This window comes from Protomyctophum parallelum, assembly GCF_964188405.1.
Source record: "Protomyctophum parallelum genome assembly, chromosome: 9".
Lineage (NCBI taxonomy): Eukaryota > Metazoa > Chordata > Actinopteri > Myctophiformes > Myctophidae > Protomyctophum > Protomyctophum parallelum.
Genome location: NC_139706.1, coordinates 36,215,933 through 36,288,021, shown reverse-complemented (window position 1 = coordinate 36,288,021; position 72,089 = coordinate 36,215,933). Strand labels below are relative to the sequence as shown.

At 41.5% G+C, this 72,089-nt stretch overlaps 6 protein-coding genes and 1 pseudogene across 7 annotated transcripts; 5 read left to right on the top strand and 2 right to left on the bottom strand.

Annotated features, from left to right (window-relative positions):
- Nucleotides 1–8,484: 8,484 nt before the first annotated feature.
- On the bottom strand, nucleotides 8,485–9,639 carry LOC310864552 (G-protein coupled receptor 151-like; the record flags this gene model as incomplete). The annotated part of the gene is made up of 1 exon (XM_083773239.1): nucleotides 8,485–9,639. One exon carries the CDS (start codon nucleotides 9,637–9,639, stop codon nucleotides 8,485–8,487), a length of 1,155 nt encoding a protein of 384 aa, XP_083629365.1.
- A 4,624-nt stretch (nucleotides 9,640–14,263) lies between these two features.
- On the top strand, nucleotides 14,264–18,852 carry p2ry12 (purinergic receptor P2Y12). Its single transcript, XM_083773422.1, has 3 exons — nucleotides 14,264–14,321; nucleotides 16,888–17,151; nucleotides 17,501–18,852. The coding sequence occupies exons 2-3, from the start codon at nucleotides 16,900–16,902 to the stop codon at nucleotides 18,329–18,331; spliced, it is 1,083 nt and encodes a 360-aa protein (XP_083629548.1). The 5' UTR covers nucleotides 14,264–14,321; nucleotides 16,888–16,899; the 3' UTR covers nucleotides 18,332–18,852.
- Nucleotides 18,853–22,396: 3,544 nt separating this feature from the next.
- Nucleotides 22,397–23,362, top strand: LOC310864551 (P2Y purinoceptor 13-like; the record flags this gene model as incomplete). The annotated part of the gene is made up of 1 exon (XM_083773238.1): nucleotides 22,397–23,362. The coding sequence occupies one exon, from the start codon at nucleotides 22,397–22,399 to the stop codon at nucleotides 23,360–23,362; it is 966 nt and encodes a 321-aa protein (XP_083629364.1).
- A 3,605-nt stretch (nucleotides 23,363–26,967) lies between these two features.
- On the top strand, nucleotides 26,968–27,896 carry LOC310864550 (P2Y purinoceptor 13-like; annotated as a pseudogene). The gene has a single exon. The product of its transcript is annotated as a P2Y purinoceptor 13-like (transcript).
- Nucleotides 27,897–30,119: 2,223 nt separating this feature from the next.
- Nucleotides 30,120–33,686, top strand: LOC310864034 (P2Y purinoceptor 13-like). Its single transcript, XM_083772572.1, has 4 exons — nucleotides 30,120–30,234; nucleotides 31,063–31,264; nucleotides 31,537–31,932; nucleotides 33,158–33,686. The coding sequence occupies exons 2-4, from the start codon at nucleotides 31,082–31,084 to the stop codon at nucleotides 33,608–33,610; spliced, it is 1,032 nt and encodes a 343-aa protein (XP_083628698.1). The 5' UTR covers nucleotides 30,120–30,234; nucleotides 31,063–31,081; the 3' UTR covers nucleotides 33,611–33,686.
- A 4,690-nt stretch (nucleotides 33,687–38,376) lies between these two features.
- Nucleotides 38,377–55,124, top strand: mfsd1 (major facilitator superfamily domain containing 1). Its single transcript, XM_083772667.1, has 16 exons — nucleotides 38,377–38,630; nucleotides 38,836–38,888; nucleotides 39,000–39,112; nucleotides 39,206–39,248; nucleotides 39,358–39,425; nucleotides 39,604–39,712; nucleotides 39,806–39,908; nucleotides 44,618–44,716; nucleotides 45,041–45,152; nucleotides 51,072–51,128; nucleotides 51,308–51,464; nucleotides 51,763–51,860; nucleotides 53,925–54,037; nucleotides 54,144–54,191; nucleotides 54,433–54,499; nucleotides 54,984–55,124. Exons 1-16 carry the CDS (start codon nucleotides 38,447–38,449, stop codon nucleotides 54,985–54,987), a joined length of 1,428 nt encoding a protein of 475 aa, XP_083628793.1. The 5' UTR covers nucleotides 38,377–38,446; the 3' UTR covers nucleotides 54,988–55,124.
- Nucleotides 55,125–58,448: 3,324 nt separating this feature from the next.
- LOC310864549 (P2Y purinoceptor 3-like) lies at nucleotides 58,449–59,447 on the bottom strand (the record flags this gene model as incomplete). The annotated part of the gene is made up of 1 exon (XM_083773237.1): nucleotides 58,449–59,447. The coding sequence occupies one exon, from the start codon at nucleotides 59,445–59,447 to the stop codon at nucleotides 58,449–58,451; it is 999 nt and encodes a 332-aa protein (XP_083629363.1).
- Between the last annotated feature and the right edge of the window lie 12,642 nt (nucleotides 59,448–72,089).

The following is a 72,089-nucleotide window of genomic DNA, read 5'->3' as shown; positions in this document are numbered from 1 at the left end:
CCTGAAAATGTTACATTTTGCATCTGGCATCTGGTTTGAATTACATTTCGCTCACCCCAGACAGGTCACAACAAGTCTCGGCTGGTGAGGGTGCTGCGTTGTTGCTCCCTATTGGCTTACACAAGTACAGTATTAGGGCACGGTCACACCGCACTTTTATTCTACCTATGAGGGCGGATTCTGCCAATGCATTTCAATGGGAATGGAGCGCATTTTTGCCTAAATCCGCAAATGGCAGCACACCGCTCCATAGCCTCCATTCCCATTGAAATAGTAGGTAGAGTAAAAGTGCGGCGTGCCCGTAGCATGTTAAACACTTTTGCGTGGCGTCTTATGCCTTATGATTAATGCCTTATTTTTGAGGGCACGCTAGCCCCTCTTATATCCAGCTTTTGGTGTCTTTCCACAAACTTTGTCCTACACAAACATTAAATTCCCATTGACAATCAATGGAGAATTTACGTCATATGTGGACAAGCAAATCGACATGTTACAGTTTTTTTTATATAGTGAAAATAGCCGATCTACAAGCTCACAAGTCATAAGACATAAGATAAGACGCCACGCCCTTCAGATAACTTTGGGGTCTTCAAATGATTTAAATTCGACATATTCATTATGGCACAGCCTACATTCTTTTTAAACATTTCCCTGATTTTCCCAAGACATAAAGATGCTAAGGTAGCAGCCAGTCTGACATTGAGTAAGTGGTAATGCTGTTATTGGACCTGCCAACCTTGTAAAAAGGATCACAAGCTTGGTTTAACACTGAGTGCCACACTTAAATCATTACATGACATCACTGTCTTAGACCACCTGTTCTCCCCTGTCAGACCCACATAAATGACCTCATTGTGCCTAGCAACCTCAGTATACCCACGTGACATCACAGGAAAAACACCCTCGTAAGAACTGTGCAGTCTGTGGCTGAAACTGAAGTCATAGTTGATACCAAAAACATAAAAAGACACTTTCTGACATAATCATTCTCCACGCCAGTGTTCTATGCACATCAATGTACTGTATGGCCTATGTCATATTCCTTCAAATCAGACAGATTTACTTTTGGGAATGGGTTTTGGTCTCAACAAAGATGATGGACCTAAACTGTCTCTGCATTTCTCGGCAATCATCAAGCCATAACACATTAAAGGAACACTTTTCAACTTATCTTCATATAACTGGTCCTTAATGCTCACGATACATTGACACCATTGTTTTCTACTCAGTCTGTGTTTCATAGGAGGGCTGCTTATAAAATTTTATTATAGTGAGAACGATGGCTGCCATTATCACATTGCAACTTTTCAGGAATAGAAAGCCTGGAGTTTCTATTCTCTTGGATTCCCGATCGATGATGGTGGACGGGTTTCTGACCTGCCCACAGCCGTCCCACCATAAGGCACAGACCGAGTAGCATTTTTATCATGAACATTAGTGAGGACCAATTATATGAAGGTAGGTTCAATAGTGGTGAAGTGGTCCTTTAAGACCTTCTAGTAAATATATAACAGTTTTCTGATAATCTTATGTTGCTATCAGTGTTTCTCAATTTACAATTTAGGCATTTAGCAGACGCTCTTAATCCAGAGCGATTTACAAGCAAGAACAAAGAACATTATACATTCATTGTGTTGTGACACCAGCACACTACTTTAAGCATGTAGGTCATGTGTGATTGGCAGCCACATGCACACTTGTGCTGTAGATGTTATTGACCTTGTTGTGCATGCCTCTTGTCACTTTAGGTTGCAGTAGAAACTTTAGGTTGCAGGTCAAGGTTTGGCCTCATCTGCCACTCAGGAGCTACCAGCTAATGCCACTCCTTTCCTCCCTGGCGCTTCGCTTACCTGCATGGTGCCCTGTATGTGTGTACAGGTCTCTCAGAGCATACAGAGAGACCGTGTCAAATATGCCCGGTATCCCAGGCTTGGCCGGCCTCTCAAAGAGGGCTGTTGTCTCTCTCTTTCCAATACACCGCTCCGGCCCAATCTCTGCATCCTTCCTAGTATTATGTACTCTCTCATCAGACACACATCAACACAGGAGAGGAATTTGAAAGGGCAATGTCACCGCTGACAGGTGTCTGGAGCACTCAGCAGAAAAGTTGGATCAACAGTTTGTGATCACTAGGTGTGGTATTTGATTTATCATATCTTCGCTGTTGGGCGGAAAGTGTAAGTCCAAAACCGACTTTCAGTAAAGGAAAAAATAACCTGTGTTAATGTCATTATAGTCACACAGTGTTGTCAATAAGGTTAAATATTGATAAAACCCACAGACAGACTTAACCACTTTCACTGTGGCATCCGTATTATGGGCATGTCATTATTAGTGAAAATGGTCAAAACTAAAGACATATTTCTTATTTACATTTGTCAAAAATAGTGAAAACAGCAAATCTATAAGATTGTAATTTTTTGCTACTGTACAGTGTGACACTGTCATATGACCAGGTATCAAGCATTAATTTATATAGGGAAACTAGAACAAAGTGCTCCTCGGAGGAATGCATGCATGCAAGTTTCACAGCAATCGAACACTGCGTTCATGATTCGAAGCATCTTGCTCAAAACATACCACTCCTGCAAACTCCTGTCAATCTTAGCCAATCAGGATGGAATATGAAAAGTCTGACAGATCCGTCTTGATCACATGACTATAGAGATAACGTGTACAGACTTGCGTGATGTTTGGATCAAATCTGTAGGAGTAACATAAAAAATAATTGTGCAAAAATCCTCCTCCGGGTGGTGCTATAACAGGCCGAAATGTGGGGCAGCACAAGGTTGGGGGCAGAGGTTCTGCTCTGGAATCCAAGGAAGCTGGCATCTAGGAAGTGTGTGTGCAGTTTCATGGCGATTGAGAGACTACACGGCGATTGGTCAAACAGTGCCGGAGATCAGCTGTACATGAACGGATGGATGGACACACACGGACGGACGGACAGGAGCACATCGTCTCAGCCACACCTTTGTCCTGGCGGAGAACAAAATCGAGATAGATGCGAAAATTGTGCTGCATAGTTCTGTAACTTAACAGCACACAAAATAACCCCACACTACATTACACTACATACATATTTGGATGAATAAAATCTTTTCACAAATACACAACACAGCTGATCCATAAAACAAAGCTATAGGGCCCGTACTAGTGGAACAGTTCGCTGGAACAAAGGCATGTGCTCCATGACGAACATGAAAGGAAAATGTCCCAGGGACTACAATTATGTTTGGTTTTACTCATGGTTCAGATTACAAGCCGAATAAAGTTTATAACCTGAAAGCAGGTCTTTCCACTGTTTAAGAGAAATGGGATCTCTCTTGTGCAGTCTTGAAGAGATCAGTTGTGTAAGCTAGGTAGCACGGTGCGTTGCTTACTCGCTGATGCTCATGCCAGACCTAACAGATGAGCAATAACTGCTCTCCTACCAAACAAAAGCAGTTGCTATGGACATGTGTTTTATGTGTGCAACAAACTGGAGCCCAGGATGGAATCAACGACATCATTCACCGGTGTGTGTGTGTGTGTGTGTGTGTGTGTGTGTGTGTGTGTGTGTGTGTGTGTGTGTGTGTGTGCATGCATGCGTTTGTGTGTAAATGTACAAAGCTGTTTATCCATTTCTGAGGCAGACGTCGTCCATAATGGACACTTGGGGCTTGTGACTAGTGCAAGAATGTGCCATAGTCAGCCGTTACAGTACACTTTCACAACCCTCCTAGTCATCCCACACCCCTAATAAGACTACATGCATATTTTGTTGAATTAACCTTTTCAATATGGTTTATAAACATAATGAAGTGAAGTTTTGTATGTGAGGTGTATGTGTACATGTGAATTATTATAGTTCTGTCCCCCATTAAAGTCATTTGTTTATACTGTAGCATACGCTGCTATTTTAGGCCTAATTAACATAGTGGTCCTCAAACAATTGATGATTGAGGTATAAAGCCACAGACTCCCCACTGGTAAATTGGTTTGTTTTTACTGTTTTTTGTCTTTTCTTTTTTAAGTTTGTCTTGTCTTGTTTAAAAAAATAAAAATAAAATCATGATTCTGTAATTCATTGTTGTAAATATCTGCATTATCAATAAATACAATGTAAATCTTAAAAAAAAAAAAAAAAAGTTTACTTACAGGGGACCCCCATAAGAAAACATTGAAGAAATATCTTGCTATTTTCCACTAGCCTATATATAACATAGGCCCCCTGGAACCCCCCACGGACCCCTGGGGGTGCCCGGACCCCACTTTGAGAAACAGTGCTCCATATACTGTAGGTTCTGAGTGTGGAGTCCATATGGGAGTCAGACAGATACTGGAACCTACACACTGACTGAACCATGTGCCAGCAACGGTAGCTACAGAAACCTTAGACAGTCCAAACAAACCCACACCTTCAAACTGTGTCTGCAGGGCTCTGGTTTGACAGCCAGCCATACGTGCCATAGGAAATGTAATATGTATACCACACAAGCATACACACACAAAGACACAGGCACAGATGCAAGCTCACCACCCACAAACACACACAAAAAACATAAACACAGGGCTGTGTGTGTGTGTGTGTGTGTGTGTGTGTGAGAGAGAGATAGAGAGAGAGAGGAAGATAGGATACACACATTCACACACAAGGACCACCCTGAAATGTTTTCTTTTGTCCCCCACTCTCTTCATTTAAGTTTTAGTCCCATTCATCCCTCTCTACTTGCCACAGCGATGAGATGATCGAGCCTCCAACTCCTCACCAAGGGTAGGAGTTAGCAGTTCAACACTTTATGCCCTTAGATGCCCCCAGTTTCTCTCATCACAACACTGTCGCACGCACGCACGCACACACACACGCACACACACACACACACACACACACACACACACACACACACACACACACACACACACACACACACACACACACACACACACACACACACACACACACAGTATCAATGATCAACGCTGCTTGCGTCATCACAGGAAAGACCTGCAAGATAAAAAATCAGACAGGTCGTCACCGACACACATGCACTCACTCCTGTGCGCACGCACACACACACGAGCGCACACACACACACACACACACACACACACAACCACAAAAACACGCGTGCGCACACACACACACACACACACACACACACACACACACCATGCTTCCTCCTCAGGCACCATCACACATGAGCGAGTAAAGGCAGACTGTATAGAGCCGTTGGCAGGCCTGCTAAAGGCAGGTCTTCCTCTACTTTCCAGCTGCTTCCTCTTCATCGTCACCACAGGAGGAAGGCTGTGTGTACCTTGGCTCTGCCGGGGAGACGGCAGCTATGTAACGGTGCGCTCTGTGGTTGAGAAATTGAGCTGGAGTTGGAAGGGCTCTGCATGGGAGGTGAAGAGGGAAAATCGAGTGAGGCGGGGGTGGGGATTCAGGAGGTTTTAAATGGAAATACAGGTCTGGTGTTGAATTCCTTTATTTCCCCTTCCCATCACCCCCTTCCTGTCTGTCTGAGTCTGAGAGAGGTCTGACAAGTACCATTTTGTGTGTGACCACTCTGTGTGTGTGTGTGTGTGCGTGTGCGTGTGTGTGTGTCTGTGTGTCTGTGTGTGTATGTGCATGTGTGCGTGTGTGCTTGCATGTGTGCATGTGTGCTTGCATATGTGCATATGTGTGTGTGTGTGTGTGTGTGTGTGTGTGTGTGTGTGTGTGTGTGTGTGGCTGCGTGCATGTGTGTGTGTGTGTGTGTGGCTGCGTGCGTGCGAGCGTGCGTGCGTGCACACGTGCAAACTAGGTACTGGGAACTTGGAGAAGACTCCCAAAGGTCCAGTGTGGCCTCGAATTTTATGAATGTGTTCAGTCATTCATGTTTGAATTTTACATTAGTGTATGCCTGAGCACGTGCCCATGTCTCCATGTGCAGCACTACTATTATGCCTGTTAAAAAAAAGAATGTTGAGATTGTAAAGAGATTGTAAAATATGATTACCGGTATTTTAATAAGTGACGGACAGAAGGTGTCAGACAACCTAGATCACCATCCAGTGATAAACCATCCATCCACCAACCATACCCTGGTTTCAAGGCAGGCAGGTGGATCCAGACATAAAGGGATCCCTTGGTGAATAAAAACCCTAATTATACATTACATTATTCATCGTATGACGATGACCAAAAATAGGGGATCTATACGAGCTCACAACGTGTCACAGATGTGCAGATGTGAACTTGAAACGTGAACATCAGCGCTATATAGATCGGCACTTTTGGTGCATATCTTTGACTTACTTACTTAACAGTCCGACACCCTAACCTAACCCTAACCACATGCAGAAGTTAACAGTCCGACACGCAGTAGTCCGACACCCTAACGGTTGCCTAACCTAACCTTAACCTAACCCTAACCTAACCCTAACCACATGCGGAAGCCGCAGGTGAGTCTTAACTCGCAACGCATTTCGGAGCCATGGGTTAGTCTTAATGGCCATTATGGTTAAATGTTGCTGTGATGTCAGCATGGAAAGGTCGCCATACATGATTTATGAGAAGAAAATGTCATGGATGTGGTTTGTGTGTGATGCAAGTGCAGCCTGCCCTGTCTTTTAAAGTCACAATTAAGCCTAGCGATCTACAAGCTCACAGCGAGGCTCAGATTCAATGCCTTGTGAGCTACTGAGCTTGTAGGTCTGCTATTTCTGACGAGCAACGTGTACAATGAAGTATGACTGCCTAGTATGCCTCTGCTGGTGAGAGAATTATGTTTTCAGTTTATTTTTGCATTATAATAATAATAATTGCATTAATTGCATTAATTAAAACTACTTGGTACTTGGAACCCCCTCAAGGACCCATACAGAGAACTAAATAATGAGAGAATCCCCATAGAGGTAACAGTATGCCTAGCCACACTTTAATGACACCCTGGGTCTTTGAAGGGAAGCCTTTACCTACTGTATATAATGAGTGTCCAGGGCATTATTTTTAATGAGTGGCCTAGTGGAAATGTATTTACCGGTAATGAACCAAATAAAGGTCAAGGGGATCGAACATTATTTCTCGTTATAGACGAAACCAGTGGTCTAATTTGAAGGACCCCCCGTTTTGGTATTTTAGGCCACAGACATACGTAACTCTGAGTGTATATAAATGGAACCAAATGGACCTGTGAAGGTCGGGTCCGCATTGGACCGGTAAGGTTCTATTTAGTGCAGATGTATTAGTTATATTGTATTAGTGTTCTCTACCATCGTTTTATTAATTATAATAAGTTCCAGTCCAGATTATAGTTTTAAAGACTGAATTTTTTTTAACTGTTGGGCAGAAACCTTCATATTTGTATGATTTATTATATTTTTTCTTACAGTACACAAATACTTTCTGTGACAGTACTAGTGTTGCACAAAAGTAGCAGTTCAGTCAGGAAATATCATGAATGGATAAAGTATTTGTATTGAATAGTTAAATGTAGATTCAATACATATCTTTTTTTTTTAATATATTTTTTATCCCACGATTTTGTAACCCATTTTTCACCCCTGTGTCAATCATCTAATGTGATCCTGGGCTCTACACACCCTCCGCCAACCTGGGGAGAGCAACGGACTTAACTCATGCTTCCTTCATGCTTGAGTGTCCAAGTTGCTCCTTTACACCTGACAGGGGGGAGTTTCCCTGGTTGGACGTAGCACGTGGAAGGAACACGTTATTCCAACCAGTTCCTTTCCCCTCCATCAGGCGCCCCGGCTGGCCAGGGGGAGGCAGTTTAGAGACCAGGATTACTGCATGTTTTTGTGAGGGTACCTACCCTAGGGGACACGGGGGGAACATGCAAACTCCACACAGAAAGGCCCTTTCGCCAACCCCGCCTTCGGGTATGGGCACTGATGACGCAGAGGAGGAAACACGCCACCAGCACCCACAGCGCCCCGAGCGGGAATCGAACCCAGGACCTTCTAGCTGTGAGGCGACAGAACTACCAACTGTGCCACCGTGCCACAGATTCAATACATATCTTGAATAAGTTAATTTGGTGTTAAAGCGGAATTGGGGTGGTTGTATTTTGTCTCCCTGTTCTTCCATTGAGACATTTAGCCCGTGTCAAACATCATGATTCAATGATGGTCAAGATTCAATTTATCCCCTGAGCAAGCAGGCAGGCTCTATTAGCTCAATGGTAAAAATGTAAAAAATGTAAAAAATGTACACATCCATTAATTAAACAGATATCACTGGTGATCAGATTTAAGGTGCCCCACACAAAGGCATACAGTATTACGTTTTTTTTTTTGCATAAAACAATTCAATCTAGCACCACATTATTACCATATTTTAAAAACTCTACTCATATACACTCTAAAAAATACAGTAAGACGTCACTATATTCAGCACAGTTTTACAGAATACTTGTCACTGGTCACGTAACATTCTTCTAAAGTTGAAGACTCGCTGTCCAATAAGATCAGTAGACAAACAAATGGTGCAATCAAATGGTTTCACCTCTCCGTTACTTTGTCTAGGTGCTCCCAGGGCACCGGGTCATTTTCGTCTGCCTGCGAGGACGACTCCGGGCTGGGGCGAGGCACATGCTGAAAGGTGGGGGTGCGGTGGGGTCCGGGGCTCTGCAGGTGCTGCTTGCGGAACGTGAACCTCCTGAACAGCCGGCGGAAGCCCTCTCGGAACTCCTCGGAGAGGGAGAGGACGATGATGGGATTCACCAGCGACAGAGAGAAGGCGAGCAGCTGAGAGGAGAGGGAGAGGAGGAGCGGAGGAGGGTGGAGATGGGGATGGGCGCCCTGGATCTCTCTCTCCGCCAGATGCCTCTCCCACACCCACACCACCCACTGCGGCAGCCAGAGGATCGCCATGGCGAAGGTGAGGCCGAAAAGCAGCAGGGTGAGCTTGCGGGACCTGTTCTGCGTGCAGAGGTTCAGGGTTTTGCTGGAGCGCCGCTGCTGGCAGCGGCTGTACGCCCTCCAGAAGTACAGCAGGGCGATGCTCAGCGGCACGCAGTACACCGCCAGGGGGTACGCCTTCACATACACCGACATGAAGTCGCCGGCCTTGGGGGGCACGGCAATCATGCACACCAGCCCCCGGCGCTCGTCCCGCTGCAGCGCGGTGAACAGCCAGTGTGGCATAGTGACGGAGCAGGCGGACATCCAGACGGACATCAGCACCACCAGGATGGACCCCATGCCGATGCTGGCCTGCTTGTCCGGGTTGGAGACGTACCGGTAGGAGGCTTCGGCCAAGACGGCCACGGTGAAGCTCTTGGCCACCATGCAGGACTGGAGGAACCAGTCGGCCATCTTGCACACGGCCCAGCCCAGCCGCCAGCTGGACTCGGAGTAGGCGGCGGCGCGGAGCGGCGCGGCGAACGCCAGCACCAGCCCGTCGGCGAACATCAGGTTGAAGATGAGCGAGTTGATGAGGGAGACTTTGCCCTTGTGAGCGCAGTAGACCAGGATGCCCATGGCGGTGAGGTTGCATGCCAGACCTGCGACGCAGATGACCCCCAGTACGGCCGGTACGAGTATCTTCAGCTCCAAGGGGTCCAGGTGCTCGCTGGAGCCTCGCTCGTTGAAGGGCCACCTGTCGATGGAGCTGTTCATCACAGTCATGTTGGTACCACTGGAGAGCCTGTCCATCTCAGCCAAAGACATGGAGGACCAATAGAAACTGAGGCAAGAGTATAGCCACTAGCCAGGTACGTATAATAAAACTAATGCAGGAAAGGTACTTAAAGGTCTCACCAGGAGATTAGGGTAATTAAAAATAAATTACGCTACTAGATAATGTAACCTCAGAAACTCTGATGGTAATAATCACATCAGCAAACAAATGGATGGATAATCAGCGATCGCAGCAGCGCTGGCGTCTGTCTGTCTCCGGACTTGATCTGTGTGCACGCCGTTATATATAACGTTTGTTTGATTGACAGCAGCTATGCCCAGCCGACGGGTAACACATCATCTACAGTCGCACTGGGACCCTGCAATTACTGCCCAGCAAGATCATGCTGGGAACACACACTCCCCCTCCCCCCTCTGACAGGTATCAGAGTGATTGCTGTCTTTGATGCATTCAATGATTAGAGAGAACACGAGCATAGAACGAGTTTGTCGCTTAAGGCCTCATTCACACGTACCAAACACCAATCAAGCAAATGTTTGGTCGTTTTTTTGTTTTTTTGGGCCGCCACAATGCTTTTCCAATGGGAGTCACATGGTTTGATCAAACATTTGTGTTTGATTGCTGATTGCTGGTGGTGTTCTGCCCCTCCCCCCTCATCAAACAAAAATGTTTGGTCAAACCATGTGACTCACATTGGAAAAGCATTGTGGTGGCCCAAAAAAACAAAAAAACGACCAAACATTTGCTTGATTGGTGTTTGGTACGTGTGAATGAGGCCTAAAGCAACTCCCTAGTATCAATATTATATCCATATCATGATATTAGACTGGAGTTATTGTCTGTGATTTGGGCAATTATACTATTGCGATATGGTATAAACGTGTTCTATAAAATATAAATATTGGATCGGGAAAAGTCGGTATAGGCAGATGCTCAAAATCAAATGATTGGAATCGGATTGGGAGTATATATATATAATATATATATACACATACAGTATATTAGGTTATTACTTCGGTGACCACGCAAGTATATGTGCGCATGCATGGGCCTGTGCAAGTAGCGTGGGTAAGCCTCCGTGAGGGAATAATATGGTATACCCTCTGCAAAAACCTAGACAGCACTGCCTGTTTTACTGTGTTCAGCACTTTGTCATTTGTTTTTGAAAGGTGCTGTAGGAAAAAGAAAGTCTTGGGAATTACACAGACAGTGTTAAACTGTTAAAACTGCAGTAGCAGCTATAGCAGTCTGGTGCATTTATAGTGATTCTAACGTGGTGATGATGAAATCCAGATGCTGAACCACTGTTAGACCTGCATGCTCTCTATGACCTGCATGTGTGAGAGTTTTTTATTATTATATATATTTTTTAATATATTCAAAAAGGGGTTAAGTCAGTTAAAGTTAAAAACAAATTAGAATAACTCCTAACTCTGACTGGGGAGGGCGTCTGGGAGATAGATGCCAGGTTGGATATTGCTATTGTCTAATGATCATTGAAAGGAAATACTTCTAAAAAAGAAAAATGTTACGTATATGGACAATCAAACTAAGTTGGAAATATTACATTTTGATGTGGTGTCATAATTAAACGTAACGTTGATATGGCACATTGACTATCAAGAAAATGAAAACATGGCACTTCATGTCAAAAAGGCTGCCAAACCCTGGTTTAGAGGACTGCAATGTCAAATTATACTTATCACCGATCCACTGAACATATACACTGTAAAAAATAAGCCAATATGGGCACACATGTACACATGTATTCTATTTTCTCACAAATAAGTAAACATTTTGCAGGGGAGAAACGTTTAGGAAGTGCATACTGCTAACTTTGCCACTTCTCTCTCAGGCAGGAACTGACTAAAGTGCATATACAGTAGGAGCCAGGGAGCAAGGGTCATTCATCAAGAACAGAGCATACTGTGTGACGTCACACAACTGTCTGGCATGATCATGACATCGACATGTACCTGTACAACACTTCCCTTTCAAATGGAACTTTCCACTCATGCTTCAAGGCAGCCATCATTGTCCTAGTCAGGACATTGTAAAATTCAGGCATTGCCGTCACTCATTCAGGCATTGCCGTCACAGCATGCCAAGGAGGTACTCAGTAGCAGGTTATTGCCCACCCTGGACCCCCACCATATTGCGCTTACTGGTAAAACACATCCACATCGCCCTCACCCACCTGCAGAAGAACAACTGATGTGAGAATGTTTTTGGAAGACAGCTCAGCATTCTACAACATCCCTCCAAACCAAGCGGACTAAACTAGCCTACAGTGGACTAAACTAGCCAGGCGCAGCCACACTTCACCCGCTCCTACCGCATGTATCCCAGCGCAGTGTATTAGTATCGCAACGCGAGGCTAGGACTAAACCCCAACTTTTGCAGCTGGATACTGAACTTTCTTTTTTCTCAATGCCGGGTAGTAAGTGTAGGAGCCATAATGTTATTGCAGATAAACGCAACACTAATGCATAGTCTTGCGTTTATTATTGTTGACGTATGGTATGCACACTTAATTGTTTGATTGGTCACCTCACCTCACTCATTGGGTAGTGGGCGTTATCACCAGAGTTGTGGCTCTGGTGATAACGCCTACCACTATCCTAGCGTTTACCTGGCAGGAGAGTTGGGGAGAGGGGGTGATTGATCTGTTGACCGCAATAGCACATGTTAACATCCACGGTAGTATTACTGGCTGGGAACTGCTGTACTTAACTGTGAAGGAGAATAAATGGTCAAACCTATGGCTTGGAGTGGACCTGAATTATTTTGCTTGCACGTCATACGAATGTATCTAAACTCTCATGCTATTAGCCCCTCTCAGCCTTTTGAACAGCCTTACAGCCGCGAGGATGGGCTCCAGCAACTCTGCCCCACATACCTTCAATAGTGTTCTGAACCGTTCCTCTTCCATTCTATGAAAGTTATAAATATATATTGTATATATATATTTTTTAACAATATATTTATTGCATTTTTCTTTTCTTTTTTTGACAAACGGACAATACAACAAAACAATACATAATACAGACAATACAATTACTTAAAATGAAAAACAAACAAAAAACTAAACAAAAACATGCAAAACAATACAGTATAATAAGAGTCCTTATGGCCACAAGACCAAACAGCTGCAGAGAATACAATTAGACATTTTCAGTTTCCACCATTAAACCGTTATTAACCGTAATATATTGGATAAACCGTCCCCATATCTTATCAAACATCTTCTGTTTATTCTTCAAAGTATACGTTATTCTTTCCAGAGGAAGACACAATGATAACTCTCTAAACCACTGAGCAATACTGGGTTTGCCTATCTTTTTCCATGATAAGGCTATAGCCCTTTTGGCTTGTAGTAAACATAAATCTAGAAATCTTTGTTCGCTACTCTGAATCTTATGGCCAGGTGGGTAAAGACCTAAACAGTTTTGGGTCAAGCTCAATATCTATCGACAATATCTTCTGAATCTCCCTCCTCACTTCTTCCCAGAATTCTTTCACTCTTGGACATGCCCACAGACAATGGAAAAGTGTACCTTTGTCTTTACCACATCAGTTATAAATATTTCAAGTCGTATAAAACATGAAGAAAAATAAATAAATAGTGGAGGGGTGCAAAAGGCATGTAAAGTTTGATGCTGATCAGCACGCGTGCGCTCGCGCACACACACACACACACACACACACACACACACACACACACACACACACACACACACACACACACACACACACACACACACACACACACTCTTTCGACAGCTAGCCTCTGACACTGATTATGCAATAATCAATGGATCCGGACGGCCAGACACTCTTTCTTCAACACAGGAAGAGGAGAAAGCAGAAGAGAAAAAAATAAATGTCCTTTAAAGGAGTTCTATAAAGGATGGTAACATTCTGTATAACAGCCACAGATTAGACAGACTACTGTATATAGCCCACTAGACAGTTGGACCATTAGAAGAAACTCTGCTGGGCCGCTCTACTGCATGGGACGCAGCTGGAACTTGATGGTAGTGGAACGAAAAGAAAGAGGTCGGTTAAACTAAATAACATATAATCAAGACATGCAGTACTCAAATAATATTTGGCAATGCAACCTTAAAGAATTTAATCTTGTATTGTTTTGTAAATCTCACCCATTTTGAGTTGTACGTATGTACTGTACATTACTACAGCCGTAAGAAAGAGATTCAAAACAGTTTCTGAAATGTTTCCACTATAGTGACTAAAGGTTTTTGTTATTTTATATGCTGCATTCAATGGGACGCATGATAAGAAATAAAAACAAAAACAAAGAATGAAGTAAATCTTTGAATGCTGTTGGCAAACTCATCCCAATAACTTGTCACAAATATCTCTCTCTATCTCTCTCTCTCTCTCTCTCTCTGTTGCTTTCTGTCGTTCTGCTCCGTCCATTCTCTCGTCAGCCTTGCCCCTTGCAGTTGCCTGATAACAATAACTCACCTGTTTCCATTTCACTGTTCAACTCAAGCCTATAAAAACTGGACTTATTCTGTTCACTCACTGCCAGATCCTAGTTGTTACATGTCTTTGCCTGCCCTGATGGTTTCCTGCATCAAGTGATGTAAGCCTGTTCTTCCTAAATTAAAGTATTACTGGACTAGTTGATCTGTTTGCCGTCTGCTTCTGGGTCCTGAATTGACACGTCGTGACACTAAATTATTCTACTTGTTTTTACTTGCGCAAGCAGAGCGCGCAAGTAATATTTTCGCCCTGTCTCCTTCGTCGTGACAGCTGTTCCGCCATTCGAGGCTTACGCAGAAAAACATCAAATCTGTGCCTGTGTTGCTGGACCAATGATGGCGAAATGACCATATTTCTTACGTCATCATTTAGAGCTAGTCATACGTATACTATATACATAATCAGTAAAAAATAAAATAGCAAATTGTGCCTGATCTGCTGGGACCAGAGTACGTGGTGTGTATGTGTATGACTAGCTCTAAATGATGACGTAAGAAATATGGTCATTTCGTCATCATTGGTCCAGCAACACAGGCACAGATTTGATGTTTTTCTGCGTAAGCCTCAAATGGCGGAACAGCTGTCACGGTTTTTGGCGCAAAGTAACCACAGTATACCGCTAATCAACTTACAACTACACACTTTATACAGTATAGAGTATAGAGTATATATGTATACATATATAGTATATGCCTATATACTATATATATACTATATATATTTCTTACGTCATCATTTAGAGCTAGTCATACGTATACTATATACATAATCAGTAAAAAATAAAATAGCAAATTGTGCCTGATCTGCTGGGACCAGAGTACGTGGTGTGTGTGTGTATGTGTATGACTAGCTCTAAATGATGACGTAAGAAATATGGTCATTTCGTCATCATTGGTCCAGCAACACAGGCACAGATTTGATGTTTTTCTGCGTAAGCCTCAAATGGCGGAACAGCTGTCACGGTTTTTGGCGCAAAGTAACCACAGTATACCGCTAATCAACTTACAACTACACACTTTATACAGTATAGAGTATAGAGTATATATGTATACATATATAGTATATGCCTATATACTATATATATACTATATATATTTCTTACGTTATCATTTAGAGCTAGTCATACGTATATATACTATATACATAATCAGTAAAAAATAAAATTGCAAATTGTGCCTGATCTGCTGGGACCAGAGTACGTGGTGTGTATGTGTATGACTAGCTCTTAATAATGACGTAAGAAATATGGTCATTTGTGGTCATTTGGTCCAGCAACACAGGCACAGATTTGATGTTTTTCTGCGTAAGCCTCAAATGGCGGAACAGCTGTCACGGTTTTTGGCGCAAAGTAACCACAGTATACCGCTAATCAACTTACAACTACACACTTTATACAGTATAGAGTATAGAGTATATATGTATACGTATATAGTATATGCCTATATACTATATATATACTACGGTATATATATTTCTTACGTCATCATTTAGAGCTAGTCATACGTATACTATATACATAATCAGTAAAAAATAAAATAGCTAATTGTGCCTGATCTGCTGGGACCAGAGTATGTGGTGTGTATGTGTATGACTAGCTCTTAATGATGACGTAAGAAATATGGTCATTTGTGGTCATTTGGTCCAGCAACACAGGCACAGATTTGATGTTTTTCTGCGTAAGCCTCAAATGGCGGAACAGCTGTCACGTTTTTGGCGCAAAGTAACCACAGTATACCGCTAATCAACTTACAACTACACACTTTATACAGTATAGAGTATAGAGTATATATGTATACGTATATAGTATATGCCTATATACTATATATATACTATATATATTTCTTACGTCATCATTTAGAGCTAGTCATACGTATACTATATACATAATCAGTAAAAAAATTAATAGCTAATTGTGCCTGATCTTCTGGGACCAGAGTACGTGGTGTGTATGTGTATGACTAGAAAAACTAAAAAGGGATCCAGAATATACAGTATCTACGATAACGATAAAACATTATTTCTTATATAGATAGAAACTTGAATCATACTTAATAATACTAGATGTTTATATGTATAAAGTAGGTAGCAAATAGTTACATCTAAACATTAATCATTTCAAACGTTCCTTCACAGAGATACTGAGATTTGACAGTTTACAGCGGTCGAAAGGACTTGCGCGCTCTGCTTGCGCACTAGTTGGCCATTTATGGCCTACTAGTGTGCAACAAGCAAGTATGCACTCGACAGAGTGCAGTTCTAGTTATTTCTATTTTATCATAATGCAGTATCTATTTTTTACTTTTGTTTTCATGTCATTTGATAATTGTGTTTCTTTTTTTTCATGTTCTGGGTAAAGCACATTGAATTGCCTTGTTGTTGAAATGTGCTATACCAAAAAAACTGACTGCATGACACTTTACATAAAGCGGAGAGCCTTCCCCTTTAAAGAGATGAACCCTTGACAAACAAGCTAAGGGTGGGCCTGAAACCTCTGAGGGTAAAAGTGATGGACAGATGGCATATTTGCATTTACAATTTCAAAACTACATTTCACATGTGAATTGGCAATATTTATAAATATTAACCAATGCAGCATTTATCCAACGTTTATTAACATAAATCCAGAACAGTCAAAGCTCTGTCACGAAGTGTGGCATAAGTAACAATAACCTCCAATTCAATGTATAATATTTCAAAAAGTGTCATTGGGAGAATGAATGAAGAACAGGTTTCTCTGGATTTATTTTCAGACAACTTGCAGAATGGACAGAAATGCACGCTTCCCCTTCTTCCCTGGGAACCATAGCAACAGCAACAACACGTGTTCCCGTGACAACGTGCTGAAGACTGTGGTGTTTCCTGTTCTCTACTCACTCCTCTTCCTGTTTGGTCTGTCACTCAATGGCCTGGCTGTGTGGGTATTTCTACGAATCCCCTCACGGTCTCACTTCATCATATACCTGAAGAATATTGTTGTGGCTGATGTCCTCATGACCTTCACTTTCCCCTTCAAGGTAACACAAAAAAATACACAATTTACTGTATGGCAGTGGTTCTCAAAAGGACCCCCAAATTGACACTTACAGGCTACGGGTCCTTATTTAAAGGACCACTTCGCCAGTTTTCAACCTATCTTCAATATTAATTTAACTCTGAGAGTGTACAAATGGAACCATCCATTTGTACACTGAGTTACAGAGCAGACCTATGAGGGTCTATCATTTAGCTGGGGACCCCCTGAAACTCCCTAAAGAACCCCTGGGGGTCCCTGGACCCCACTTTGTGCACCATTGCTATATGTCACCAATGTGAAATAAGAGTTTAACAATATGATTATAAAATCCAAATGCTGTGTGCTTCCAGGTATTGTCCGACTCCAACATGGCGTCCATTGGGCTGCGTGTATTTGTATGTCGAGTCTCCTCTGTACTGTTCTATCTCACCATGTATGTGAGCATCCTGTTCTTTGGCCTCATCAGCATCGACCGGTGCATAAAGACCCTCTGGCCCTTCAGGGGAACTAACACAGCACGGCTGACCCGAAGAAAGCTCCTTTCTGGGGTCATCTGGGTCTTTCTGCTGGTTCTGTGTCTGCCCAATGTTCTCCTAACAAGTCGTACCCCCACCTCGCCATACTTCAAGTGCAGCGAGCTGAAGACGGACGCTGGTCTTTCCTGGCACGAGGTGGTTAATCACGTCTGTCAGGTTATCTTCTGGGGGAATCTGGTGACTGTGATCATCTGTTACGTCCTCATAACCAAAGCATTGTATTCCCGCACTAAGGCCCGCCGCTCTGGGGGAAGTGTACGCAAGGCCCCAAGCCTTGGGGCCCCACGTCAATCAAGGAAGAAAAGCGTAAGTGCAAATGTGTTCCTGGTTCTAGCCGTGTTCTTCATCTGCTTCGTGCCTTTTCATTTCGCCCGTGTGCCATACACCCTGAGCCAGACGCAAGGGCGTCGCTTTGATTGCCAGCTCAAACTGTTTTTCTTCAAATTAAAAGAGAGTACTCTCTGGCTGTCAGCTCTGAACTCCCTCCTGGACCCTCTCATCTACTTCTTCCTCTGCAAGTCCTTCAGGATCACACTGTTTAAGACCCTGCAGTTACCTCCTGACACTTGCAGCTGCCTCACAGGAAGAGTGTCAGAAGCCAGCTCAGCTGGCACCCCACTGGCAGAGTCTTCTGTACGTGCATAATGAGAGAGACAGTGGATGCATGTGCAAGACTATACTGCCCTGCTGTGGAGAGTCAGCAGAAATGTAAATTCAGCCCTTAGACTAAACATGAGAGGTGGTACTGTAGATAGATCACTGATGTATTGTCAGTCTTAATCAATGTTGATTGGGAATATGTTGTCTTTGCAAAATGGGACAGGAAGCAGGGAGAGAGAGACAGGGAATGACGCAGCAAAGTCCTGATCGGGATTCAAATGTACTACACTCTGTCAGCTGCATTTGAGAATATATGTGGTATGCGCCTGGACCGTTAGGCTGGCAGGTGCCCCAACGAAAGTGAATACCTGATATTTTGAGGTATTCATGTTTGCTTGCCTTCTCAAAACAGCATTATGCATTTATCAATCAGCAAAATTATCAAACTAATGGACACATTCTGTTTTTCCATTCATTATAATCAATGTATTCTTTGCAAAACTACATTATAAATATTTTTCATTTCAAGCCAGAACTGTGCCAGGTTGTCAAGTGATGTCTGCCATAACATATCCTGCTAAAGAAGAGACAACAATAGAAACAAACCATGTTAGTCCATAATATATAAATGGACTATAACAATGTCGTTGAACAAAATGTGCTTACACAGCACAGACCTCTGTCGAGGTGAGAGTTTGTCTTTAAATGGTGTCAGTTGCCAGGAAACATTCAAATCCTCAGGTGACGAAAACAAATATCCAACCTTTGAACAATGCAAATCAAGTTCAACTGGACAAGAAGGGCATTATATTTAAATAATGTTCTGAGTTTGGGCTCTATGCAAAAATGCCATTTTGGAAAGAACTTGGATCCCTTCCCTACTTCCTTCACAGGTGTTACCGATGATACTATATGAAGGCTCCGTTCCAGGTCAAACAGAGGGGGACGGCCCATAGATCCGAACAGCTATCCCTATCTCTATCCCTATATCCCTAATTTCGGAACCTTCTGACTAATGACATCACCCTTCTCTCATCTCTCCCTGTAGGGAAGGGGCCCGGAAGTAGGAAGAGTTATTCTGTGTGCATAGAGCCCATTAAAACAAAGTAGGCTATAGAGTAAATGTCAAAGGCATTTTATTAGGCTTAGTATTACAGTGGAATTCTGGATAAATCAATATAATCGATGAGGCAAATAATGAATGAATGAAATAGGAGTCGACTCGACAGTATTCTCAGGTGGTGATGTTTATGCTTTATGTATGATATCATGGGTAGAAGCACAATACATATACTCATGATATCATGTTACAAATACATTCCGGTCAGTGGTATGGTAGTTCTGCCAAGAGTGCAAGGCAGAAATCATAGTTATACTGCATGTGGCTGCTCCAAGGACAAATTAACCATAACAAGATAGGCTATAACATAAACAATACTAGGCCCATGCAGTGGAGACATCCAGGCTCCCACAGCGACCAAATATCACAATGTATTATACCAGCATCATCAGTGATGGCAAGTATACAAAGGTCAGATATAAGCAACAATATAATTCTTCCTCAGTATAAAGTCACTATTAAGCCTACTGAACTTATCTGTCTTAATATCGGATTATAGAATGACAACATGTGTCACTGAACGCCCTCCATTAGTCCGTTCAACTTTGACACAGTTAATGTGTCTGTCTCTGCCTCTCCCGGCGTTCCCCATATTGCTACTGAATGGAGTAGCAGCTCCGGTCCACATCTACCTTCATTGTATACGTGAACTTGACCATGAAACTGGCAATCTTTTTATCAGCCAGTAACAATTCTGATGTAATTTTATTTTGCTGTTTATACAAATATTGCGTTGATGGTGCTCGTCAGGCAAGATATTGGCACATCCTCTGGCAGGTTTTTGAGTTAAATCCTGGTTTTCTATTAATCATGTGACATGTTAACCACCTTGATGTGGTTAGTGATTTTTGGACATGGATGTTTCTCACCTGTCAATTCAATAAAACATGTCCATACAAGTTCTGAATGATCTGAGTTTTCATGAGTGTATTGTTTTATTTAACAGGTTTTTCTCCTAGTCTGCGAGGTGATTATGTATAATTTATCATTAGATGTCCCTGATTTACTAATTTTGAGTCCGAAAATAGAAGCAGGCCAATAAATAGGCCAATACAATTTGCTTCTGTGTGTTCCATAAACTTGACTTGTAGTGCCCTCTATTGATCTTTAAGGGACTATCAGCCAGCAGCCACACATCTTATACAGAAAATAATAACCCAAATACAAGTTTGTTTGTTTGTTTGTTTGTTTGTTTAGTTGTCTCAGTATCTAGCTGGTTAGCTACAGTAGTACTTTACAGCAGAGACATCTCTGATTAAACTAGGCTACAGTAGTAGTTCGTACATGTGCAGCTGAAAATACAAGTTTATAAATAAGGCGATCAATTCCTTTCACAGCATAATGACGTTATACAGGCTTGCTCGTGTCTATAATTATTTTTGAATAACTAAATGTCACTACATTTTAGTGTAAATAAAATCCTACAGTTCCATTGCTTTTGTTTTGGTCAGGTTCTGCTGCTAGGGTTCTGTTTACATTCTGACACAGGCCATGAGTAGACTTATTAGCCAGGCTAGGGCATGAGGGCTTAACAATTACAAAAGTATATTCTGGCATTGTGGCTACCTATTTTTCCTATTTTTGCATCATGCCAGAGGAAGCGTCTGACTTGTCACAGATGAAATATTGTATTGTACATTAGGCAAATGAAAGTTTTTGTTTCACAGTATTAACACTGCTGTGTAGCATACAGTAGGCTGAAGTTGGCCACATCATGATCAAATAAATGGTGAGCACATTTTAGTACCACCCATTTTTTTTATTTTTATGAATTGTCTCATTAGCTGAAAATGTTATTTAATTTCAAATACTGTTAACAGATACGATACATGTGCTTTGCTATATAGTAGACATTGATACATCAATGTATGAAGAAATAGTTTATACTTTTTATTATTCGTATTATTACTTAATAATTACTGATTCTCTAGAATCACATTTTCTCTATACTCACTGAATGCCCTCCATAGGCAGTTGCCTATACTTCCTGATTGCAGCTCCGGTCCACCTCGACCCTCATTGAAGAACCTAGTAGCTGCTGACCCTCTCATGATATTGACAATGTCAGTCACTAACCTCCCAGGAGTGCAGGTCAAGTTATTGCCTGTCATTTTTACATCATTTTCTTTGCCTGTCTATATAAAAATATCTCTTTGATGGCATATAAAACATCATATGTATTGATCTATCTATCTATCTATCTATCTATCTATCTATCTATCTATCTATCTATCTATCTATCTATCTATCAATCTATCTATACCTATCGACCTACAGTATCTATCAATCTATCTATCTATATCTATATCTACCGTATCTATCTATCTCTGTGTATCTATCTATCTATCTATCTATCTATCTATCTATCTAATTATCTGATTTCTAACTTTGAGGTGAAACTACAGATACAGATACTTCTAAAACAAAATGGACTGACATCGTTTGTATTATTTTGTAACTAAATGCCACTAAATGTTTTGGTTTTCTGTGGTGGGGCTATCTTCTGTTTACATTCATATTCAATACAAGGGCTTAACAAACCTTTTGTGGGTGGCATTGGCTAAGGGCCAGTAATTTTTCCTATTTTTGCATTTTGCCGGATGAAGTGACCAACGGGTCACAGATGAGCACATTAGGAAAATGAGAGGGGTTTGTTCTGCAGTGAGTTAGTTTTCAGGTGAGGTCGTGTTCAAGAGGGAAAGCAAAGTTTCAGTAGGCCTACCTACAGTCTACCTGTACAGTAAGTTGTTGAAATTTTTATATTTTCTAATCCTATCAATAGTTGAACATGTTACTCTTAAAGTTTAAACTACTCTTAAACTAACAGGTGTAAAGAAGATGTTTATGTCTTTAGCTAGATTGAGGTTGCAGGTTTTGACACGAAACTATGAAGAAACTTTTTTAACTATTTGCATTTTTTCCCCTATAAACAAAGAAATATATAGGCTAACTAAATGAATTTGATCTCTGTCTTAATACCAGATTTTATCATGACATCTGACAACACATCATCTCCCTCCACTGAATGCCTTCCATTCAACTATGACACAGTTGACGTGGCTGTCTCGTGCCTGTACTTCCTGATCTTCCCCATAGCACTGCTGCTGAATGGAGTAGCAGCGTGGATCTGTGTGCAGCTCCGGTCCACCTCCACCTTCATTGTATACTTGAAGAACCTAGTAGCTGCTGACCTTCTCATGACACTGACAATCCCTATAAAATCAGCCAGTTCCCTCCCGGGAGCACAAGTCGAGTTAAAAGTGCTTGCCTGTCGTTATTTTGACGTAACCTTCTTTTGCTGTTTATACGTGAATATTACTTTGATGGCACTCATCAGCCTAGACCGCTTCTTCAAAATTGTCAGACCCTGTGGCAAGCTGTTGGGTCAAAGTCTGATCTTTAGCTATGTGACCACCACCTTGACTTGGATTGTGATATTTGGTGGCACAGGTTTCCCGACCATGATTCTAACAGACCAGGACCCCGGCAATCTAACAACAGACTTCTGTATGTCCCGAAAAGGTCCCAATGGGCTGAGTCTTCACAAGGGTGTTGTTATATTTGGCGACGTTCTTTTCTGGTCTGCCAGCATGGTGATTATGGTTTGTTACATCTGCATCACCAACACGGTCATCCAATCCTTCAGAATCTCTGGGAGCAACAACAGCCAAGGGAAACAGAAGACCAAACTGAGAGTGTTCTTGGTTCTCCTGGTGTTCTTTGTATGTTTTGTTCCTCTCCACATTGTACGGATTCCATTCACACTTCATGAACTGTCGGGCACAATCTGCCCTGACATTTGGCTACAAATTACCAATTATGTTACCATTTGGCTCTCAACAACTAATGTCTGCCTGGACCCACTTCTGTATCTCTACTTATGCAGAGAGTTCAAAGACAAAGTAGTTAATCTTCTAAAAGCTATCAGAGCCGCATTCAATTCAGACATAACATAAAACTACTGCACTGTAGAAAAAGTTTTCATCTGGACTAACTTTGAGTGAGTGTGTGTGTGTGTGCGTGCGTGTCACACACATTATGCTTCAGTGGACTTGTGTTCCATAAACTTGACTTGTAGCGTCCTCTATTATTGCTCTTAAGCAGATAGACATGTCAAAGCAAAGTTACCATGTTTACCCAGGGTAACATGACTAAGCTCAAGAACTTGTTTACAGCCAGGCCCTGCTCATAGAACATTTCATGGTAGGGGTTCAATGCCTTGCTCAAGGGCACTTCAACGGTGGTAATTTTAACGTGCCGGTCCGGGGATACGAACTAGCGACCTTCCGATATCAAGACAGCTCCGCAAACCGTTCGGCCACCGCTGCCCACTATGGAATCCTATAGATTAGACAAGAACTCAATTTTAAACAATTCTGATCATCTAAAATCTATACTAGTAAATAATATTTGTGTTAGGATAAGTATTTGATGTCTTTAATACTATACATGATATAAATTGTATTTGAAACACCATTGCTTGGTCGTTTATTGTGTTATTATCCGTTCATTTACTACATCTAACTACTGTCTAACTAGCTATTTACAAAGTATACTGTAGATAACAGTGTAAATGCGCTTTGGAAACTACAGTACAGCCTGTAGCAGTTGATCTTCATCCATCCATCCATCCATCTTCAACCGCTTATCTGTAGTCGGGTCGTGGGGGAAACAGCTCCATGCACCAGAGAGCTCCAGAGTTGACCAAGTGGATCTTATAAAGAAAAAATCAAACAACTAATTTCACAGCTTAGAAGTAATGTTGAAGCCTGGGCCGTGGCGCAGCGGTCCAGGCACCTTGGCCGGTAGCCCAAGTCTGGCAGTGTGCCGCAGGCTCGACTCCTGATCCCGACAGCCTTTACTGCATGTCACTCCCCCATCTCTCTCCCCCATTTCCTGTCAGCCTACTGTCTGTCCCTCTATAAAAAAACGGCGAATGCCGCAAAAAAATCTTTAAAAAAAGAAGTGATGTTGAACTGTTATTTGTGTTGTCTATAGAGCGTTGCAGTCCCCCCTCTTTTCCTTTCAGAACGAGGGCCCAGTAAATAATTCCCCATTAATTTCCCCCATAGACATTTCAAAAAGTATTTATTTAAAGACGTTTACACCGCGGACCGTGACAAATCATGACAATAAACACAATGTTTTGGGCAGATCAAATAATTAGTAAGAAGAAAAACAAAACAAAGTGTTGTACCCTGCCTTTTTTTTCCTTCTTACTAATTATTTGATCTGCCCAAAACATTGTGTTTATTGTCACAACAAGAGTTGTCTTTGTCCGTGGCGTAAACGTCTTTAAATGAAAACTTTTTGAAAAGTCTATGAGGAAAATGAACGGGAATTATTTCCTATGGGACCTCGTCGGGGGCGGGACTGCAACGCTCTATATGTTGTGCAACTAATTGTGACTTGAGTGTGAATACAATCCTCAAGATTCAATGATCTGTTGATAATACTTTATTTTGCCATTTATTTGTGTGTACTTTCTATCGTATTTACTGTATATGTCTACAGTATCTAACTCTAGCTACAGTACTTATCTAAGCTGAAAATGTAGCTGAAAATATATAAAAAAGGAAGGAAAAAAACCATGAAATTAAATAATTATTTTCACAGCTTAAGTTATGTTGAACTGTTACATTTATTGTCCTGTGGATCCACTCTTCGGTTTACATTCACAATATGAGGGCGTAACAAATCTATCATGGAATTGGCTAAGGGCCAGTTATTTTTCCTAATTTTGCATCTTCTCGGACGTGGTCACAGGTGAAATATTGTATTCCACATTAGGAAAATGAAAGCATGTTCTACAGTGATACATCTGCTGTGTGATTGCATCGTTAGTCCTCATTGAGGTCCTGCTCAAACAAAGTTCCAGTACCACCTGTAAGTTTTTTGAAAATATTTGTTTTTTAATCCTCTTAATATTGTAGTAGTGTTGTTTTGCAAGGTGTTTCTGGGGTTTGATTGTATAGTGGTTACACCACACATGTGGTAAATTATAAGTCAGACCAGTTATATATTTAAATGTCCAATATTGGCAATTGTATCAATTTAACTTAGTATATAGTTTTTTATTGATAAATATTAATTTGAAATTGCTCAAAATGTCACATGAAGTTGTTGATATATATATATAATGTTATATTACTGTATTGTAATAGCGTTTTAAAATTCAATGTCAAGGTCAAGGGTGGATACAAATGTATTAATTAACAAGCAATTGAATTTGAACCAAATCTGGTAGCTAAAAAATAATAATAGACATCTTACTATCCATAACCCTAAGCCCTGTGTGTTAACTGATAATGACATCAAATGCCATTGTGGAAAAACGTCAGTCCAGTTTCATGCTCTAACCAGTTTTTCCCATTACTTTTTAGTTTATATAATTGATTATAAATAGCTTTTGAGTCCAGCTGAAGTCTATATTCATTGCTTCCTTTTTCAAAACTGCAAACACCACCGGCAACATTGAATGTAAACACATTCCATACTCGACAAGTAGCCTAGTTCAAATATTTTAACCACGTTTTAGTGTGGTTGACAACCAGACTATTGTTATTGTAAATGAGGATACTTTGCCGCACTACTCCTCCCACAGTTTTTGCCGCACACACTCGAGCCATATATGTCAAATTGACCAGCTTCATCGGGAATCGTGTGCTTGTATTTTGCTAAGAGATCCGTTGTATAGTTTAATTGATATTAATTAAATAGTTCTCCATAGACATGTCGCGGGTGGTTCAATCAACCAAGTTCCAAAAGCAATTCCATTTTCATCCATAGGGGGCGCCGCGAATGCGAGAAATGTAACTGCAAACCACAACTTTGCATTTCTTCAAAATTGCGACCTTTCTAGTTTATATTCATATTTGAATAGAAAATAGAAGTCACACACAATGCATCGCGACACATTGTGAGCTTGTAGATCAGCTATTTTCAAATGGTCGAAATGTATATAGGGTTGAAGTGGTTTAATACAGTAATGTATGTTTTTCTAATGAAAATGTAAATCTCCAAAGTAACTAGTAACTAAAGTTTTCAAATAATTGTAGTGTAGTAAAAGTACAAATGTTGGCTCTGAGATAGATGTAGATGTAAATGTATTGGAAATTGGAATACAGTCAAGTAAAGTACAAATACCTCAACATTTTACTTAAGTACAGTATTTGAGTAAATGTACTTAGTTACTTTCCACCACTGGGTTAACGGCAGGAGGATGAGTTAACAAAACGTCAACAAAGAGAGAAGTATATGACCAAGCTGTCCGTCCGGCGTCTGATGACAAAAAAGATTATGAAAGAAAGGAGAGAGAAGTATGACTAAGACACAGAAGTTTCAAGTGGTCTGAATGTTATCCTCAACTTCATATTGACATCTGTTGTCCAGATCATATCTCACACCAGGGCTGCAGGGCTGAATCATTCAGGCCGTGGTAGTCACACCCAGCCAGGCCACCCTATCCATATACACGTGTGTACGTATATACTGTACAATATTACCGTTAAAAAATTTCTCAGGTGCAGTGATGACATCTAATCTTACATATCACGGCCATATGGAGTGTGCCACTTTCAAACCCAACTTCTTGGCTATCACAATCATCTACTTCCTGACATTCCCTATAGCTCTGATTACCAATGGAGTAGCAGCGTGGGTCTCCCTGCGGCTCCGGTCCATGTCTACCTTCATGGTGTACCCTGAAGAACCTGGTAGCTGCTGACCTTCTCATGACGCTGACATTCCTCATCAAAGCTGTCAGTGATCTTCCAGGTGAAGCACGCCAGCTGCACATATTTGTCTGCCGCTATTCTGATGTCGTTTTCTACACGTGTATGTATATAAGTATCACTCTAATGGGTCTCATCAGCCTGGACCGCTTCTTCAAGATCGTCAGACCATGCGGAAAATTGTTAGGCCAGAACCTTATTTTTGGCAAACTGATGTCCGCCCTGGTTTGGGTGATACTGTCTGGATGTATGGCTATACCGACTATGATTCTAACTGACCAACCTGCCAATTACAAAGGCACAATCACATGTATGTCTCTAAAAAGACCAGCCCAAATTCATTACCATGAAAGCATAGTCATTGCCATGAATGTTTTATTCTGGTTTGTCAGTGCACTGGTTGTGGCTTGTTATATCTGTATAGCTAAAAAGGTTATCCAGTCCTTCAGAAACTCTGGGAGCACCAACAGCCAGGGACAGAAGAAGACAAAAAGTTTTTCTGGTTCTTGTTTTGTTTTTAGTGTGTTTCGGACCATACCACATAGTGCGGATCCCATACACTCTCCTACAGACCAAAGGACAGGAGGGCTGCCTTCAAGTCTGGGCCAAGTTTGCTAAGTCATTTACACAATGGCTTTAAACCACTACAAATGTCTGCCTGGACCCACTTCTCTATTTCTTCCTGTGTAGAGAGTTCAGGGAGAAACTAATATCTATGTTAAACAATATGGGGATCAGATCCCCATACTGTAAGTAGCTGTAGAAGGCAGAACAGAGAACATTGCACCATAAAGATGGTGATGATTGATGTTATGTACCTGTAGAACAGTGGTATATTGATATTATGTACCTGTAGAACAGTGGTATATTGATGTTCCACATAGCTAGCTCAAGTGTGCCATTCATTAAAGTAACTTGCCCTAGCCTCGACCTTCCAGGCTTATGTAAAGGCTACAATGTCATTTAGATAGCATATTATGATAGATGCCAGGTCATTTGTAGACCTGGCATCCTATAGTGTGTATAGTTTCAATGTACAGATAATTAATTATTATACTACTTTCGACTAATGATAAGTTCTTGGTTTACCCCCTAGATTACTATTTTATGTTTTCCTTCATGCTTACTAATCGCTCTGGATTGTCTGCAAAATGCATAAATTGTAAATTTGTAAATAGTTAAATCGAAACAAAATCAAATGCAAAATTAAATATACCTAAGCTAGTTAAAGAAATATGTATGCTAAATAGTCAAATGTTCTCCAGGGCCAGTGTTGTAGCGATGTCTGGAGAAGGATACTCCCTTCTTCTACTGCAGCTATAATTTACTTTGCTGTACGGACAGTTAGATAATTGTTATTGTAGGAAATAATTCTGAATGTCCAAGCAAATAGTTCAGCCACGTATTCGCCTTGTGCAGGCTGCAGCAAATGAGTTTCAAATATTCAGAATCAAAACATATTCAAAAATGTATATTTGTGACACTAGAAGTGAGTGTGCTGTTGGGAAGAAACCACTTAACTCAAAGAAAACCTTATATTTTGAAAACAAAGCAATACTGCCTCATCAAAGTTGGTGACTTTATATATTGTCAATTATGTCCATGAGAGGGGGAGAGGTGGTGGCGTTAGCTGTTCTAGCAGACAGTTTGAGGGTCCAATGGAGTTGAGGTTTTGTCCAAGGCCCAAGCGCTTTTTACTACTTTTCATTGGTTCAATATTTTCGAAATTTATGCAAAACTAAATCTAAAACCTCCAAAATGGAGTTAGGAGGTTCCCTCCCGACAGCAACGAATATATACACTTCCCACTGATGTGCCTTCCACAACGTCACAGTCCAGGGCATTTTCTGATATTTACATTGTGCTTTGCATTGCTTTGACTTTTCCAAACAAAGGAAAACTTGTGCCTACAGTATGGTATTTCATGGAAGTGTGTCATACATGAAATACGAGAATTGGTGAATTAAGATAAGTTGGTCAACTTTTCTTAATATTCAAAATGGCACCTTACTTATGAATCTTGGTCTCTCACCCATTGTTAGTGGGTAACCTTCAGTTGGTTTAATAGTTTTGTGTTATTATTTGACATTGCAGAAAATCGAGCTTTGGATTGTATGTCATGGCCGTGGTTAGACAACATTGCATGCCATGTACGCTGCACTCACGCACGCACGCATGCACGCACGCACACGCGCACGTTCTCACACACACACACACACACACACACACACACACACACACACACACACACACACACACACACACACACACACACACACACACACACACACACACACACACACACGGAAATCAACTACCATGCACTTTATTTGTGTCAGAGGATGGTGACCTTCATATACAGCAGGTTCGTGAGAAACCAACCGTGAGAAAAAATACATGATACATGTCCTTTTCATCGACCACAACCACAGCTGGTATAGCCTATATATGACATTTGTATTTGTCTCTCTTATTTGGAGGTTAGCTGCAGCCGTAGTATTACAGTATGGTTTGAACGCCGGAAAAGAGGAGGTGAAGGAACTAGGACAAGGCCAGTGGGAGGAGCAGAAGGGGGGCAGGAGGTCTCTAGATCTGGCTTGAGAAATGAGTTCATGCCTTTGGTGTTCACCCATCAACAGCCGCAGTGCCAGAGACGAAAGCTACATGTGGCAGGCGGACTGGCACGGAGCAGAACAAACCTCTCAGCGGACAATTGGAACAGGAAGCTCAGAAGGAAAGGGTCTTTCACTGAGAGGAAGACTGGAAACCTCATTGGGATTGTGACAAGACAGCCACACATTAGCTCCAGAGGCCACCCATTGTAAGGGGATCAAACAAGTGCAACACACACACACACACACACACACACACACACACACACACACACACACACACACACACACACACACACACAGGAACAGGAGTTTTTCTTGGGTGCCGAGTGAGACCAAGAGTGTAAAGTTGAAAGCCAAAGCAAAATTAAAAGGCTTTGGGACAAAACTGAATTGGATATTTGATTTCTTCAAATTTCAGGGATATATTCTTCTCCTGAGGATTGTACATGTCCATAAACCAAAGAGGACAAGGACACAGAGGTAAGGCTAAATGTGGGTTTTCAAGATAATATATCAATGGCTATACTAGTCTCATGGTGTATAAAACTGTCCGAATTAGACTCTTGCTATTTTACCCAGAATACTTTGAGAGTACGTCTCGGTTGCCCTAGCACCGGCTTCTGCACTGAATGTTATTTGCAACTTAAAGTTTTCAATGTAAAGCTATGTAGATGTAGTGCCATGTTAGTGACAAGAGTCAGAATTCATGGTGAATGGGCCTCAGGATGTTAATTGGGGCCCTAACTAGCCTATAGAAAACATCTTTACATCTGCTGGTTTTGAGATTTATTGTATCATAAAACTGTAAAAAACATAATAACAGCTCAGGCTGCAACTGATGTCTGTAATACATAAAGCTCCATGAAATGTCATCTACATATGTAAAACATGTTACATACATTTTTAAAGGTTCAATACTATGTCTATTTATTTATTCTATTTACATATAAGGATGCAAAGTTGCGCCATGAAATAAAATAGGTTTTGGTAGCTTCAGTGTGAACTGTGCAGATGTTTTACCTTCTATTTATTTTAACTAATTAGAATTGCCAACATCATAGAAGTTACTCCTTTCAAAGGCAAAACAAATTATACTTATAGACTAACTTGCAGATAAGTCAGCCAACAAAGTACACTTATTTACTGTTGAAAACATGAACATGGTCTAATTTACAGTAATTACTAATTCTTACAGCAACATTTCATCCAGTAACTAATTCATCCTCCATCATGTATCCCAAACAATAAATTAATTCCTCTCTCTGTCCTTCATTCCATCATCTCTCTTAACTCCTTTCTACACTCAAGGTCCACCAAGGTTGTGAAGATGAACAGCACAGTATCCAATAACTCTATGAAGTGCTTTCGAGATGCCAGCGTGACAGCAGTGGTTTTCCCCTGTCTATATAGCATCCTCTTCCTAGTGGCCCTGGCACTGAACAGCCTGGCAGCATGGATCTTCTTTAACATCCCCACTACCTCCACTTTTATGGTCTACCTAAAAAATGTGGTGAGTGTAGGGATTTGTGCTTAACCCATTTTGGGCGGGAACCCCTTTTGGTGTTTTAAACATTATGTTATAATTTAGCTATTGAAAAATAGCAGATCTACAAGCTCATAGCTACGAGCTTGTAGGTCTGCTATTTTTGAAAAAATCGTGAAAATGTGGCACAAATCCTGAAATTTCTAATTAGACATTTTGACGTCAGTCCTATTAAATTTGTGAGTGCAAAACTACAGAAAGAATGTTATTAATCATTATGATCCCTCGCCAATCAATAGGTGGTGGCTGACATGCTCATGACTCTGACCTTCCCCTTGAGGGTGATGAGTGACGCTGGCGTGGGCTCGTGGCAATTGCGTGTCTTCTACTGTCGATACTCGGCCGTTGTGTTCTACATCACCATGTACATCAGCATTGTTTTCCTGGGCCTCATCAGCCTGGACCGCTACCTGAAGATAGTCCGGCCCTTTGGAAAGTGTGCCCTGCAGAAGGTCAGGGTCGGTCAGGTGCTGAGTGCAACTGTCTGGGCAGTGATCTTGTCTCTAACGCTGCCAAACGCCATCCTGACTGACCAGCCGCCACCGCCACAACTCTCTGGAGGCAAACTCAAGTGTGCCTCCCTGAAGAGTGAGTTTGGTCTGCATTGGCACGAGGGATACAACTACTTCTGTCAGGTAACACATCTTAACTTTGCTAATAGTCTAAATGCAACATACTGTATAAGTATTACTGTTTTGCATTATAGTAGGGTAAGGAATTAGCCTTGTTACTTCACTCTAACACAGGCTGTGCATTATTAGAGTGAAGTATCAGTAGCAGAGGAGGGAGCACAAACCTTAACCTTTGACCCTATGGCCCTTTTGACCCATGACGCAACACAACCCAGTATCGTATTATTCCAAATAGTGAATTGACAATTTCTTAATTGTATTGACATGTATGTAAAAAAGGCAAAAGCATGCTCTATAGAGCGTCGCAGTCCTTTCATGACGACGCCAGGCCCAGGAAATGAATCCCAATGCATTTTTCCCATAGACATTTCAAAACGTATTTATTTAAAGACCTTTTAAGCGTCGTACGAAGCCAACTCTTGTCGTGACAAATCATGACAACACACACAATATTTTGGACCAAACAAATAATTACAAAGAAGAAAAACAAAAAAAGTGTTGTAACCTGCCGTTTTATTCTACTTTCTAATTCTTTGTTTGGCCCGAACTTTGTTTGTTGTCATGATTTGTCACGACAAGAGTTGGCTTTGTCCGCGGCGTAACCGTCTTTAAATAAATACTTTCTGAAAAGTCTATGAGGAAAATGAACAGGGATTTCTTTTCCGGGTCTCTCGAGGGGGCGGGACTGCGACGCTCTATTGCACTGGCCTAAAAATGGGTCCTTAAAAACTGCTTAAACATTCTGAGATTTGTATTCAGTTTATTGGCCAAGCATATCACTGTGGTGTCCAACTTGACCACTTGGAACTTGGGACTGTGCATGGGCATGCAGTCATATAGTAGGTACAGGCAGTAGATTAGGGGGCTCAGAACACATCCCTGTTTGCTGCTAATTCGTGGTAAATAAAAGGATGTAAAAAAGACATTTATTGAGTGCTGCATGGCTGTTTTCTCCTGATACTTTGTAGTGGCATTAATTCAGAGTACATGTCACTGTTTACTGTATGTTACACAGGGCGCTGTTCCTTTCTGGCATGGGACACCGTGAAAATTGGCAAACGTAGAGTATATCATACCCCGAAATTATTCTCTTGTAGTAGTAGTATGAGCACAACTTAATTAACCAAAGGCGATTGCAGTGAGTGTGCATGGAAGTAAAACAAGTTCCAAACACTTTTTCAGTGAAGTGAATGCTTTGTTGTGCTTTCTATTGATGTATTGTGTCCAGGTGGTGTTCTGGGGCACTTTGGCTCTGATGGCGGTCTGCTACACCTTCATCAGCAGGAAGGTGTACGAGTCATTCAAAGCCTCCAGGAGCAGCTCCGAAGCAACCAGTCGCAGAACCAAAGCAAAGGTCTTTGTGGTGGTAGTAGTATTTTTCATCTGCTTTGCACCCTACCACTTTGTCCGTGTTCCCTACACACTGACCCAGACCCGAAACACAGAGAAAAGCTGCAGAGCAGAGAACGCCCTCTACATCGCCAAGAATACCACCTTATGGATGTCGGCCACGAACGCATGTCTAGATCCACTCATCTATGTGATCCTGTGCAAGGAGTTCCGGAAACGACTGACGACTACATTCAGCCGCAAGCTTGTTTCAAAAGTCACCATGGACACGGTATCTTCAACGCAGCTAGAGATGTCACAGTATGTGACAGGAAAGGCTGTTAAAATGTAGTCATGACTCATGAAGGCTCAGAGGTTCTTCACAATTTTGACTTACATCACTATTGTGATGTGACATACTGTAGTAATTGTACAACAGATACATATCTGTACAAAGATATATATCAGTACATCAGTGATTCTCAAATGGGGATACATACCCCTAGGTGTATGCGGAGGTGCTACCTGTGGTACGTAAGAAAGAGTGAACATTTTTATATACTGTTAATGCTTAATGATACAACATTGACAAACTTGAATTCTGTGAAATCTGTGAATTGTTGAACCAAATTAAATGAAAATCCTGTCTAGCCCAATAGTTATTGAATAGTTAAAGAAATACGTATTTGCTGTTGTGCTCTTTTATTTTGAACATATTCATCAAAACTAGACTTACAGTTTTAAATAAATCTGCTCAGGATGCACCAATTGTAATTCTAATGCTGCTAGTGTAAAATATCTGGAAAAACACACCAAGGTGGTGTTTTTAATGGAAGTGGTGTAAAAAGATATACCTTTTTTGTACACAAATGCAGATAACTGTTCAAAACAATATGGTATTAGCCTATATATATATAGGCTATATAGTACAGTAGGTATTTGCTTATCATGTAACTCAGAGTAGTACAGTAGCCTATATGGATAGAGAGATGCTAGCATGAACAGTAGATTCGATGTTGACTTAAGAACACCATCAAAGCAAACATTATGGGCATCTGTTGTAATAATTGTTCTTACAGATGATGTAAGGGCATTACTCATGCAAACACACTGCTTCTGTGATTTCAGAACTGAACTATGTTGCCTCATTTCCTAATTCCTACCTGACCTGTGTGACCTCCTATCTGACAGACATTATATTAACAAAACAGCAGGGGTCACCAAAGCCATACCTAACTCCAGAGGGCAGACTATCTTAGCTGAGATGAATCTGAATGCCTTGCTTTGCTAGCCTATCCCTTCAAAGTTTTAATATTGCTCCCAGTCAGTTCTGTCTACTGTGTGTAAAATACTCCAATTGGTTACAAGGTATAGTTTGATTTAGTTGACAGGAATCATCACAGATTCACAGTCACTGATGACTTGCTGTGGAATTATGGTTGCAGAATTTTCTAGCATCAATGCATAAACGCAACAGGCTATAGCCTACTGTATGGTCTCATTGGTCTGGCACAAGTTGTAATGTTGAAGCAGTGGAATACTTCTTAAATGTGCAGTCTGTTTACTCAATTATACATAGTAATGGAGTTGTAAACGGTTCATTATGTGTAATGTCAGCCAATTGTGCCAATTTACCTCAGGCCCACCTACATGTCTCTAAATTATAATCAGCCATGCTGTTGTGTTGTACCTTCTACACAGGAAGGGTTGGAGTCTCACACATCGGAGCCTTGTGTGACAGGGTCAAATATAATGCCAGGTGGGGTCAAAACGCTCTGGGGCAACACGGAGGGGCATACCTGCCCTACGGGCTACATAGCTTGACGATGATGATAATGGAAGGGTTTGAGACCCGCCTTGTTTCCAAGACATTCACCTCTACCTGACCAAGGTTAATAGTTTTAGTTCATTTTGAAGATATTTTTTCTAATTGAGTTAGTTTTATTTGGTTTTTAGAGTGGATTTGCTAGTTTGTATTCATTGAGATTTTTTTGAAAATGCTAATAGTTTTTGTGAAAAAAAACATTTGTTTTTACTAGTCCACTTGCTAGAATGTGAACCATGTTGAGTACACTATTATGTTAGAAATGTTGAGCAGGCCTATGGGTCCCCAGCATGTACAAATCTCACAAATGTGATGATGTGACATTTTGGGCAAGTGGCTATAGCCGTTTTTAGCCCAATGAGTGTTTTTTATTTTATATATATATATATATATATATATATATATATATATATATATATATATACACAAACCCCTAGTTTGACATTCACATGCTACATAAAGCATGATGACATGTTTTGCCTTCTATAGGTTGTTAACCACTTGGGTGACGCACGTTTTGCAACAGGGCGGAAGATTATAATAGACTTAAATGGTTGGTTAATTGAAAATATGTTGCTGTTTATGCATTGCTTAAAGTTATGTTTTTTTTTAATCATTTTAACAAAAGGGAAATAAGCAACGCATGTTTTCCCTCACTATCATTATGGGACAGAGTAGTGACACCCTATGACCACTAGAGGCAGCTCTAGGCTACTATTAAATAAAACATGTATTAAAAATCAAGCCCTTACCAAAAGAAGGCCTCAACATTCACTGTGGTATAGTGGCAACTGGCAAGCACAACACACAATCTATCCGTAGCCTTTTACTTTTGCAAATGTATTGCACTGATTGCAACCTACAGTATATAGGTTCCTCTTCAAACTGTCACCTTGGACTAATAGCTGATGACCCAGAGTGAAAAGCTCCTATGCTCAATTTCACCTCCTAGTTTATGTCAATTCCCATCGTGTTTGGCATCTTGCGTTTCCTGTGTCAAATACAGTGGCTTTGCATAATCGATTATTTGATTTAGCAGTATGTGGGCAGAAGGAGACCAGAAGCAGATGGTTAAAAGAACCAAACTCAACAGAATCAATGGGCTGTGAATTGCTATTGTTAAATATGGTGGTATGTGAAAATATTTGTATGTTGTAGCTAGTGTGTGAACATAAAAGTATTGTTACTTGTAGCAAATTGAATTGCCAACTCGGTTGGCTCAGAATGACTTACTGTAATCATCAAGGAACAAGGATGCAGCAACAAGCCCATCGATGAATCATAGGCTATATAGTCGTCACTCGTCAGAGGGTCGGTTCCTGCTCCTTCATGCAGAACAAATGTTAGACAAAGAACAGTCCATTACAGAGCAATGGTGGCATGGAACTCATTACCTATTTTTTTGATCGCGGAGAATGGCTATATCAGTTTTAAGAAAAAGTTAAAGTTGTTTTTGGAGATATGAGCTATATATACAGATCCCGATATATAATATGGAATTTGTTTTGATGTCATTGTGAAGACTGAATTGTACTTGGAGCTAGCTATCAAATGTATTAGACATGCTATGAGGTGATGTTTTGTGTTGTATTCTTGTTGTGTTGTGTTGTATGAATGGTGTACTGTATGTAATGACATGAAAAACGTTGTTTTTGATGATGGTTTTGAGACCCCAGGAAGAGTAGCTGCTGTCATATACAGCAAGCTAATGGGGATCCAATAAATAAATCAAAATCAAATAGCAGACGAAGGCTAATTGTAATTTGTTTTCTCTAAGGCAGTGGTTCTCAAGGTGGGGTCTGGGGACCCACAGGGGTTCCAGGGGGTCCCCAGCTAAATGTGTTACTGTGGCTATTTAAAAATAGCACATATACAAGCTCACTGCTCATGGCGTGCGGTAATATGAGCTGGTACATCTGTTATTTTTTTATTTTGAATACTTTTGTATGTTCATCATCTTTTCTGGGGCTGCCTCTTCAGATGTGGGTTTGCAGCTAAATAAGTATCAATTTTGGGGTCCTTGACATGAAACCGTTTGAGAAACACTGCTCGGCAGGGGTTCTCAACGTTTTTGGCTGGGGACCCCCGGAAATGCTTTGGCCATGTCTGGTGACTGCCGCTGAGTTTCAAGCACAACTCAATACAAAAACTGGCACCATAAAGCATTACACTTAGGGCCCACCATTTTCAATTCATCATAACATTTAGAGACGTACAAATATACACTTCTATAAAGCCAAAAACAGGAAATCATCATAGAGGTAAAAAAGCACACCAGTGTGAACAGAGTGGTGCAACTCCCGTCTATTGGTTCTCTGTATCATTCCAATTTGTATCGTCCAATTTCTTCTCTGTATCATTCCAATTTCTTCTCTGTATCATTCCAATTTCTTCTCTGTATCTCTGGTGCCCCCTACTGGTATAAATATGTAACATACTCGTGCTCACTTATACATACATACAGGTACACACACACACACACACACACACACACACACACACACACACACACACACACACACACACACACACACACACACACACACACACACACACACACGGACGTCTTCTCTGTATCTCTGGTGCCCCCTACTGGCATAAATATGTAACATACTCGTGCTCACTTATACATACATACAGGTACACATACAGGTACACACACACACACAGGTACACGGACGTTGCTGGATGTAGGAGTGGTTGCACCACTCAAAAAAGGGGGGAAAACGTAGGCCTACACCCTACAGTGAGGGGAAATGGGGGTGGAGGATTCAGATTTTAAGGGGGCCAGTTTCGAATTGCAGCCAAATTGAGGAGAAACTGTTCATTAGGTTGGGCCATTTCTGGCCACCACATCTGAGGGCAGTCCAGTAGTAGCCAGAGTAGTAGTATATGTTATCAATTTGATCTCTGATAGTTTTGATTTTGCCATTACAGATAATAGAATGCACTCATGTCAACTACTGCATGCCCCGTGCCCGTCACGTACAGAGAATGTGGGCCCCCTGTGAAACTCAGGATATATTTGACTAAATACACAAATGGTAACAACAAGCACTTTAGGCTACTCACTGTACTAAATGCAGGTGATACAAGTGTTGGAGTTTATAGGCACTCGACGTTCACAGCAGAGCTCAGGAGCGGGTGCATGGCATGGGCATGGCATCATAGATCGCTATACATGGCACACTCTACACTTTCCAGTTTGCGCATTTAGTCTAGGCATTACCTTACAACTGAACTTCCGTAGACTGCTGACATGATCACGTGGCGTGGTGGCTGGTCATATGATAGACCGCTGCGCTGCTCCATCACTTCGCTCTTTCCTTTATTTACGTTTGGTCCCGAATCGATTAAACGAACATGGCGGATATTGAGGATCGGCGGAGTTTGTTAGGAGATGACGAGGAGGAGGATGATGATGGTGTGTCTTCCTCGGAACCGCGAAGTGCCAGGGGACCCGGTAGACCGATGTCAGCCATCTGCGACCCAAGTCACTTACTGCACCGAATCGTTGTCCTAAGTTTGATGTGCTTCCTGGGATTCGGTAAGAGCAGAGAAAGCCTAACTTTCGTAAACACTGCAGCCCAATTGAAGTATTGAACGAAATGCCTTATCGTTGACGTTTAGATAACACACACTTGAACTGTTTTTGTAGGTTAGACTGCTATCCCACATGAGATGAGACACAAACTGTTATCATTATGGTTATTGAATATTGATACTGATACTGATAGTATACTTAATTTCAGGAAGCTACTTCTGTTATGATAACCCTGCCTCACTACAGAAAGAGATCACCCAGGTAAATCAGCTGAGCATTTGTTTTTAACACATAGAGAGATCTATCATCTATATACACGTTAATAATAAATCGAACATCATATAATTTGTAATTCTTCCCTGATTGTACCAGGATATGAAGCTGAACACCTCTCAGTTCATGCAGCTGTATGCTTGGTATTCCTGGCCCAATGTCATTCTCTGTTTCCTGGGAGGATTCTTAATTGACAGGGTCTTAGGCATCAGGTAGGAGTGTTTTCCAGATAAATTGTGAAATGAAAGTGCCACTGTCATGTATTTCCTGCTAATGGAGGTTCTCTGTAATTTTTTACTTTGTAGGCTGGGAACGATCATCTTTTCCATCTTTGTCTGTGTAGGACAGGTAGGTTTGCTTTGCAATTTAGGTCTGTGACTGGTCTGGTACTGAATGAGAATTGCAGTCAATATGTAGGCATTTTCTCCAATAGATATAATCCCCCAACTATGCACAGGTAATATTTGCAGCTGGAGCACTGTTGGATCGCTTCTGGTTAATGGAAGTTGGCCGGTTTGTATTTGGGTAAGAATAATTGTTCTATCTTTAAAAAAATTGACAAAATAAAACCAAATAATATGTTGTTTTAGTTTTGTACCATCACAGTATTAGCTTCTAAATGCCCAGGAAAACCTGGTCCTATCCTTCATATCTCACCCTGTGACCCAGCTTGAATGATCTTCCTAATGTCTTTTATGGGTAGAATTGGAGGAGAGTCCCTGGCTGTGGCCCAGAACACCTATGCAGTCAACTGGTTCAAAGGAAAGGAGCTCAACCTGGTGTTCGGCCTACAGCTTAGCATGGCTCGATTGGTGAGCACAGAATATACAATACAATGTTAAAGGAATTGCATATCAGTGATTGAAAACATGGTGTCACTTCTCCCCTTTGCTCCGTTCGTGCAGGGCAGTACAGTAAACATGAACATTATGGGCTGGGTATACAACAAAGTTGCCGACATTGTCGGCGCCCCAGGATACACAACACTTGGTGCATCACTCATGATAGGTAAGGCGCACATTTATGGCTGACAATGATATTAAATGGATCCAAAATTATAGATGGGCTATGAGCACACCATTACCATGTTCACAGCAACATACTTTACTGGGGAATGTATCAGGGAGGCCGCTGTGGATTCCTTAAGCCTGAGTTATACTTAGTTGCACCAAAAATAGCCCATCTACAACCTCACAACGTGTCGACGCAACACATTATGAGCTATTTTCTGTGTGCGACCTGTGTTGCAAATGCATTCACACAGAAGCACAGTATTGCTATGACTGATATATCGGTCTAGCTGATATCGGCCATTATTTGATGTTGTGGACATTTCCAATCAAATCAATAACAATTTTGGCCATGACAGATCAGTAATCAGTGGGCCATAGACATCATGACAATGATGTGTTGCATCACGTGTGTTGCAGGAATGAGCAGAGACATTCGCTAGTCTTCTCTTCAACATTATGACTCCAGTTACATATACTATATATTTCTATCTCTGACATAGACGGAAACTAATCTTCTCAGATAACACAGCCTGTAAAAAGAGAAGTGAGAAGTAAAACTGCCTTTGGTTGGCATTGATGAATCACTTGCATAGAAGAAATGTCTGTCCTTGTGCTTTTCTCCACTTCTCTGTGAGCACATTTCTTTCACTTTCATTTTAGACACTACCCGTGCACTGTCCCTATCGGCACAGTTCAAGGCTAATCTGGAATGTAGCAACACAATGCATTTAGGCATGCACACATGGTAAAGACAATCTGCTGCATTTCAAATCAGCATCATCCCATCAGCATGGTAAAGAGAGGTTATTTAAGTGACTATGAATGTGACATGGTTGTTGTTGGTGCCAACTGACTTGTCTGATGAATTCAGAAACTGCTGATCTACTGGGATTTTCCCCCAACAAGTGGGCATAAAAGTTCAGAATAGAATGGCCAGACTGGTTTGAGCTGACAGAAAGGCAACATTAACATACAACCGAGGTATGCAGAATGGCATCTCTGAATGGTCGAACCTTGACCTCAAGGTTCGACCATTCAGATGGGCTACAGTAGGCCAGTCAATCAGCTAATAAGCTAAAAATCACACCCGTGTGAAGTGAGTGGTGCAACTCAGTGCAACTTACTACAGTAACTTTTATTTCTGTAGTAGAGGACCTAAGTGGAAATAAGTCTTTGGACTTTACTGTGTATTATGATTGCTTTTCTAAATAAATCAAATCAAAAAAAAAAAAAAAAAGGCAAACTAATATTGTTTATGCCGTTTGCTTTGATGGAATAATTGATTAAACACATACACTGTAATATGATTTGATTTGGGTGTTCTAAATAAAGTGTTTGTGTTGATTATTGTGTAATTTGTGTGTAAACTTGAAACATACTATACTATACTGTAAAAATGTCTATTTTCCCTTGATCTTTATCTTTTTTAGTATAATAGTATTAGTTTACTATAATTAGATTAATACATGATAAACATCACTAACACACCCAAATCATAGTAGTACGTATTCAATCAAAGCAAACGGCATGAACAATATTAGTTTGCCTCTTCAAGGCTGCATTCTGTCATGCGTGCCAAGCTGTCATTATTATATCGTACTTATATCGTATTATTTCCCGCCCCAGCCACCACCGCGCTCAGGGCAAGGGGACTTTCTCTCATGCCGAACCAACAGGAGGCTCTCTCTGCCTTGTGTGTTCTTGGGGGATAGCAGGCACTGAGAGGTCTCTAATAATAATAATAATAATAAAACTTTATTTGTGTAGCTAGCACCTTTCATGACATGAAATGCAGCTCAAAGTGCTTTACACAGCAATGGAGAAAGAAAGAAAAGAAAAGCAAGGCATAAAACAAAAAAAATAATAGTAATGCAATACAGTGAGGACATGAATAACACAAAATTTAAAAGATCAATTAAAAGCAAGAGTAGAAGTGGTTCTTGAGCTGTGCTTTAAAAATCTACAGAGGCTGCCTCGAAGGTGCAGTGGGAGTTTATTCCACGAATCCACCCCGTCGGCCCGTAGAAGCAAAAAGCTGCATCACCGGATTTTTTTAGTTGCCATTTCTTTTGACAAAGCGAGCAGGCCAGCCGTGGAAGACCTTTGGGGCGGTTTGGGACATATTTAGGCAGGCAGTCATGTAGGTAGGAAGGTGTGAGACCATTGAGAGCTTTATAAACAAGTAAAATAATTAGAAAATCAATTCTAAAAACAACCGGAAGCCAATGCAGTGAAGCTAAAACTGGAGTAATATGTTCTCTCATCTTAGTTTTAGTTAAAACTCTGGCTGCCGCATTTTGGACAAGTTGTAATCTGTCAGTTGTTTTCTTAGGCAGTCAGTGCATTGCAGTAATCAAGCCGAGGACTATGTTTAGCCTCCTGTCAAGTGTCCTACGTCTCACCAGACTGTTTGTCTGTGCGGTGTGCATTTGTCCGTCCTTGCACACCGCACAGAGGTAGGAGGACATCACATTAAGTGAAGACGGCTATATCAGTGATGTCACATTCTACTTAAAGCATAATTAAAAATTTGCCTTTTTATATAGGTTTTCAGTGGTACCCCAACGTTCAACCCCTGAATTTACCATGATCCACAATTTATATAATAATCACATTTTAACGTTATTAAAAAACCTTGAACTATTACTATTGCAATTTCTTTTGGGTCAAATCTTAGATTGACTGGCCTACAGCAGCAGAACACCACACAGGGTGCAACTCCTGTCGGCTCATCAAAATCGAACAATATAAGATTGGAAAAATTGCCTGGTCTGATAAGTCTCGATTACTGCTGCGACATTCGGATGGTAGGGTCAGAATATGGCGGCTACAACATGAAGCAATGGATAACCATCCATGTGTACAAATGCCTACCGGTAAATGCATTGAGTTGCTGCTGTGTAACTGGCTGATTTGAAATTTGCCTTAACGTGCTGCACAGGCGTACCTAATAAAGCGATGGGTGAGAGTTTGTATTAACCCTCTTATTGCTAGATTTATCTTATTGTGCATTGGGCCAGATTTGGCGACCTTTTGAATGGCAATCGAAAAATGTGAGATATGACCACAATGTCACGAAATGTCTCATTTTAAAGCTCCAAGTCTATAGTTTACACCGAAAAAAGAATTATGATTCTAGCTTGTTCCATCGTTTACTTATAAGCATTTTAGTACACCTTAGTTTCACTACTTGGTTTCACCAAGGTCTACTAAAATGCTTATACATAAACGATGGAACGTGCTAGAATCATAATTCTTTTTTCATTGTAAACTAGTGTGTAAAGTTGCCCGAACGGCCAAGGCTCCAAGAACAGTCAGGAATGGTAGTTAAGGTAGTTATTCTCCCCAAACTCCTCCACCAAAAGTCCAGTCGTACAGAATTGTTCCGTGCAATAATGATCCATAGCAAACTGTAATACTGGCAACGAAATAACGGACAAAAAGATAAATAAATACTTAGGCAACACTCCTTAACAAAACCCAAACAGGATGAGAGCTCTCTTCAGGCTGTACCCTGATCACACAAGGCCCTGTAGCTCTCCCTCAGGGATGTTATTTGTGTCAATGCCCACATCCAACTACCTTGTCTGTCCCTGCAGCCTCCCTTAAATAGGAGTGGATCCTACCACAGGACACAGAATCAATTAGCACCATTTCTTCTCAATAAATACTTTCAATATAAATACTTCCATAAATAACACCTTCAATACACAGTAACCTAAACATTCTAAATAATGTGTTACAAATAAACAAGTATAAAACAGAATGACCACTCAATGACAATTACTCGAGAAACACCCCTCTCCTGCATAGCACTTGGCCCCTTCCTCATCAAGGGAAATGCCACCAGCAGTGCAACTAACCAATCAGTGATTACAATTTCAATAAAGGTTAAAACAATAGTCCTTGCATGTTATAGGCAACAGTTTCATGTGTGTTTGTATATAGGGCACGGGTTGCCCCGTGACATAGTGACTTGGAGCTTTAAAATGAGACATTTCGTGACATTGTGGTCATATCTCACATTTTTCGATTGCCATTCAAAAAGTCGCCAAAGCTGGCCAATGCTGGCCAGAGGACCATTTCTTAATTCGTCATTTTAATGCAAAAAGAAAGCTCAGCGATCTAAATAATATAGATCACTTTTCACTTTCACTGTAATACCCAGAATTGCCACCAGATGGCGGGAACGCACCATTATGCTGATTTTGACAAAAGAGTCAAATCTGGCTAAATCACTTCCTGTTAAACGGAGGTAAACATCCGGGGGTAGTTTGACCCTGAGCAGATAGCTTGGCTGTCAGGATTGCTAAGCTAACACTAGCTTTTTCATAACTTAGTCAAATTAAGCTCAAAAACGGCCAGGAACGTCCCATAATGTCTGATTTTTTGCCGCGATTCACATAGAGACGGCGCGCGTGCACGATAGTGCACGATCGCGCGGATTTCGGCCGGTTTTTGGTCTAAAAGTTCCATTATTTTGTTATAAGACGTACTGACAGGGCAGTACGTCTATTACGTCAATTACGTCCCTGGCCACGAGGGATTTGTTGATTTAATATGCAGATTACGTCTTTGGCCACTAGGGGGTTTATATATATAAAAAAGCAGGCATGTGTTAAAACTCCTTGTTCATTTTTATTGCCAATAACATCCATTAACTCATCCATTCAATCACATTGTTTTTCTTTCTTCCCTCTATAGCTGGAGTTACATGTTTATTCTCTCTGATCTGTGCTCTGGTCTTGGCCTTCCTTGATAGACGAGCGGAAAAGATCCTCCACAAGGAGCAAGGCAACGCAGGTCAATAATCCTTTATCGTTAACTCCTTGACCTACACTTGACGATAGATAATGAATAAAGTAGTCTACGTTGTCAGTGTTGACGCAGATAGTGTTTTTGTTTTCCTTTTTTATCTACCTTCATTGACATGCCTTCTAAAGGCTAATCTATACTTTGCTTTCACTTGAAAATACACCATTTCTGTGGAGCAACACCCGAGGGGATCATGCAATTAGCTTTTAAAGTTGAATGGAAACCGAATCTTCTTTATTGTATGTTTAGAGAGATCTGATGAAAACAAACATTCTACTGTATTTGTGTTTGTTTGTTTAAATGCATGTTTAGGTGAGGTGATCAAACTGACAGATGTGAAAGACTTCCCCTTCCAGCTCTGGCTCATCTTCCTCGTCTGTGTTGGCTACTATGTAGCTGTCTTCCCCTTCATTGGACTAGGACAGTGAGTAATACCAGTTCTCACCCATATATCATGCAATATACTATAACACTTAGTTGACGATATGCAATTATTTTTATTTCCAAGAACAAAAATATAATATTTATATATAGAAATGTAAATTACAGTAATCATTCAAATACATTGTTTGTGCTAGCATTGACAACTGACGCGGATTAGTCTCCCCGACACACGCCTTATTTTTCTGTACAGTTTGTGGTATGTACTGTACCGTTCTCATTATTGGCCGAATAGTCGAGTGCAGTACTTGCGACGCATGTAAGATTTGACAGTATGCACGCAGAGTAGGCATTTGGTAATGAGAATATCAAGAAAGCATCCATGATTCATCCATCTGAAAGCTGGAAGACAGCTGTAACTTCATTAAAATAAGAAATCGCACCTGTGTGAAGTGAGGGGTGCTCTTATCATACACATCATGATGTAACATGTATTTGCTTTGACACATATGATGTAAATTCTCCATTAATTCTTTGTGTAGGACGACAGAAATAGACGATTTGCTCATTCACATTCTGAATGAATTCATTCATTCATTGTCAATGGGAATTTAATGTTTGTGTAAGAAGAAAATCTACACTAATAGCTGAATATAGGAGCCCCTCAAAAAAGGGGAGAACTAATTGTTTTCTGCCCAGGAAAGGGTAATGAAAGCGACCATTTACAGACAGAATAATAATGTGATATGATCATCATTCATTATCACAGGGATACCAGAGCTGCTCCTACAGCCTAACATCTCCTTATGACCACTTCAAACATATCAACCTCCTTATGACCACTTTAAACATATCAACCTCCTTATGACCACTTCAAACATATCAACCTCCTTATGACCACTTCAAACATATCAACCCACTTCAAACATATCAAAACATATCAACCCACTTGTTCTTTTTCCCCCTTAAAGCATTGAGTTAACATTCGGGGTAACCGGGCCGGCACCTTTCTCTCGCTTGCGCGCACGCACGCACGCACACACACACACACACACACACACACACACGCACACACGCACACACGCACACACACACTCTGTGGCAAACCAGGGGAAACAGCCAGGCCTATTCCCCACAGAATGAGGCTGGGGGAGGTGATCGAGGGAGTATATCACCCTGTACAGGTATTGCAGCCAATGGGAGCCTGGACATGGACGCACCTGCAGCCAGTAAGGCAATCACCAGAAGCTGTTAAAGAGCCGACGCCCAAGCTGTCTGGTGAGTCAGTGTGAACTAATGGAGGAGTGAGAAAGGAGGAATCTCTCTGTTCATGAGGAGGCTGGTATGAGGGAGATCTCTCAAGTGAGTACAAGACTAAATCAAACCTTTGGACCCACTTGGATGTGCTGTGCGTGTATTGTGGCTCACCTGGTCTCGTTCTCTCTCCCTCCCTCCTAGGCCGACTGAACTCCACAAGGGAGAGCCTACAACACTCTCCCCCAACTAAAATAGTCACTGGCTCTCTCTCTGCTCTACCCACAGGACTGCAAGTGACTAGAAGACTCTGAGCCTCTTATTTTATTGTGAATCTGTACCTATTCTCCCCTGGGTTGCCACATATGGTGGAGAATGTGGGTATCCTCGGTCCAGCATTGACAGATTCACAATAAAATAAGAGGCTCAGAGTCAGCTTCAACATAAACTTAAATTGTCTTATTTAAAGTGTTCGGGAAAGGGTAGCCCCTTTCGGGACCCTACGTAAAACTTTTTTGATATTTTGTTGAGTTTTACGTTGGGTCCCTGCTCGCTACTGTATTTTCGTATGGAAATTCCTAAATGCGGATGTGGAGATTCTCTCTAAAATAGGCCCCGCGGCATGTGACGCCATTATTTTCCTTGAGTTATTCTGAATTCGGTAACTTTAAGTAGCTATACATCCCGGTGCGAATATCTCCTGTGGCGCGGAAGCCGTTAAGTATTTTTAATCTTTGTTTGACCGATTTGGTCGCTTTATTTCTTCTTGTTTGTTTACCGTTTATTGTACCGCCTCCCGGTGTGCGGTTGGCTTGTGAGGCTACGTCCCTGCCTCTGATCTGCTGTGTCATAGCTATAGCGCCACTAGCTAGCCAGATAGGCGGTACAATGAGGTGTCAATAAACAAGAAGAATCCAAGCTTCCAAATCGGGCAAACATATATTAAAAATACTTAACGGCTTCCGCGCCACAGGAGATATTCGCAAAGGTATGTATGTGTACTTATACTTTACATATTCAGAAAGCCTCATACTGAAGAATATCGTCAAAGAGCGCGGGGAGGCGTTTTAACATGTAAACATGAGCCAGTAAATGTTTTAATCAGGTGGCATGGACGACGAGGAACAGGACCCAATGCACTGGGTCGAACAAATGTCAGAAACTTCAGTAGCATTTGGGTTCTGCTTGGAGGGCTAGGGAAAGGGGAAAACGGGGCAAAACATCAACAAAGGGTTCCTCTTGTCAGGGGCTTAGGCTTCTAGTCACTTGCAGTCCTGTGGGTAGAGCAGAGAGGCAGTGACTATTTTAGTTGGGGGAGAGTGTTGTAGGCTCTCCCTTGTGGAGTTCAGTCGGCCTAGGAGGGAGGGAGAGAGAACGAGACCAGGTGAGCCACAATACACGCACAGCACATCCAAGTGGGTCCAAAGGTTTGATTTAGTCTTGTACTCACTTGAGAGATCTCCCTCATACCAGCCTCCTCATGAACAGAGAGATTCCTCCTTTCTCACTCCTCCATTAGTTCACACTGACTCACCAGACAGCTTGGGCGTCGGCTCTTTAACAGCTTCTGGTGATTGCCTTTTCTGGCTGCAGGTGCGTCCATGTCCAGGCTCCCATTGGCTGCAATACCTGTACAGGGTGATATACTCCCTCTATTACCTCCCCCAGCCTCATTCTGTGGGGAATAGGCCTGGCTGTTTCCCCTGGTTTGCCACCACACACACACACACACACACACACACACACACACACACACACACACACACACACCCTTTAAGCTCAAATGTCACCTGTGCTGTGCTTACATTTATGTCTAATAACAGTAGGCTAATTATACTGTAACATCTGATCATGGAAATCCACCACAACGAATACCAGCGAAACATAACCCAGCAAGCCAAATTAAGTGATGACGTTATTATGATGATTATGATGATCTTTACGTAATTTTTCATAATAATATAGCCTATTCTGGGCTAGATCTGACTAGTTATGATATGACTTAAGTTGATCTGGCCTCTATTGGACTCTCTCTGATTCATCCAGTGACGTCCGTCTTAGTGGGCAGAATTTATGTTGGTTGAAATCAGGTGATACTCTGGGCCAGATCTGATAGTTTGACTTGATCTGGCCCCAATCAAGACGTCACCAATTCGTCCAGGTCCTGACCGTGTTTGCTGGGAAGGAGCATGCTAATGGACATGGAGAGCTGTGTCCTAAACTATATGTAGGCCATATAGCTAAAATAAATAATTATGCGGTTGATTAATTGTGATTAAAATAATTAATCTTGAACATCACTGTGAGTTAATTGAGCTGAATCGAGTTAACTTTGGCAGCCATATATATATATATATATATATATATATATATATATATATACATACATATACCTGCTCATCGGGAGCAATTAGGGGTTCAGTGTCTTGCTCAAGGACAGTTGCGCTGGGGGGGTGGGGGGTACGAAAGTACAGTAAAAGTCAGACTTGATGAATTACATCTATGGTAGTCTTGATCCAAGGCATAGTAATAATCACTCGCACATAAAATAAAGCATTTATATAAAGTCACATTTTCTGTGCTTTTATTTGGAACAGCAACTCTTCCTAATTGGAAGGAAGGCAGTGCTTTCTTAAACTTCATTTTGGATTATTATTTGAATATTATGGCTGTTGTCACTTTAAAACACTTTTAAACACTTTAAACACTTTTTTAAAGTGAAATACACCTTTAGGGCACGGTCACGCCACACTTTTATTCTACCTGAGGGCAGATTCTGCCAATGCATTTAAATGGGAATGAAGTAGGGTTGGCAGCAAACTGCTCCTCCCATTGTCTGCATCGGCAAAATCCGCCCTCATAACCAGAATAAAAGTGCGGTGTGATCGTGCCCTTAAGTTTAAAATAATAGAGGATAAATTTGGGCCTTGGGTTTCACTTCAGAACATATTTTCTTTAATGGACGTGGCTAGCAAGTCAAGGGCTGGAGCCAGACTAGGCTCCGGCTGTAAAATATCTTGACTCCCCCTCATTCTGCCTTGTCTTGTCTTGTTTGGGGAATACGTCTTATATTTTTATTATAATGTAATCCTCTCAACCATGGAATGAAAAATAAACCCTCCTCAAAAGAACATAATGGTTCAGCTACACAAAGCTCTCTTTTAAAACGACCATAAAGTAAGAGAGAGTTAAAGAGATTGCCTCACAGAGAGAGAATGGTTGGTATAGAAAGAATCCAATTGAGCCTTGAGAGGGTTTATCAAATCCCACATTTCCTTCCCTGAAAGGCACTCTCGAATCACTTGGCAACCAACATGATTTTTCCATTGATGGTCAGTGCTGAGTAAGCACTGCTTACTGAGCAAATACTGTAGATGATATGCAGAACAGAGCAGAACAGTATGCAATGGTGAGTTACCTGAATGCAGAGGCCAGCTTGATAACCACTCGCTGTGGTGTTTACCTCAGTATCATGGCCATGTTACACTCTGTGGTGGACAGTGTGTATATTAAACCCTATACCTGGGCTATATAGTAGGTCTGCTTCTATTTACCTCTAAAATGAATCTCTTTGGCTGCGTTCTAATTCATTCCCTATGCCCCATATAGTGCACTACTTTGGGGTTCCGCCATTTTGTTATAGTGTCCGAATGTGTAATGAGCATTTTTGCACCCTAATGTAGTGGACTGAAGTATCCCACAATGCACCGGGAATTGTAGGGACCATCCGATGGTCACTACAAAAACGCAGCGAAGCAAATTACCCCATTGCGCAAGCTCGCTCTTGAGCGCACATGCACACGTTTGCGCACGTGCGCTGCTTCTGCATGCATGCGCTCCAACTCAGAAGAGGCAGAAGTTGAACCAGCGAAATAAATCAACATAAATGTACTTTGTAAACGTTTGTTTTCCCCTCTCTTTTCTTTCCTGGCGGATCTCGCTACAAAAGTAGCTGATCTACAAGCTCACAATACCGACGTCACGTTGCTTATATATCTTTTGGCGTATTCATAGCGGGGTTTTTCATATTGTCAAGGTGGTGCACTGTTTTCATATAACATGGATATAATATTAATAGGCCTATGTTATTTTAAGAGAATAACCTTTTTATCATAATTATAGGCCTAAATGGCCTGCCAAACATATTTTCATTAACCTATTTATTCATTCATTCCTTCCTTCATTCATCCTCCATGAATTTAAAAATAATTTAACAAACTGTCCTTGTCAGGGAGGTGGCTCTCTATTGTTTACGGCAGCCTGCAGTCACTTATTTGATACAGTCTGTTTCTAGCGAAAGTTTTACTAATTCAGCAGCAGTAACATTCACGTTTTGACTGGTTTCTTGTAGTCAGTTGATTCTTCATATCCATATGAGTGAAACGGCCGGGAGGATTTATTTATTTTTCAAACAGTTCTTAATGAAGAAACCCTATGGGGATTACAATGCAAATGAAAAGTACATGAACCCGCAGACCTATAGCGCACTCTACCGATATTGACATCAAACTCGGTGCTCCCCATACAGGGAGTATTGACCGTCATCACTATTAGAGTCCACTGAGTCTGGATCCCCGTATGGGGAGTAGGGAACAACCCTAGCAATTCGAAACACAGCCTTTGACAAAAATAGCATTTACGCATCATAGATCCCAGAATGGGACCGCTTAGGTTCATGTGGTTAAATCATCCATTTTTGTTCTTTCAGGGTGTTCTTCATTGAAAAGTTTGACTTCACCCCTACTGAAGCCAGAGCCATCAACAGGTAAGCTAGGTAGGGGTGGAAGAAGTACTCAGCCAATACCAAGAGAAGTATCAACAATACCTTTAAGTGAAAGGATTGTATTCAAAACCTAAAGTAAAAGTACAAAAATATTGGCATCAAAATATACTTGTAGTACCAAAGTAAAAGTCAACCTATCTCTGCTTCTTTCTAAATCCCAGCATCGTGTACATCATCTCTGCCCCTGCCTCTCCGGTGCTGGGCTTTATGGTGGATAGGTTGGGGAAGAATGTGATCTGGGTGATGTGTGCTGTGGTCACTACCCTTACTGCTCATATGATGTTGGCTTTCACCTTCTGGAACCCTTGGATAGCCATGGTAAGGCCTACATTTAGGAGAATAAATATTTGCACGTGATGGTATTCGAATTTAAGTATTAATTGACCGAGGAGTCCCCCAGGGGTCTATACTAGGCATCCTATTTAATTAATCTTGTCACTGAAAATAGCTGATCTACAAGCTCACGTGTTGTGAGGCTAGGCTTCATGTAATTAAATGTTCTTTTGTGTGTGTGTGTGTGTGTGTGTGTGTGTGTGTGTGTGTGTGTGTGTGTGTGTGTGTGTGTGTGTGTGTGTGTGTGTGTGTGTGTGTGTGTGTGTGTGTGTGTGTGTTTCAGTCCCTGCTCGGTGTGTCCTACTCCTTACTGGCTTGTGCTCTGTGGCCCATGGTAGCCTTTGTGGTGCCAGAACATCAGCTGGGGACTGCCTATGGATTGTATGTACCTACAGTATGATCTATGGATTGTATGTACCTACAGTATGATCTATGGCTTGTATGTACCTACAGTATGATCTATGGATTGTATGTACCTACAGTATGATCTAGGGCTGCAATTATCACTTAGCCATTATTTAATGAATTACTTTTTGATACATCACATTATAGAGAAGCAAGATATTTTTGATATTTGTATTTATTTGAAAGAATCAACCCTATGTTATACTTTGTCACACAACAGTTTCATACAAATAGTGAAAATAGCCGATCTAAAGCTTGTGAGCTTGTAGATCGGCTATTTTCACCACAAATTACAAAATAATTTAAACTTAACCCTAGTTAAAAGAAAACCCTAGTTAAAAATTTGGATCAGTTATTAATTGATTTTTATGATTTTTTAATCAATTACAGTATAGATTAATTCATTAGTACGATTAACTATTGCACTCCAAGTGTAATCTCACTGGTATTGTGGCAATTGGTGTGTGCCGGTATTGATTGATTTATTAACAGTTTGCAGAATTCCAGTACATTTCAAGTACAACTCAATACAAAAACACTATTAACCTTGGGTTGTAGACCAAAATGATTCATTATCCATTTAGGATCTGGCATGTTTAAAATGGCTGATAAATAATGTAACTTTTCTTGTGACCACCGCACTCTGACTTTGTGGTGCGTTACCCGTTGAAAAATAAAGGTAATGGAATGACAGACGTTTCGGCAGTCCGCTGATGAAGGCTGGATAACCGAAACGTCTGTCATTCCATCATGCAAAAATAAAAATGCAGTCTTGGTGTGTGCCAATTACCTTTATTTTTCCAATGTGATAAATAGATAATAGATAAATAAAGAAATAAAAATATTATATATAATCGTTCCGCATACAATACTACTGTGCTTCTCTAGGAGTTTTGTTCTGCTTTTCAAAGTGACTGTCGGCAGTCATGAGACTGGATGCAGTTTTAATATGGGATGCACTGCTTCTTCTAACGAAGTCAGCGGAAATGACAGAAATGGCATTGTGCACCACTGGTGACACTACTGATGACAGGGCCAAAAAAGAGTTCCTTTTTAGTGGTCTGACATTCTCTGTGCAGTTAAAACCCTGTACTCAACTTAAAACACAGAATATTGATTTGGACATCCAAGATGGTGGCATGGTGGCTAACACATCTAAGAAATGATCATTACAGACATATGTTACGTGAAGTGCTCTGATGGGGTTATGTTGAACCATCCTTTAATATTAATGCTATCCTCCTGATTCCTGTGTGTTGTTTCCCTGTGATGTGAACTGCAATTTTAATTGTATTTACTATTTATATGATGTAATTCTATGGGTAACTACAGAGAATGACATTCCAAGTTTACATATTTACAAAAAAGGCCCAAACACCCATTCCTAAATCCCATCCTCATCCAGTGTAACCTCATATTTTGCTCATAGGCTATAACATATTGTTGTGTTAACTGTACTTTTTTTTTTTTTAAGATATTTTTTTGCGGCTTACGCCTTTTATTGTTTTTTTTTTTTTTAAGGGACAGACAGTAGGCTGACAGGAAACGGGAGAGAGATGGAGGAAGACCATAGAGTATTAAAAGGATAGAGACTAAACTGGCGCGAAGCTCCGCCGCCTCCGCTATTCATGTCAGTGGAAGTTGCTCAGTGGCGTTTTGAAGCACCCGGAAGGCTGCCGGAAGTACCGTCTATTTCCGCATTTTTTCGCTGATTCAGCATTTGGACACCAGATTTTGGTGTCCAAATGCGGAAGTGCAGCTGGGCTTTAACATTGAGTGCTCGGTTGCACGGGGTTTCCTCGTCAAGAATCCACGGGTCCGCCTGCAGTCCTTCCTCTTACCACTATGGCCCAGCGCTTCAACATTGGAGTGCCTAGCTGGCCCCTTGGGGAAGACATGCAGTAAAGGCCGTGTCGGGCTCGGGAGTCGAACCCGCGGCACACTGCGACTGGATTACCAGTTGGTTACGCCACCGCCTGGGCGTGTTAACTGTACTTGACATTGACTTAATCTCTAATAATTCCCCTTCTATTTCCTCAGCATGCAGTCAATCCAGAACCTGGGACTTGCTCTCATTGCCATGGCAGCTGGAACCATTCTAGATGACAAAGGATACCTCTTTCTAGAAGTCTTCTTCTGTGCCTGTGTCTGCAGTGAGTAACTTGTGAGAGCTTCGTCTTTGAACCTTCTCTTAGACCCCTATGACTGACATAATCAATAACTCTTAACAATCTCTCCATCGCCTCTCTTTGCCCACAGTCGCACTAATAGCAGTGGTGATGCTGTACTTTGTGGATTATCTCCGAGGTAAGAGAGAAGAGTGCTGTCACATCATTATACCACTTAGTGTCAAGCGTAGCTTTTGATATTCTCTGAAGCATGTATTTACATGTGACCTGCTCTCTCTCATTGGTTTTAATATTATATTTTCTCTTCAACATACTCTTCATTCCCTCCCTTTCTCCAGTTGTCTCCTTTCATGCTTTCCCTTTATATTATTATATTTATTTCTGTCTCCCCTCTCAACCCTCTCTTTTAATGTTTTCAGGAGGAGATTTGAACCTGTCAGCTTCAGCCAGAGCCAAACTCAAGAAAGAAGCCACGTCAGACTCTGAGTGAGTAGTTATTCCATATTCCATTCTTCATCCCACTTATCACTCACCCACAACATCTAGTGTCTCAGTGAGACCGTGAACAAACAGTGTTCTTAACAAATTAACTGCTTCTGATGGAGTATTCTGTCATATAAAATCCAACCGTCAGCTGCTTCTGATATGCTCCGTCATATAAGCTTTTTTTAATGATATAAAACGGGATTGCTGTAATCTTCTTTTGTTTTTGTTTTTGCTTGGCCTTGCCTTCTTCAGCGGACTCCTTGTGTTTTACGCATGTGCACTGCCGTTCACTTCTTGTATACAGGTCGACTGAAAAGGCTCATAACTCTAAATCTGCGGCGCTCTCCATGGTTTTGACTAAACGCCAATGTTCGGAGGTCTTTTCTGATTGTCCGGTGATCCCGATTGGAACATTGCCGTTTTCTAGAGCAAGGATGGCCACATTTTAGCTCGCTAGCATTGACACATAATTGCTATTTTCCAGATGATGACGATGAGCGGTAACACACACGTGGTCCTGGGCTTGAGAGCCAGCTGAGCCACGCATTGCATTGTCCACCCAAGACCTGTCAATCAACTGCCATGGGGAAGGACTGCACAACTGACTCTGCCCAGTACAGTCATCTGTGCCTCTTCCCAACAGAACTCTGACTGTCTGGCTGTGACAATTCTAAATGGTGTATTTTTTAATCCAAACTGACCTCCCTATCAACACACTGACAAGTCAAAGTTTAGACTCAGTTGCACTCACATACTGACTCTACCACCTTATCATTGTGTGTGTGTGTGTGTGTGTGTGTGTGTGTGTGTGTGTGTGTGTGTGTGTGTGTGTGTGTGTGTGTGTGTGTGTGTGTGTGTGTGTGTGTGCGTGTGCGTGCGCGTGCGCGTGTGCGTGTGCGTGTGCGTACTAAAAAGTATGAACCTCTACAGATTGCAACTGATATCCTGTGGTATAGGTTTTTACCAACCTGGTAGGGCAAGTGCATAATGCATCCTAGATATTATATTATATTTTGGTAACTATCTTGGTTATGGGTTAAATTTAATTATATTTGTTTTTTTATAAACGTAAGTTGTTTTAGCAGGCATTTCTCTTGCCTTATTTAAGAAATAATGGCTATGAGTTGCTGCATGTGACATTGGCTAGTAATCACTAATTACTATGTCCCTCTCTAGACTGCATGGAGCTCTCTTTTGCGTTTGCACATAGTGAGTTAATATTCAATTTTAATCATATGCATCATTGACCGTTTATGGTGGTGGATCTCCGAAAGAGCATGGCTCTTCGTCGTTCAAATCTTTATGGCTCAATTCCTTCATTTCTTGTATCTCGATCTCTCTCTCTCTCTGCTATCTTCGCTGTCCCTAAGGTTCATAAAAGTTTATTTTCTATAGCACCATCAAATTGGACATTAATAAAACAATAAAAAGAACAAAATAGAAAAGGAGAGGGGCACACTTTTGATTGCACTTACCATGGCATGTAATGACATTCACTCTTCAACTTTTTAAAGCAGTAGTTTTTAAAATACAGCTACATCTTGACCTTTACAAGATTACCTGGCTTGTAATGTCTATAAAATAAGATCTTACGTAATGTTATAACGTATCTATCCATACGGACAATATGTTTTGTTAACTTAATTGCTGTAATTTACTAAATGTACTGAATCAAATCGATGTGGCCTGACCAGGCACAGGACAATTTAAACCATTTTATGGTTTAATTCAGTTTTACCTTGTTAGCAATTTGTATAAAGCTTTGTCTCTTTGTATTGCTATAGGGTTTAACGTTCACTACCTCTGCTCAGCAAAGTAGACCTGAGCAACACATTGGAGCAGTGGAATGAGGCCAGAAAGGATTATAGTATATAGCTTACTCCACAAGAGTTTGAGGACTTAAGTGATTCTAATAGTGGTACCATCTGATGCAGTACTACTTTCTCCTCCAATCACTATGGTATTGTGACTGCAGTGCAGTCTTTATGTAGACTAGATTGCGGGAGAGGCACATTGTGTTCAACCGCCTAGTGTTGGTGATCATTACATTGCTTTATTTACATGTTCTTACTAATTAAAAACGGAAGTGCCAGTACAAATAAAGAAGATTTCCTCTTTACCTGAATGAATGTTTTCATTTGAATGAATTGACCTTTTATTGTGTTATTCAAAAAACAGTGACATCAAGTTTAATATACATTTGTGAAAGGGAGATTACAGTATAACTGTTCTGCCAGTCTTGCTTCCAACAAGTTGCAACGACCTAGTGATTACTAATTTGCCTAGCCCTGAGTCTGCTCCAATTCTGCTAATTTATATTCACATACATGTGATGATGAAGATGGCAGCATCATTACAGGGTTAAGAGGTGATTGAGTGAACTGTCTGACAGGGACCTTGACGGACTAAAGCCAATGTCTGCTTTTGGTCTCCGCAACCGTTGCCTCTTGACTTGGGAGAGCAGGTATGTGTTCAAAACGAGACGATACAGGTAAAATTGCTTTGTTTCATTGTATTGTATTTTATTTTATTTTATCCAAAAAATATATTCAAAAAACCCCACCATCTCACTTATTGGGAGTCTTTTTTGCAGAGCCTAGTTTCCGATGGGCGCTGTTGGGACGCTTGTTTTACAGAGCCGGCTGCTACTAGTAGGGCGGGGTTATATAACCTCACAAAAACTATGCCTAAACCTAACCCTATAACCTCACAAAAACTGCCTAAACCTAACCTCACAATAACTGCAGTATGCCTAAACCTAACCTCAAAAACTATGCCTAAACCTAACCTGTAAAACAAGAGCCCCCTCAGCGACCATCGACTCCCAGGCTCCACCAAAGAGAGTCTCCCCTCACACATTGACTTTGAGTCACCATAACCAAGGAAGTCTATCGGTTGCAGTTTGAAGTTACAGTGCATGGGTCTGTATGGGAAGGGGGCATGTCTGATAAAAATGAATATCAAATATTCCCCCCACAAAATAAATAACAAACAATCACTGAAATATCCATTTAAGTTATCTGACCTATACTCCCTCCCCTCCCCTCTCAGCTCCCAGACCATTGTAATGCCCATCTATCATCCTTGGCCTTTCGGAGTGTTTTAAAGTGATGTAGACCTCAGTATTTCCCTGCTCAGTACTAACCATGACCTTGCTCTCTGTTACTTTGGATGAACATATCCTATACTTGACTAAACTAGGGATGCTGCCAAAGTGCTTGAAACCTACAGTGACTTTATTCCGGGGGGAAATAATAATAAAACAAATTAGAATATCTTCATTTTTATTTTCAAGATAGAGTATGTATACAGGGAAAAACAATTGAGGACAATGTATAGAGCCCTGGTGGACACCATGCAGTTAATTGGGGTTTAAGTGCAGGTTAAGGCATATATATACTGTTGTTTTTTCTTTATTGTTTTTTCAAACTTGTGATGTTTATTATGACTTTAAATATTCTTTCCATAACATGAATTATTTGTAGACTATAGGCTTTTCTTTACCTTACACTTGAAGATTCTCTGCCTTTTATGGATTGTGGCTTACTTACATATAGGTTTCATCATGTCATAGATGCTGGTTTTAGATCTGACATTAACTGTATGAACAACAGAGGGCACTAATTCTCTGGTCTGTTATTGTCAGACTATAGGATATGTTTGGTAGGCTATCTGTCAAATAGTCATGTTTTGTAAATGCGTATGCAGTCCAGTTCATAACTTCACTGTCAAGTAACGTTACACATTACAATAGCACACTTTCGGCTTAATTTCTAAATTGTGACCGGTTGAATCTCTTATAATGCATTTTTATTTGTGAAATAATAAAACCATTTGCAAAGCAGGTGGAAAATATATTCTGTCTGTGATGTTGTCCCTGCATTGCTTCTATGATTCTGCAGGGCAGAATCATAGAAGCACTATGGACCAGAGCTAGGTATATCCCGTGTTATATCCCCATGCAGGGCCCAGGCAGGTGCGTGTTGTGCGCTTCCACCAAACGCACTGTTGGATGCACAGATCTCCTCTTGCACAGCCAGGCACGGAGTTCTCTGCGGTACCGATCAGACCCCAAAAAGTAGAGAAGTGGATTTGCACAGCAATTGAGACTGACGAGGAGTTCCCAGGACTTTAGGGAAACCAGGGTCACATCGAGAGCGTGACAATTTCGGACCATGTACACCCGCACGAAGAGATATACAGTCAGATTAACGTGGTAGGGCAAAAAACACACCACAAATATCACAAACACAACCAGGAGAGTGCACAGGGACTTGTTGCGCACCCTTCCTGTCCTCAGATATGTCCCAGATACACAACAAAGTGCCTTTATCGTTGAACAAGAACAGGTTATAGTCACGAGAAAGGGAAGCAAAAAGCCCACTATAGTGAGAAACATCCCATATGGAAAGTACTTATTAAAATGTTCAGGATCAGTCATTTCGAAACACACGGTCATGTTGTTGATGAAACCTGTTTGCGCAAAGGCCAGTGTCGGCAACACCTCCAGGGTGACCAAAACCCAAATCAAGGATGATACCAGAACGGCGAGCTTTCTGTTTCTGAAACGCAACGCGGCGATGGGGAAACACACCATGAGGAAGCGGTACACACTGACGCAGGTGAGAAACATCATACTGCAGTGCAGGTTGACCAAAAAGAAAAAGCGGACGGTCTTGCAGATGAAGTCGCCGAAGGGCCACGAGCTCCCCATGGTATAGCTGACGATGAGCATGGGCAAGGACAGCACGTAAAGAAGATCTGCCACCGAGAGATTGGTCAAGTAGATCACGGTACCACTCGTGCAGCTGCGGGCTCGGCAGTGCAGCACTGACCACAGCAGAGCCACGTTGAGAGTCAGGCCCACGAGAAACACTATGCTATAGGTCACTGGCAGGATAATGTATTCGAAGGAATCTCTCACCGGACAGATATGGAAGTCCTTCATTCCTTTTGGTTTCCAATAAGTCATCTGGATATGTCCTTATAGCTCAGGGTGCCCATACTGTATGGGGCAGTTGTCGTGAATCATGTGATATGCATATATTCACAAATCACAATCGACCAATACCCAGTTGTTTGCTCAAATTTTGCCACCCACACCATCCACGCCAGGGCATTGTACATTACATATTCGACTAGGAGGTGAGCAAATACAAGCGTACCATGATTTACAGCGTTGTCAAGACTGCATATTGTCCCGTATAGATTAGATATGCGATTGCCCTTTTCCCACTGAGAGTGTGCAGAATAATTACGCTTTGATTAACGGTGATTGTGTAGTTTAGATGGCACCCCTGCAGGTGCTATATTGCGCGCAACGCGCGCGGGTATAAGATATAAGCTCGGCAGTCGGCACCTCATTGGATGTTTGTGTTTACCAAGTGTGGTGTCTGACTCCTCCCGTCACAAAGTGCTCACTTCACTCCGACCACGGGGAACGCTTCATCACCATGCTGAAGAACGGCACTTATCGGTTAGTCCCACCTATCATTACCCTATATATGCCGAAACGTTATAGGCAAGCTGTATTCATTTTCATTATATAAATGTTAAAAGCTGATATACAGTATAGGCAGTATAGCTATATTGAGTGATGGAATTCTGCGTCTGCTTTCAGTAGTAGTGCGATATAGGTGTTGCCATTTGACGCAGACGACTTGATGCTGATTCAATAGGTTTTGCTCTGTAACTTTGAGTCGTGTTGTTCCAGAACCATGCAGGGAGAGGACGCCAGGCTGCGCAGCGGGGCTCTGGCAGTGGCTCGCGAGAGGAAGCACCTTGCTCTCTGCATTAATAACCAGGTAAGAACCAACTTCGTCTATTCTAGTGTTATTTGTTTACATATAATCATTAATCCCTGCAGAGGGAAACCTTGATGCACCTGGTCTGGTGGGGCACATTTGAGCGGGCAATTCTAGTGGTGATGTCATATAGTTTCTGCTCGGAAAGTTGACGCTATGACAGAGGCAGAGCATTATGAAAGGGAACACAAGCCCCCAGACATGACAAACACCGAGAACAAATGGTTTGCTATACATTGCTAGAATAGTGTAGAATCTACAATATGGTAACGGCTAGACACATTTTTAACAGTGGTTACAGAACCAGCTACAGAAAAGTGGCACAAGTGGTTTCAGCACCATGGACAGCAGTGAGCGCACCCAGTGCACGGACGTCTCTCTGACTCTCAGCTTTCCTATAGCTTTCCCTCCTCCCTTTGAAATGTTGAAATAGTCTTGGTTTGGTTTTGACAATGGTTATTCCTCTTGGTTATAGATTATTTTCCATGACGTCAGCAGAGCTGAAAACGATTCGTTATGATTAGACTTCACCTCTGCATGGTCTAAATTTCCAAGTAGAAATGTGAAGGACACTGAAAACAGGACTCATTCAAAGTGTGCATGTGATTATTATTAACATACATGACTTCATCGTGGAAATGCAGAAATGTTAATCACCTCCAGAAAATACTGGAACTTTCTGGACATCCATAATATGTGCGCTGTGCATGCGTGCGTGCGTGCGTGTGTGTGTGTGTGTGTGTGTGTGTGTGTGTGTACACACTGTATGTTAATTCACCTGGCTTCTGAATATTTAACACCAGTGATGTAGTATATGGTGCATTATAAATGGCCAGGAGATATTGAGCGCATGTTCATCGAAAACACATGCAGCTCCACCATATAGCATTCAACTTACTCTGCAATATATTACTGTATTGTGTTGCAGTCCCCTGCAACCCACTCCTCTTCTCTCAGAATGTGCTCCCTCAAGTTTCTGGTCATTATTTCTGCAGAACCTTTCCTATTTCATAATATGAGCCACAGTATATGCAGTCACACTTTCATAGCTTTCTTCCAGAGACCATGTTAACAAATTGATCCAAACCACATGTGTGTGTGTGTGTGTGTGTGTGTGTGTGTGTGTGTGTGTGTGTGTGTGTGTGTGTGTGTGTGAGTGAGGGTGTGTGTGTGTGTGTGTGTGTGTGTGTGTGTGTGTGTGTGTGTGTGTGTGTGTGTGTGTGTGTGTGTGTGTGTGTGTGTGTGTGTGTGTGTGTGGTGTTTCAGAAGAACAGAGCAGAGATGATGTGGAGTGAATGGCTGATGGAATGGTCTATCCAGTAATTGGAATTTGAAATATGAACAAGGACATAAATGCAGGTTATTGGATATGGAGGCAGGTCTGCTTGCTGTGTTTGTGAGTTAGTCAAATTCACTGTTGAGCAATGAGACCCCCACCCCACCCGAGAAACACATCAATCTATCCAGCTAGCCACCCAGCTAGCCATTACCTCGTAATCAATGGGACAGCTGAAATGTTACCCTTTTACACAAAGCTTATTTAAACAGCCTGCCAGCCCCCAGTATATGTAACCTTATTATGTGTACTTTATTGGGGTTAAACATGGAATACATTGCATGGGATGCTCTCAAGATAGCACTTAATTTTGGAATCATAGCAACATTACGATGGTCCTTGTTAGTGCTACTTGATTTATTAAACGGCTTGGAGGGAGAAAACAACTATAGCGGCATATACGTATATGTCATACTCATACTGAAACTTCTCCAATGTTGAGTGGATTTAATGTATGTCTTTCAGGATCTGTTTAATGTCACTTGGCAAACAGAAACCATGAGAATCATGCGGTCGGTGAGCTGCCTGTCACACAGAGGGGTAGACAATACAGTGGAAGTATTATGCCAGGGAAGGGTGTCATATTTCAAGAAGTGCATTATCGTCTCTGTATCTCCCGGCGGGACGGTTCTGTCTGCACCAGCTCACTCAGCCGCTCTGCGATTGAGTTCTAATGACCTGTATATGAGCAGACCAAGCCTGCATGCTGATGGATAGCGCTTTTTCTGTCTGCCTTGGTCATATGACTGCAAAGTGTGTGTGTGTGTGTGTGTGTGTGTGTGTGTGTGTGTGTGTGTGTGTGTGTGTGTAACCACAAGAACATGAAATACCTTCCAACCCCCCATAGCCATTTCCATCCCAACCCATTACCATGTCCTGGAAGACTGGTCTGGTCTAAATGAGGGAGCTCAGTTTTTGATCACTGAAAACCCCAGTTCACTAGATGACTAGCAGACTGTGTGTGTGTGTGTGTGTGTGTGTGTGTGTGTGTGTGTGTGTGTGTGTGTGTGTGTGTGTGTGTGTGTGTGTGTGTGTGTGTGTGTGTGTGTGTGTGTGTGTGTGTGTGTGTGTGTGCGCGCATGTGTACGTGTGTGTGTGACTGTGTGCACGCGTGCATGCGTGTGTGTTTGTCTGTGCATGCGTGCGTGTATGTACGATTGTGAATGCATACATTTTTATTTGTACTGCTCCTCTTCCATCCCTTGCCATATTATGTTAACCAGTGCTGTTCTTCACTGGTTAATAGTAGCAGGGAATAGTGCCAAGCACTTCATTTTGCATTTTGATAGTCCATCTGATCACTCCTCAACAGCCAACCATCCCATTTTCCCATGGTTTCCTTACACTTTCTTGTCTTACTTAAAGGACCACTTCACCACTTTTCAAACTACCTTCATATAATTGGTCCTCTCTAATGTTCATGATAAAATGCCACAATTATTTTCTACTCAGTCTGTGTCTCATGGGAGAGCTGTGGGCAGTTCAGAAACCCGTCCACCATTGACATCATCGATGGCAAAAAATAGAAGCCATCGTTCTCACGATAATAAAAATCAAAATATATTTTTCAAAGAATCTTGTTGCTGGTGGACAGGTCTCTTAACTGCCCACAGCCCTCCTATCTGAGCAGGTGGCGCATTGGCAAGACAGTGTCAGCAGCTTACCACCTCAACAACAGCGAAGCAAGAAGGTAACTGGATGTCTTCGTCAACAACAAGCGCCTGGAGTTCCAGCAAGCCCCGCGGTACCTTGGTGTATGTCTGGATAGAACACTCTCCTTCAAACAACATCTTGAAGAACTGACGGCCAAAGTGTCATAGGGTCTCACTAATCCGACGTCTCGCTGGTACTAGCTGGGGTGCATTCTTTCAAGGTGCTTCAAATCTCCACACAAGCCCTTGTCTTCTCCACAGCTGAGTACTGTGCCCCAGCCTGGTCTGGTGCAGAAGCCCACATGCCAGGAAGGTTGACGTTGCCATAAACAACGCTCTACAGACCATAACTGGCTGTCTGCAGCCAACCCCCATGTTCCGGCCGGCCTCCGACGAGAGGCTGCTACCCTAGCCTTAGCAAAGAAAGCCCAAATACACGACTGGCATATCCTGCACCACCACAACAGAACTGCCTCTAAATAGATTAAAAGTCCCACCACGGCCTATTTGATGTGGGACCTGAGACAAGGACGTAACCTTAACCCTCTCCCAACCCTTAACACACCCCTCACCAACCTTAATCCGGTCGTCTTAACGCACCCCTCACCAACCTTAATCTGGTCGTCTTAACGCACCCCTCACCAACCTTATGTCTAACCAATGCTATGTCTAACCAAATGCCTCCCACTGCGCGCTACTGAGCTGGGCATCTGATGATGACACATGAAAGAAGAAGAAGCCCTCCTATGAGGCACAGACTGAGTAGGAAATAAAAGTGGTATTTTATCATGAACATTAGTGAGGACCAAAAAGAAAATCAACCAGGTGCTCGATAGAGATCCAAAAAATAATAATGTAAAGTAGGCTGGTGCTTCAAAGATCAGTGGGACTGGAATACTAAGGACAAGCGACGATCCGAGCACTCAAAAAAGTTAAAAATGAGGAGAGGGTGATAAAAATAGATGTACTTTATTTATAAAAGTTAAAAGAAGCCAACATGTTTCGACTCTAACAGAGTCTTCATCAGGGCAAGTATATGTATGTACAGTATATATTAGTGAGGACCAATTATATAAAGAGAAGTTGAAAAGTGGTGAAGTGGTCCTTTAATAAAACCATGTTCTGCTACCCATCATCCCAGGTGGCTCACACTTAATGCATTATGTTTTTGGAGTATATAAAATGTGCAGAGGTTTGAAGATGTGATTGTATGACCTATGGTTCAAGAGTTATAGGCCAAAATGTGGAGCAACATGCATGTGCGCCACAATTTGAATAATGTGGGGTGGCAGTTATTCCTGCGACCGACAGACAGACAGACAGACATTATATTATTAGGCTACATGTCTTTGTGTGACTACAATCTCAGACTTACGACACATTTTCTTTAGATGTCTCACTTCACAAGTTCACAAGTTTTTTCAAAGTTGTCTAGTGTGTGGCAGATGTGAGAGGGTGTCAGCTGTTAAGTCTTTTCAAAGTATTTTCAAAGTCTTCTATTGTATAGTAGGCATTAGGAACCCCAGCTCTGCCACTCACTCTGCTACCGTCTGGCAAATTGTACAGGAGCAGTTTCTATTCTCAGACCTTATCCCAGACTGAGATTGAAAGAAAATGTGATAGACTGCAATAGGACTCCAGTTTATAGATATTATATGGAATGGACTGTACACATACTATTACACTTTGAATTGCTTTTTTGCTATTACTCCTGTATTTCACTGCACTTTAGAATGTGGAGCTACGACTATCGATTTCTTCATACTTTTATGACTTTTAAGTGAATAGTCTTAAGCTGATTTTTCTTTTTTATTAACGAATCGACACAAAACTTAAAAAATGCTAATAGATTTTTTATAATTGACTAAACCGATTAGTCTGATTAACCACTCAAGCTCTACAGTATTTTAAACGTCATACAATGGTTTCATGCAAAAATTGTGAAAATAGGCTCACAAGCGTGGCTATTTTGCCATGTTTGAAAAATAGATTATTTTATTGATTGTATAATGGATTCAATGGATTCGTTTGTTTATATATAGTGCACTGCATACAGTTCATATTATAGACTGCATACGTGCATGCACATATAAATCTAAGGATAGGCCTAGACAGAGCAGGAATCCATTCTCTTTGGATCAAATTGTAATCTCAACAAGGCAGACAGTTAAAGTGGGTGGCAATATTATCACACGAAAAGATGAAATTGCCTACCTAGGCTCCATCCTGGAGGAAAATCTTTCCTGTGATAATATGGCCACCAATGTAATAAAAAAGTCAACGAAAGAACAAGATTCCTGTACAGGATCTCCAACAAAAACACTTTGAAGACCCTAACAGGAGCCCTCGTTTCTTCGACTATTAATGCACCACTTGGTACCACAACACCTCAAAGGCCCTTAAAACAATTAAGACTCCAGACTTCCCAAAACAAACTGGGTAGGCTACTGGCCTCACTCCCAGAACCCACCTCACCCCTGCCCATTCTGATAGGCTGGAATGGTTTAGGATTGATGACAAAGTACAGCATCTTGCAATGGGTCTGGTCTACAAGATTCGCTACACAACCCGATACCCATGTACCTGTCTAAATACTTCCTTAATGTCAACTAAGTCCACACTCATAACACCAGAGGGAGTTCAACAAACCATGTGCAACCCAGATTTGGCTCAAACGAGGAATTAAACTAATTTAGCTCCTATGCCACTAAAATGGGGAAGGCCCTATACTAACAGCCTTCAAAACCGCTCTCAAAGAGCACATTTCTCTCTGAGATTTGTACACTCTCAGAGCTGAGTTACACACCCGTATCGAGCCATTTGGAACACACTCAAGGACACTTTTGAGACCCACTAGTGTAGCAGAATGTTTCCTACAACATATAAAATAGGCCTACAGCATATTAACATACACGACACTGGATGAAATGACAATAAAGAATACCACAGTAACATAGCCTACATCCAATTTAAAAAAGTAATATAACAGAAGTTAGCTTCAGTTAACCAATGCTATTAACAGCATGAGCAATTGGCCACATAACAACAGAAACAAAGCATATTTAAAATGTCTAATGTGTGAAATTGACAGATTTCCCCCATATACTAGGCTACACGCCGCTACAGTCTTACATAACAATATATAAAACAAATCAACCCTTATAAGAATGAAATATGATGGCTTATACAATCAGAAATGTAACTTATACTCTAGCTTTATAGGCCTACTGATGAACGCAAACAGCTCTGTAGGGTAGCCTACTCTTTCTCCAGACTGCTATTAGCAGTCAGCCTGTCCCTGCATGCAGTAGCCCAGGAGTAGGCAACCTCAGGCACAGGTGCCAACATTGGCACAGGGGAGGGTGGTCACTGGCACACTGGCAAGTGTGTGAGAGAGATCTTTTATTTTAATATTAAGAAGTATTCAAAAAAGTTTAGTCTGTGAAACGAAGTCCCTTCACATCTATATATAAATTACACCCTGCACATAATTCTACATTCACTGAAACTCTGGGCTCTGAGTCTGTGTGAAAGAAAATAGGCCACATAAAATTGATAAAAAGGTTATGTACAGCCTATATGGACAATCAAAATCTGATGGAAACATTACATGTTTATGTGGTGACATAATTAAACTTTATGTTGATACGGCACATTGATTATCAAGATTCTTGATAATCAATGTGCCGTATCAACATAAAGTTTCATTTTCTTGATTCAGGAAAATGAAAACATGGCACAAGGTTGCTGAGACAGCTATTACAGCGCCCCAAGTGTCCAACACTGACACTGCTTGGTTTTACAACACTTAGCCTATTTGTATTTAGCTTTGTATTTGTATTCCTGTTGTTGTTGTTACTTAGTTAGTAGCAGCTCCAGCGATTAGAATTTCTGAATCCCGCGTTGTAATAAAAAGCATTTTTATCCGAGGTGTTATTTTGCCATTGGCTTTCAACTACGCGCCCCTATCGGTCGGGAGGAGGGTGGCACTCGGTGTGTTCGATAAGGTACGCTGACCGCCCTTCCAATGCAGACTAATGGTCGAGTGCGCTCCCGGTGTGCAACTGTGGATTTCCCAAACGAACCCCGTTTGAGAAAAGTAGCCGGGGCGCTCGGATAAAAATGCTTTTTATTAAACAACGCGGGATGCAGCAATTCTAATCGCTGGCGCTGCTACTAACTAACACCCGTGGGACAAATTGTGAGTACTTTATATTTGAAATCTGAATGATTATATATACGGAAATATTGTAAATGCAGCGAGCGCAAAAAACAGGGCTAAGTTTCTGCATGACTGTCATGATAATCATCATGGCAGTCATGTTTCAGGGCTAATACGTAGCCTACTGTTGATGATCTCATTCTCACAGCGCGCGTGTGTGTGTGTGTGTGTGTGTGTGTGTGTATACACCTCCTCCCAGATGGAAAGCCCCCTGCATGGTGACGCGACGTTACAGTAGCCGTCAGTAAACAACCAGCTGTCTGTCAATCAAGCATGCAATCAATGTACATATTATTGACAGCTGTACAGCTTTAGCCTGTTCGCGAGCGGCGAGTCGTGCCGCTGTTACTTTGTTTACGCAAATTACGCGCAAACATGAAGACAGAATATTATACCACCCTGCAGCTTGCTGCATGCTTGCATAATTTCTTCTGGACAGGTAAAAGCTCTTATCTTACTATAGCTGATTGGAGAATTACAGTACATTTCAAGCACAACTCAATACAAAACTGTTAACTGTGGACGACACCATAAAGTATTAGGCCTACACTTGTTTACAATAGGGCCCACCATGTTCAATTCATCATAACAATTAGGGACGTACAATATACTCTTCTATATAGCTACCGTATATACAGTGGTGGACAAAGTACTCAACTCCAGTAGCCGGTCAAAGTATAGTGAATACATCAAGTGAAAGTTCCTCAGTCAAATTTGTACTTGACTTGAGTTAGTAATAGTAGGCTACTGTTAGCTTGATTTTAAACACATTTTAAGTATTTGAATATATAAATATACTAGTACAAATCTTTTTAATATCAATGCATTGCTGTATTGAAATTTTGACATAGTGAAGATTGCAGATGGAGCTCCTATATTTGCCATTTTCATTATTTTAAATAAGCCTTAAGAGGTAATTCATAATGTACTTGTTCCCTTCCCAGAAATGTAGTGGGGGAAAATTAAAAAAAAGTCCAGCATTCAACACCATAGGATCTGATCACATACATGGGTACAAAAAAAAGGTATAAAACCTACAGTAAGTGTGATTTTAGTGGGATGGGCCTGTCTGCTTTTGATGAACTGTTTAATTATAGATATAGGAAATTAATTCCATATAATATCTGCATACTTGCTGGTAGCCATGCCTTATCTCTCCTTATTGGACTAGTTTCCATTCCCTGCCTTGGCCTGCTATAGAGGATGAGGGAATGTTTTGGCTTCAACAAGCAGTGTTTCCTGGCCAGATAAATGCTTGTCTGTCTGTCTGTCTGTCTGTCTGTCTGGTGGTAAATCCGACATTTACCCTCTTTTTTTCTACCCTCCATCCACTTCTTCCTAGGATTGAGGGGATTGTGTTAGATTAGATAAAGATGTCCTTTCCCTCCTGTTGAAAGCAGCTGTGTTGCCCCATAGCTATAACACCAGGGTGAAATGGCCACTAAGTTGTGTAAATTGTATGATGGTGTCAATTATACACTGTAAAATCTTGAGTGCCAGGGTCTGTTTTTGCACGCTCCGAGGTAAATTGACATTCAGGAATTCACAGTGTACCAGCACCGTAGTCAGTCAGTCATTCTGTTAAGGGTCTTTCCTCATACACGACGTAGGTGAAAGAGTAACTGTTTTCTTGCGGACTACCCCGTTTGAGCGCTGCTCATGTAAATTGATTTCCAATGCTACAATTAACAAGCATACTGGTACAGCTCTTTCACTGATTGGACATTTCCCTGGGCTTCTGCCTAGTGGTGCGCCAGCTAACCAGTCTGATGCAGATGTTAGAACACATCATCTCACAACTGTAATGAAACACCCTGGGATCAAATTTGTGTGTGTGTGTGTGTGTGTGTGTGTGTGTGTGTGTGTGTGTGTGTGTGTGTGTGTGTGTGTGTGTGTGTGTGTGTGTGTGTGTGTGTGTGTGTGTGTGTGTGTGTGTGTGTGTGTGTGTGTGTGTGTGTGTGTGTGTGTGTGTGTGTGTGTGTGATTCTCACTGAGAGGAAAACACTGCTGTCTGAAGGGCATCCACCAAGACTATTCCTCACACACAGGGAATTAGCTTTTGTCTTGGCATGTGTGTGCATGCCTGTGCATTAAGTGTGCATGTGCCTGGTTGCGTGCAGTCAAGTATGTTTCCCATCGATCTCAGTGAAAGAAGTAGGCCTCTATGGAATTATCATTTCAATAACACATCAATACTGAATATAACATGCACAACACATTCAAGTTATTGCCCTTACTTTGATTATGATAGTAATTCAGTTATGTGACAGCATTAAAATTCCTGCCAATAATGTTGAATTTATTTTGTGTTGCTCCCTTGGACTGTGGTGCTGTTGTATAACTTTTCCATAATGCAGCAGCCGATGCTGCTAAGATGTCAAGGGAAAGAAGTTAAACGCAAACTCAACTAGTCTCCATTTTTATTTCCATAAAAAAAATACATAGTCATAGTGCTTTCTATTGCTCCTAGAGAGCACAATTCTCCACCCACCCACTGCTCTTGACTACCCATCAATGCAGACCGTACCACCTTATTCTTTATTCTAAAAAGCACATCTACAATCTCACAACTGAACTGAACTCACGATGCAACAAATTGTTAGTTTGTTCATCGGTTATTTGTAATATTTGTCACACAACCAAGTATAAGGCTTAGGTTAATTGTTCCCATTGTTGGCTTTAGCCGAGTGAAGAAGCTGGAACACTCAGGAAGTTGGAACTCGCAGGAATAGTACTGCATGCACGGGGGACCCCTTTCCCCCCCCCCCCCCCCCCACACACACACACACACAGGCAAACAAACCCACAGCTTGCACCCTGCTGGCTTGCAGATAGTCTAGTGAATGAGCGAGTTGGAGAGGAGCGGCTTTGTGAATACATCCATCTGTCCTGTCTAAGTGAGCTTTATGGCAACAGCCCCAGAGCTGCCCGGGACTGTCCCCCCACTCCACCCACCCTGTCTGGCTCCTGGTTGGCACCTTCCAAGTACACTGGCATCTGCGCCGCCTGTTTGCCAAGAAGCTGTTATACATACACACATGGATGCAAAGACACATGGGCACAATGCAAATATCCCTATAACACAATAAACACATCAATATTCTAGTTATTCTACCATGATGGGAAACACACAAGGGCCCAGGATTAGGCATCTTTAGTAGCATGAAGGTAGGCTTGGCAGGCTGTCTCCCTCAGCCATACAGTGAAACGTTGAATAGAGGGCAATTAACACACAGGATTTTGTGGTTTTCTTTAAAGCATGCGTATTTGTGTCTGTTAAACGTTACATTTGTATTGGCAACAGAGCAGGAGAATCTGTCATCCTGTGTGTGTGTGTGTGTGTGTGTGTGTGTGTGTGTGTGTGTGTGTGTGTGTGTGCGTGTGCGTGTGCGTGTGCGTGTGCGTGTGCGTGTGCGTGTGCGTGTGCGTGTGCGTGTGCGTGTGCGTGTGCGTGTGCGTGTGCGCGTGCGCGTGCGCGTGCGTGTGTGCGCGTCACAACCATTACAGAGACACCGAAGACTGCAGATATATAATTTGATCTTATAGAGGCACAGCTCATTCTCCCTCGTATCCTTATATGGAGAATGAAACCATGTGTTGTGGTAGTGGGATAATTCATTTCTCTTTCTGTGCAGGAGGAAGGGAAGCGCTACCATCGCTATTGTAACCATGGTGGAGAAGGGATTCCCAAGGTGGAAAGGTAAGTCGCTAATACTATACAATGAAAGAACTCTCACTGTTGCATGAATTTATTACATATAAATTACAAAGCCTATATTCTAGTACAAGTAGCCCCAACTCGGATATTGCAAATCCCCTCTGCTACAGGAAGGCAATAAAGATGGTTTTACCATATAGGCTTTACACTTGCCTGTATGCTGCAGTTTGCATTAAAAAGCCTTCTGCCACAGATGAAAAGCACTAAAAAGCCTTCTGCCACAGATGAAAAGCACTATTCTGCTCTGTTTACTGTTCCAGAGTCTTAAACGTGTACATCTTGTTGCTCTGATAGAGAGATGAGTTGAAATCTGTTCAGGAATGAAAGTATGCTGCTGTCAACACATTGACTATTAACAGCTTCAGCCAGTGTACATAAAACATGGGATAATTTCCCATAATTCTTTTTATTTAGCTTTTAAATGTCACTTGACTAATTTACTCAATGTTGACTAAACATCATGGTGCACTTAAAAAATAATGGATATAATTAAAAGACGACTATAGGTCAATGGACTAAACATGCCACATCACAGGTGTGGTCCTTTAAGAATGGTTTTCCTTTGTCAAACATGTCCCTGTCTGACCTCACATCTTTCTGTCTCCCTTCCTAGAAACCGTTGCCGTAAGAGTGATGAGGAGGATAACAATAGCATCCATTGCAGTGAGCAACAGCAGCACCGAGAGAACAAGGCCATCGTGTGAGTGCAACCTGTAGATTTTGTGTAGTGTACATCTGCGAGACATTTGAGTGTGTTTCCGTGTGGGTGTTTGTACCATCTTTTTGTTCTCGCACACATTGTGTCCCTTCTCTCTTGCATAGCATTACATCAAAAAGTGCATTGTTGTCTTGTGATCA

What these genes read in the sequence shown, in the direction of transcription:
- mfsd1 (XM_083772667.1), top strand. Translation starts at nt 38,447, where the DNA reads ATGGCGGATATTGAGGATCGGCGGAGTTTGTTAGGAGATGACGAGGAG. An exon ending in TGGTGCATCACTCATGATAG is followed by an intron (nt 39,909 to 44,617) that starts GTAAGGCGCACA and finishes TTCCCTCTATAG; the next exon opens with CTGGAGTTACATGTTTATTC. An exon ending in CCCTTCATTGGACTAGGACA is followed by an intron (nt 45,153 to 51,071) that starts GTGAGTAATACC and finishes TTGTTCTTTCAG; the next exon opens with GGTGTTCTTCATTGAAAAGT.
- LOC310864034 (XM_083772572.1), top strand. Translation starts at nt 31,082, where the DNA reads ATGAACAGCACAGTATCCAATAACTCTATGAAGTGCTTTCGAGATGCC. An exon ending in TGGTCTACCTAAAAAATGTG is followed by an intron (nt 31,265 to 31,536) that starts GTGAGTGTAGGG and finishes GCCAATCAATAG; the next exon opens with GTGGTGGCTGACATGCTCAT. An exon ending in GATACAACTACTTCTGTCAG is followed by an intron (nt 31,933 to 33,157) that starts GTAACACATCTT and finishes TATTGTGTCCAG; the next exon opens with GTGGTGTTCTGGGGCACTTT.
- p2ry12 (XM_083773422.1), top strand. Translation starts at nt 16,900, where the DNA reads ATGGACAGAAATGCACGCTTCCCCTTCTTCCCTGGGAACCATAGCAAC. An exon ending in CCTTCACTTTCCCCTTCAAG is followed by an intron (nt 17,152 to 17,500) that starts GTAACACAAAAA and finishes GTGTGCTTCCAG; the next exon opens with GTATTGTCCGACTCCAACAT.